Below are 72,089 nucleotides of genomic sequence, written 5' to 3'. Positions count from 1 at the left end.
AAGCAGATTAGGAGACATGCTGTGAAAACTGCTCTGCTGGTGCTTTTATAAATCTCATCGGAAGATGTGCAGAAGGAAGTGAACAGCAAACTGTTGTACAAAAAATCAATGGGCTTGAGAGAGTTGGCTGGAATGTTAAGAGTTCATCCTCCTGGAATGTAAATACAGTGCACTTTTGGGCAGGAAGTGCAAGAGGTCAGGCTGCATATAAATGAGCTGTACACTATAAAAGGTAAAATCTCTCATTGTCGATTAATGGCAGGAGAGCGAAAAAGCTAGTCAATCTAAGGGTATGTGTCCACGTTCAGGTTGGCTTCAGGCTTTGGTCAGGATTTTATGCAGGTAAAATCCTGACCAAAAATGCACCTGATGTCACTGGCAGGTCACCTGCGGTGTTCCTGCGTGTTTTGCTCATTGTAGCAACATGCTGCGTTCTGAAAAAATGCAACGCATGTGCGTTTTTGCGGGAAAAACGCATGCGTTTTTTAATGCACAATGGAGACGGGATTTCATTAAATCCCCTCCACTATGCTGTAACATCTGGACGCTGCGTTTTTGACGCTGCGGCAAAAACGCAGTGTTTCCTGAACGTGGACACATACCCTAATTAAATGGACACTGACTGTTCAAACTAAGGTCAGACGGCCGGTGCTTCACTGTGAGGCCAATCATTGAAATTCACCTTTCCACCTGCTTGTTTTCCCTCAATCTTTACACCTCTCTTCTTTGACAGTTCTGCATTTATAGAGCCAGAGAAGGGTGGAGATACATGGAAACCAAGAAGTTGGGAAGGTGTAGTTAAAGGGAACCTGTCACCCCCAAAATCCAAGATGAGCTAAGGGTACTGTCACACCGTGCAATTTTCGTCGCTACGACGGCACGATCCGTGACGTCGCAGCGTCGTATGAGTATCGCTCCAGCGTCGTAGACTGCAGTCACACTTTGCAATCACGGCGCTGGAGCGATGCCGAGGTTCGCTGGTAACCAGGGTAAACATCGGGTTACTAAGCGCAGGGCCGCGCTTAGTAACCCGATGTTTACCGTGGTTACCAGCGTAAAAGTAAAAAAAAACAAACAGTACATACTCACCATGTGATGTCCGTCAGGTCCCTTGCAGTCTGCTTCCCGCTCTGACTGAGTGCAGCCGTACACTGAGAGCAGAGCGCAGCAGTGACGTCACCGCTGTGATCTGCTCTCACTTTCCGGCCGGCGCTCACAGTCAGAGCGGGAAGCAGACTGCAAGGGACCTGACGGACATCACATGGTGAGTATGTACGGTTTGTTTTTTTTTACTTTTACGCTGGTAACCATGGTAAACATCGGGTTACTAAGCGCGGCCCTGCGCTTAGTAACCCGATGTTTACCCTGGTTACCAGCGAACGCATCGCTGGATCGCTGTCACACACAACGATCCAGCAATGACAGCGGGAGATCCAGCGACGAAAGAAAGTTTCAAACGATCTGCTACGACGTACGATTCTCAGCAGGGTCCCTGATCGCTGCTGCGTGTCAGACACTGCGATATCGTAACGATATCGCTAGAACGTCACGAATCGTACCGTCGTAGCGATCGTAATTGCACTGTGTGACAGTACCCTTAGTCTATCGGCATCAGGGTCTTATCTACAGCATTTTGTAATGCTGTAGATAAGCCCCCGATATATTCTAAAAGATGAGAAAAAGAGGTTAGATTATACTCACCCAGGGGTGGTCCGATCTGGTGGGCGTCGCGGTCTGGTCCGGCGCCTCCTATCTTCATCAGATGACGTCCTCTCCTGGTCTTCGCTCCGGCTCAGGCGTACTTTGCCCTGTTGAGGGCAGAGCAAAGTACTGCAGTGCGCAGGCGCCGGGAAAGGTCAGAGAGGCCCAGAACCTGCACACTGCAGTACTTTGCTCTGTCCTCAACAGGGCAGACAAAGTACTCCGGAGCCGCAGCGTGAAGACCAGAAGAGGACGTCATCTGATGAAGATAGGTGCTGGAGCGGAACGCGACACCCATTGGATCAGACCAGCAGCGGGACCGCCCCTGGGTGAGTATAATCTAGCCTCTTTTTCTCATCTTTTAGGATACCTCGGGGGCATATCTACAGCATTACAGAATGCTGTAGATAAGCCCCTGATGACGGTGGTGTTACTTCACCCTCAATTTTGGGGGTGACAGTTTCCCTTTAAATGCTTGGCCCTGCTGTGAAGCTCGGAGCACCTGTACTTGGTTTGAACAGTTATTCTGTGCTGACAGTCCCTTTTTAAGGCAGTCTTAACAACTTGAGAATACCCTTTTACTAAACTCGCCACAATATCAGTGTCGATGTAAGGAAATGAAACCGGCTCAAAAAGCCCTATTAATATTTTCTTGCATAATTGGAGATTTTCATGTCCAAAGCGATGAGTGGCAACTATTTGACATCATTGCATAATTATCTGAATATCAACGACATATAATTCTGCTACTGTACAATTTACTATCACGCCACTCCTAGGCTCCAAAGCTTAATTACTAAGACAGTTTTATAGAAGAACAGGAACATACCCTACAATTTACGTTAACACCATAAGGGTATGTGCACACATTGCAGGTTTTTCCGCTCGTATTCTGCAGGTAAAACGCCCTTTGTTTTACCTGCAGATTCCTTGCGTGTTTTCTGTGGATTTTGTGTGGAATTCACCTGCGTTTTTACACCTGCGGATTCCGATTATGGAATAGGTGTAAAACGCTGTGGAATCCGCACAAAGAATTGACATGCTCAGGAAAATAAACCAAAGCGTTTCTGTGCGTAATTTTCCACAGCATGTGCACTGCGGATTTTGTTTTCCGTAGGTTTACATGGTACTGTACACCGCATGGAAAACAGCTGCAGATCCGCAGCAAAATCCGCAACGTGTGCACATACCCTAACACACTCGACAGATAAAGAAAAAATAATTGGGCAAAAGTACCTCTTGACTTGTAAAACAAGAAAAAGACTAAGGGCAATAGAAACGGGGATCACCAAAAATACAAATAATAAATAGCTTTATTGGGTACATGACAACAAACAACAACGCACATAAAAACATTTCAGGCTATGTGCACACGTTCAGGAATGTCTGCAGTATTTTCCTGAAGAAAACCGGACTTTTTCTGCAGGAAATTCGCTCACGTTTTTATCGCGTTTTTGTTTTGCGGATTTTTCCCCTTTTTTTTCAGGAGCTTCCCAATGCAATAATATAGCCACAAAAAATACGCAAAATTAATGAACATGCTGCGTTTTTTACCACGATGCGTTTTTTTTTTTTTTCACGGAAAAAAATATAGCATGTGCACAAAAATTGTGGAATGCATTAAAATGATGGGATGCTCAATGTAAGATTTTTTTTTAGCGTTTTTTTCCCTTGGAAAACGGCCGGAAAAAACGCAAAAAATCTTGAACGTGTGCACATAGCCTAAAAGTCACGTGTGACATACACCATATGTTCCAAAGCTCAGCCCAGAAAAGGTGACATGTAATATGCTATTTCACACAGAAATATGTAAAGTACCGAACTTTGTGGGCACGAACAGCACACGTGATAATACTAAAAAAGGGAAGCTATCACACAGATATAAATAGACAGTGAATCCCTATATTTAAAGGATGAAATCTATAAAGCTGTAACACACTGATGAGGACAATGTCAACCAATGAGTGCAACTAGATCCAAAGTTAACTAAATTATGGGTTTTGCCATGCACAAAAACATCGGTGAAATCAAAATGAACCTAAATATTACAAAGAACACGTTGGATGTGAACAGCATGAAATCATCAAAGAACTCCCACGGAAATAACAGGGGTCCCAAAGTAGATGAGAGGAGCCAGGAATAAATGAAAGGTCAGAAAGACCAAATGAATGGCTGATACCTCTTCCACAGAAATAAAGTATTCAATAGTGCTGCCAGTGAAATACTCGCGTCACCAAATGAGGGCTGGACAAATGGCTGCCGCGTGTCGCCACTAGCGCTGGCTTAGTCAGGGGCAGGACATATCTCTTGACTGATTCATTCAAGTTTCCCATTCAGTCCTATTGCCTTCGGTGTATAACATTCGTCCCCTCCTGTGCAGTGACGGATCACATTTCTCTATCTGGTGTCTGATGGACTAGTCAAGAGTTTGGCGAAAGCCAGGAGAACGTTACCTGCCTGACTGCATTGTGCCAGCTGCAAGTTTGACAAGGGATAATGTTATAGGGTGGGTTTTCAGGGGTCGGCCTCCACTTCTTTGTTTCATTGAAGGGAAATCTTAATGCTTCAGCAAACAACATTTTAGACAATTGTAGCTGCCAACTTTGTGGAAACATTGGGGAAAGCCCTTTTTTCCATTCCCCCATGATGGCACACCTGATATACAGGTGCTGTCATGGGTTCCGGAAAAAACGGCTACCGGTAAGTAACCTTGGTGTTTTAGATCTGTGCCCAAAGCAAGGTCCGTAAAAGGTATGGTTGTGGGACTTTGGCATGGAAGAAGGAGACCGGCACAGAGCCTGGACCTCAGCACCATCCAACACGTTTGGGATGACCTAGATCGGATGTTGTGAGCCCGGCTCTCCTAGCACACTGATGCTCTTCTGGATGAATGCATACACAAATGAACACAGATTAATTTCAGCACACATGAATGAATACACATATGCTCTTCTGGATGAATGGGCAAAAATTCCCACAGACGTCTCCAGAATATTGTAGAAAACCCTCCCAGAAGAGCAGGAGCTGTTGTAGCTGTAAATGGGGAATCAACTGAATATTATCTATGTCTATGGATTTAAAAAAAAACAGGATATCCTAAATGCTCATCTCTGTGTAATGTTTAAGGGTTCCATACTTAGGAGACCTTCAAAAATAACATAAAAAAATTTAATTGTGAATTTTATGTTTTGAGACCTAATTGTTTGACTTTGCATGCCCCGACACTACTGCTGGCCAAACACATTGGATAAACGTTGGCTAAACCCCAACAATAACGTTTCTTGTCTTTGGGCAGCTGTTTTATGTTTGTAGGTAGTCTTTGTCCACATAGCCCTTTAAGACCTTGTATATGCCCCCATCAATATACATGCCCCCATCCTGGTATATGTCCCCCATCATTATACATGCTCCCCATCCTTGTTTATGCCCCCTATCATTGTATATGCCCCCCTTCGATATACATGCCCCTATCCTGGTATATGTCCCCCATCATTATACATGCTCCCCATCCTTGTTTAGGCCCCCTATCATTGTATATGCCCCCCCCCTCGATATACATGCCCCTATCCTGGTATATGTCCCCCATCCTGCTGGCGCTGCTGTTGTTCAACGCATAGAGTAAAAAAAACACAATAAACACTCCTCCCCTTCCTTCATCTCGCCTGCCGCGCCGTGTCGTCTTCTGAAACCGGCAGCTGACTTTAGCATCTAAGCGATGGGGTAGCATGACATCACTGCCATGCGACCAGTCACGTGTACTCTGACGTCAGCTGCTAGCCTCTGTCAAAAGATACACCGCACTCACGGATGGAATATATTGCAAAACATATAACAATTTATTTATGTACATACATATCAAAAGATAACAGTGCAATCAATCAATCAAAGCGTTTTTTGACGTTTCGAACCCAACCGGGTCCTTACTCATATATCGCTGTGGAAAAATAGAAAAAACACAAACAAATCATATCCAACATGTGTAATAATGACGACATTAATATGTACATAAAAAGGCACCAAGCCTGTAGGGATAACCCCAAATAGGAAAAAAGAATTGAATATGCCTAAACCACAGAAAAGAAAGGTAGGAAAAACCACCCAAAATCAAGATAGAGACCATAAATCACCATAATATATCCGGAACCACCGAAAGACGCCAAAAGACACCAAAAAACACCAAAAAACAGGAGTGCGGCAAGGGAAGTCCGTCAATACCTTGTAATGATATGTAGTTTATAAATTCAGGACCGTCTCAGCCGAGACAGAAAATTGCAGCAGTTATGCTGTGGGGAATAGTGTGACAGTCAGGAGGATATCAATGAAGAGATACAAAAATGAGAGTTGTGGGTAAATGACACTTTTATGCCATAACTACCTATAAACGTTGTGATGGGAATAATCCAGATGTAGGCTAGCTGACGCTAGGTAGGAAGACACGTGGGCATGAGCGGGTCAGTATAAGTAAGTGGTAAATGCTCCAGAAGTCCCTATTGAATCACTCCATATGGAGAGGTGCTTAATGCCCTGTATTACCTGAAGGCAGAATGCTGAAGAGCGGCGCTCCCGCGCCTAGCTGTGCTGTATGTGCAGGGGGCAATGATCGCTGTTAAATACAGGGAGCTGGGACATGGCGCTGACCGGAAACGTCCAGTCTGAGAGCGGATGTGACGTAGCGCCGGGCCGCCGATGAACGGAGCATGCGCAATGGTTGCTATGGACGCTAGGTAGCGGTCAGTGTCCTAGAGCTCCTGGCGCCTGCGCAGTGATTCAGGAATCATCAGAACTAGGTGTCCGCAGATTGACATGGTGGAATACTATGGCCCACCGGTGACATGGTATTCCATAGACCTAGTGTATGATTGCAGTAGCCAGCGAAAAGTCCCATGAGAGTGCTATGGGGGAATATCCATAAATAAAGATATGAAGGGATATGTCTGCTGTTTAACCTAAAGGACAAAACTAGATAACTGTTTAAGGATGACCCAGATATGTTGAAAATGGAGATAAATGAAATAACTGGAACAATAAAGTAAAAATAAAAATAAGTATAAAAATAAGTATAAATAAAGAAAAGTTGCAAAATATAGAAACAGAAATAAATGATAAATGTGAGATAAAATAAATGACCTGGCAAGGGAAAACATAAGAAAAAATAAGAAAAAATAAGAAAAAATAAAAAATAAAAAATAAAAATAAAAAAATGAAAATGAAAATATAGAATTGAAAATAAAAATAATGATGAAATGAAAATCAAACCAATTAATTGTAACATAGATAGACCAGGAGCCCTGGAAGATGTAATATGTGAAAATAAAAATTCTACTAATAAAGATGAAAATAAGTGAAAAAATGAAAAAATAAAAATATGAATAAATAAGAATAAAATAAAATAAAATAAAAATAAATAAAAATAAAAAATAAATATAAATATAAATAAAGATAAAAATAAAAATAAATATAAATAAATATAAAAATAAAAAATAAAAAATAAAAAATAAAAAATAAATAAAAAATGAAAATAAAAAATGAAAATAAAAAATAAAAAATAAAAAATAAAAAATAAAAATAAAGATTAAAAATAAAAATAAAAGTAAAGAATCAAGAATTAAATAAAAGTAAAAAACGAAAAAATAAAAATAAAAATTCAACCGTAACAGAGGCCAAATTTGCCAATTGGACTCACCCACACGGCCTCCAGGTCAACGTGTCTGGGAGAAATGGAGAAAAAATAGATTATTAGCAGATGCATAGACTTATGGATGCCAATCTATCTCTCTATTCAAACCCTTGGGTTCCAGGGTGTCTAGTGTATAGATCCAGTAAGCCTCTCTCTGTTTTAGAAACTTAATACGATCACCACCCCTTCTAGGGCGGCCCACCTGTTCCATGATTTGAAAACGTAGTTGTGCGACTGTATGCCTAAATTTGGTAAAGTGATCCGGTAATGGAAGCCAATTCCTATTGCATCTAATAGTAGACTTATGGCTTGCTATGCGGTCACGAATACATTGTGTCGTCTCTCCCACGTAAAGGAGACCACATGGACACTTTACTACATAGACCACAAAGTTTGAGCTGCATGTGAAATAACCTCGGATAGGGTAGCTCTTGCCAGTTCTAGGGTGTGTGATGTATTCAGCCTTAGTGACATTGGAGCAGGCTGCACAGCAAAGGCACGGAAATGTGCCTCGACGTTGTGTGCTGAGGAACCTCTGGGTAGTGTCTGGATGTGAACTGCCTATGTCTGCTCTAACGATAGTATCTTTGATGTTATTTGGTCTACGGGTGCAAATTAATGTAGGTGCGGAAAACGACTCAATCTTCGGATATGCCTTGGAGAGGAGTGACCAATGTTTCCTGATTATTGAATAGACTTTGGGCATACACGGATGGTATGTATGGACAAATGGTATCCTGTCAATTTTCCGGGATAATGGAGCTGGTGAAAGGGGAGTGGTGGCCCGTATTTTTTCTCTCTCCAGTAGTCTGATCGGATATTGTCTCTCTTTAAACTTGTCACTCATAGCATTGAGTCTGATGTCTCGCTTAGTGGGATCTGTGACTATTCGTGACACTCTGGTGAACTGTGACCGTGGTAAACTGTTTCTTGTGGCTCTAGGGTGACAGCTAGAGTAATGGAGTAGATTGTTGCGGTCGGTGGGTTTACCATACAGATCAAGGGAAAGTGATCCTGTGTCATCCTTCATAACTAATGTGTCTAGAAAAGGTATCTCCTTCATATTGAATTGCATTGTAAAGGTCAACTCTGGTATAATTGAATTGAGGTATTCATGAAATGTTTCAAGGGAAGCAAGGGATCCAGACCATATACAGAAAATATCGTCGATATATCGGTGGTAACATTTGGCATATTGTACGAACAGGCTGTTTTGGAAGATGTGTCTTGTCTCAAGTTCATTCATATATGCATTTGCATACGCGGGCGCTACATGTGACCCCATGGCGGTCCCTTGCTTTTGAACGTAAAAGTTGTCTTCATAGAGAAAAAAATTCTCATGTAGGACTAATTTCAGCAAGTCCATACAAAGTTGTATAGAGCCGTCAGATAAGTCTGACGTGGTCAAGAGAGATTTGGCAGCCTCCAGACCCCTAGTGTGTGAGATTGAAGTGTACAGGCTGTTGACGTCAAATGTGACCAGCCAACAGGTAGGGGGTATACTTCTTATGCCCTTAATGATCCGTATGAAATGACCTGTATCCAGGATGAATGATTTGGTTGTTTTAATGAGAGGTGTTAATATTTTATCGAGAAATATAGACAGAGGGGATAAGATTGAGTCCGTAGACGCCACGATCGGTCTACCCGGTGGGTTCACAAGCGACTTATGTATTTTGGGTAGTACATAGAACACAGGTGTTATTGGATGGGAATTCACCAGGAATGTGGCCGTTTTCTTGTCAATTATATTTCTATCCAAATATTGTGTTACCACCTTGTCTATTTTGGTTTTAATCTCTGTGGTAGGGTCCCTCTTAACGATCATATAGGTCTCTTGGTCAGAGAGTTGTCTTAAGATTTCTTGGGTGTAGGAGGACCGGTCCATCACCACAACTGCTCCGCCCTTGTCGGCCGGTTTAATTATGATCAATTTGTTTTCCCGGAGAGACCTAAGTGCTATCCTCTCGCTCTGGGATAAATTCGAGTGAGTCGGGAAGAAACCTAATTTGTGATCATGTGAAAGTTGTTTCACCTCTTGGTCAACCAGATCTATAAATGTCTCAACCGCGTGATAGGTACGTGGTGGTTGAAAGTGACTAGGTGTGCGGAGGCCCAGTGATGAAATGGAGAGTTCAGATTGAACCCCTATAGGGGGTACCCTCTGTTCCCCTGTGATAGGTGTTACACCAAAATGGGTCTTAAGCCTTAGAGAGCGATAAAACATTTGTAAGTCCCTCTCAAGTTGAAACGCATTGGGGAACAGAGGGTACCCCCTATAGGGGTTCAATCTGAACTCTCCATTTCATCACTGGGCCTCCGCACACCTAGTCACTTTCAACCACCACGTACCTATCACGCGGTTGAGACATTTATAGATCTGGTTGACCAAGAGGTGAAACAACTTTCACATGATCACAAATTAGGTTTCTTCCCGACTCACTCGAATTTATCCCAGAGCGAGAGGATAGCACTTAGGTCTCTCCGGGAAAACAAATTGATCATAATTAAACCGGCCGACAAGGGCGGAGCAGTTGTGGTGATGGACCGGTCCTCCTACACCCAAGAAATCTTAAGACAACTCTCTGACCAAGAGACCTATATGATCGTTAAGAGGGACCCTACCACAGAGATTAAAACCAAAATAGACAAGGTGGTAACACAATATTTGGATAGAAATATAATTGACAAGAAAACGGCCACATTCCTGGTGAATTCCCATCCAATAACACCTGTGTTCTATGTACTACCCAAAATACATAAGTCGCTTGTGAACCCACCGGGTAGACCGATCGTGGCGTCTACGGACTCAATCTTATCCCCTCTGTCTATATTTCTCGATAAAATATTAACACCTCTCATTAAAACAACCAAATCATTCATCCTGGATACAGGTCATTTCATACGGATCATTAAGGGCATAAGAAGTATACCCCCTACCTGTTGGCTGGTCACATTTGACGTCAACAGCCTGTACACTTCAATCTCACACACTAGGGGTCTGGAGGCTGCCAAATCTCTCTTGACCACGTCAGACTTATCTGACGGCTCTATACAACTTTGTATGGACTTGCTGAAATTAGTCCTACATGAGAATTTTTTTCTCTATGAAGACAACTTTTACGTTCAAAAGCAAGGGACCGCCATGGGGTCACATGTAGCGCCCGCGTATGCAAATGCATATATGAATGAACTTGAGACAAGACACATCTTCCAAAACAGCCTGTTCGTACAATATGCCAAATGTTACCACCGATATATCGACGATATTTTCTGTATATGGTCTGGATCCCTTGCTTCCCTTGAAACATTTCATGAATACCTCAATTCAATTATACCAGAGTTGACCTTTACAATGCAATTCAATATGAAGGAGATACCTTTTCTAGACACATTAGTTATGAAGGATGACACAGGATCACTTTCCCTTGATCTGTATGGTAAACCCACCGACCGCAACAATCTACTCCATTACTCTAGCTGTCACCCTAGAGCCACAAGAAACAGTTTACCACGGTCACAGTTCACCAGAGTGTCACGAATAGTCACAGATCCCACTAAGCGAGACATCAGACTCAATGCTATGAGTGACAAGTTTAAAGAGAGACAATATCCGATCAGACTACTGGAGAGAGAAAAAATACGGGCCACCACTCCCCTTTCACCAGCTCCATTATCCCGGAAAATTGACAGGATACCATTTGTCCATACATATCATCCGTGTATGCCCAAAGTCTATTCAATAATCAGGAAACATTGGTCACTCCTCTCCAAGGCATATCCGAAGATTGAGTCGTTTTCCGCACCTACATTAATTTGCACCCGTAGACCAAATAACATCAAAGATACTATCGTTAGAGCAGACATAGGCTCTAAGGTGTAATTTAATATGTCCTGATATGAAAAACCATAGAGTAGAAAGAATGTGTGCTTAGTTTATCTCATGACTGTACATCTCATTATATTTGAGAAAATGCCAATAATTTATCAAACAGGCTTAATTAGCCTTCAATAACCTTCATTAGCTATTATGCAAGTTTACCAAAAGAAGACACGTTTGATTTGCAACCCATCAAGTATATCATGATGTAGTGTTATGGAATTTTAATTGTAGACTCCTTCTAAAAACCTACCAGGACCAACGAACTACAGTATATTCCACATAAGTGTGATCAATGTAATCCATTCAGAAAGGAAGCAGTTAACGGCTGCTAGATTACACTGTGCAGGTCTCAGTTTCATGGCTTAGAAAGTGTAACACAATCTTCGTTATATGAGATGGACTGGCACAAAACCATTGTGGAGCATCTCTACAGCAGACGCCAAAGATACTTTCACAGGTTCCTATAAAGCAGAAGTAGAGCACGTAACGGTAGGTAAGTCTTAGTACTTTTTAGGAATAACTGTTGTATGATGTAAACTAGGGACAATGTTTAGTAATAACCACAGTACCAGTCATTCTGTTCAGAGGGATCCATAGTTTTGTACAGTGAGGCTCCTTTCTCAAAGCACTACAGGGGATCTAACTTCACTATATTTTTTATTTTAACGGCCTTCATTTCGATCTTGAGCCATGACGACTTGATGGATGAATGCTCTGTCGGGAGATCTTGTGCAAACCTAGATAGGTTCTTCAGGGTCTTCTCCATCATCATCTTGATTGTATCAAGCCATCGGGTTGCTGGTCTTCCTCTTCGCCTTGTTCCTTCCATTCTTCTGACCATGACGTCCTTCTCCAGTAATTGCTCTCTCCGTATGATGTGTCAAGTCATAATTTGGTGATCCTTGCTTCGATTGATATGTCTGGCTTGATTGGTTCCAAAACTGATTTGTTTGTTCTTCTTGCCATCCATGGTATTGATAACATCCTTCTCCAGCACATTTTGAAGGCTACAAACCTTCTTCTGTTTTGTTTCTTTATCATCCATGTTTTGCTTCTATATGTTTCTACAGAAAAGACTGAGCTATGGTCTATTTACTTCATACATATTGTCAAAATGACCTTGAGATGGGTCAAACGATGTCCATATAACACTGTGTATGGATGTGCTCCTCTGTAGACGCCATTAATCTGCAACTAGCCCTATTTTATAAAATCATTAAAATATGTTTATGTCACGTAAAGAAGATCCTGATTAAAAGGTTTTATTAGCAAAACGTAACAATGGAAATTTGTCATATTTCTTTTTATAGTGCTTTGGAACAAAGCACTATACTGTTATTCCACCGTGGTAAACTTCTTCTTATTCTTATTATTCAGTCCGCACGTAATGCGGCCCGAACCGCTAAACTCACAGACTCCAGTGAGGTGTCATTTCGAAGCCAGCGTTCCTGAGAGGTGTGCTAAGTATTTTTCGTGTCGATCGGATTTGTAGTTTTTGCGCAATTTGTGTTTGAAAAAAGTCTTTCAATGCGTTTCAATGGAGAAATTTTCCTATACGTTTATAATGGGCTGGTTTCTGAGGCAATTTCTAAAAATAACTGCCACCTGGCTGATTAGCTCATTGATATGCGCAGTCAGACACAGTTACTATGCCAACTCCTATGAAATCTACATCAGCCCACCAGGTCACAAGTTTTGTCAGATAATATCAGCTCTTAAAGTGACAGTACAGCACAATTCCAAACCACTATCCTTAGTCTTATGATTATTAGACTGTGGCCCGATTCTAACTCATCGGGTATTCTAGAATATGCATGTCCACGTAGTATATTGCACAGCCACGCAGTATACAGTGCAGAGCCGCGCAGTACACAGCGCAGAGCCGTGCAGTATACAGTGCAGAGCCGCGCAGTACACAGCGCAGAGCCGCGCAGTACACAGCGCAGAGCCGCGCAGTATAAAGCGCAGAGCCGCGCAGTACACAGCGCAGAGCCGCGCAGTACACAGCGCAGAGCCGTGCAGTACACAGCGCAGAGCCGCGCAGTATAAAGCGCAGAGCCGTGCAGTACACAGCGCAGAGCCGCGCAGTACACAGCGCAGAGCCGTGCAGTACACAGCGCAGAGCCGCGCAGTATAAAGCGCAGAGCCGTGCAGTACACAGCGCAGAGCCGCGCAGTACACAGCGCAGAGCCGCGCAGTATAAAGCGCAGAGCCGCGCAGTACACAGCGCAGAGCCGTGCAGTACACAGCGCAGAGCCGCGCAGTTTAAAGCGCAGAGCCGTGCAGTACACAGCGCAGAGCCGCGCAGTACACAGCGCAGAGCCGTGCAGTACACAGCGCAGAGCCGCGCAGTATAAAGCGCAGAGCCGTGCAGTACACAGCGCAGAGCCGCGCAGTACACAGCGCAGAGCCGCGCAGTACACAGCGCAGAGCCGCGCAGTATAAAGCGCAGAGCCGTGCAGTACACAGCGCAGAGCCGCGCAGTACACAGCGCAGAGCCGCGCAGTACACAGCGCAGAGCCGCGCAGTATAAAGCGCAGAGCCGCGCAGTAGAAAGCGCAGAGCCGCGCAGTACACAGCGCAGAGCCGCGCAGTACACAGCGCAGAGCCGTGCAGTACACAGCGCAGAGCCGCGCAGTATAAAGCGCAGAGCCGTGCAGTACACAGCGCAGAGCCGCGCAGTACACAGCGCAGAGCCGTGCAGTACACAGCGCAGAGCCGCGCAGTATAAAGCGCAGAGCCGTGCAGTACACAGCGCAGAGCCGTGCAGTACACAGCGCAGAGCCGCGCAGTACACAGCGCAGAGCCATGCAGTACACAGCGCAAAGCCGCGCAGTATAAAGCGCAGAGCCGCGCAGTATAAAGCGGAGAGCCGCGCAGTACACAGCGCAGAGCCGAGCAGTACACAGCGCAGAGCCGCGCAGTAGACAGCGCAGAGCCGTGCAGTACAGAGCGCAGAGCCGCACAGTATAAAGCGCAGAGCCGCGCAGTATACCGCGCAGAGCCGTGCAGTACACAGCGCAGAGCCGCGCAGTACACAGCGCAGAGCCGCGCAGTACACAGCGCAGAGCCGCGCAGTACACAGCGCAGAGCCGAGCAGTACACAGCGCAGAGCCGCGCAGTACACAGCGCAGAGCCGCGCAGTACACAGCGCAGAGCCGCGCAGTATACAGCGCAGAGCTGCGCAGTACACAGCGCAGAGCCGCGCAGTACAGAGCGCAGAGCCGCACAGTATAAAGCGCAGAGCCGCGCAGTACACAGCGCAGAGCCGCACAGTACACAGCGCAGAGCCGCGCAGTACACAGTGCAGAGCCGCACAGTACACAGCACAGAGCCGCGCAGTACACAGCGCAGAGCCACCCAGTATACAGCGCAGAGCCGCGCAGTACGCAGCGTAGAGCCACGCAGTATGCAGCGCAGAGCCGCGCAGTATACAGCGCTGAGCCGCGTAGTATACAGCGCAGAGCCCCGCAGTATACAGTGCAGAGCCCCGCAGTATACAGCGCAGACACGCGCAGTACACAGCACGGACACGCGCAGTACACAGCGCAGAGCCGCGCAGTACACAGCGCAGAGCCGAGTAGTATACAGCGAAGAGCCACGCAGTATATAGCGCAGAGCCGCGCAGTACAAAGCGCAGAGCTGCGCAGAGCTGCGCAGTATACAGCGCAGAGCCGCGCAGTATACAGCGCAGAACGCGCAGTACACAGTGCAGAGCCGTGCAGTACACAGCGCAGAGCCGTGCAGTACACAGCGCAGAGCCGCGCAGTACACAGCGCAGAGCCACGCAGTATACAGCGCAGAGCCGCGTAGTATACAGCGCAGAGCCGCGTAGTATACAGCGCAGAGCCACGCAGTATACAGCACAGAGCCACGCAGTATACAGCGCAGAGCAACGTAGTTATACTGCCCAGTCACGTAGTATATTGTCCAGTCACATAGTATACTGCATATCCCTGTTAAAAAAAAAAAGAATTAAAATAAAAAAGTTACATACTCACCTCCTGGAGCGGCCGGTATCTGATGGTTGTTGCACCTCCTAGAGCGGCCGGTACACGATGCTTGTTGCACCTGGAGTGGCCGGTACCCGATGCTTGTTGCGCGCTCCGGTCCCAAGAGTGCATTGCGGTCTCACGAGATGATGACGTAGCGGTGTTGTGAGACAGAAAGACGGAAGTGCCCTTAGATAATTAGATAGTAGATTACCCCGCTCACCAATTCGGAACCCGAGAGGCCCGGCCCACCAAATCGGACCCCGAGGGGCCCGGCCCACCAAATCGGGCCCAGAGTGACCCCGCCCCCTAAATCAGACCCAGAGTGACCCCGCCCACCAAATCGGACCCAGAGTGGCTCCGCCCACCAAATCGGACCCAGAGTGACCCCTTCCACCAAATCAGACCCAGAGTGACCCCTTCCACCAAATCGGACCCAGAGTGACCCCTTCCACCAAATCGGGCCCAGAGTGACCCCGCCCACCAAATCGGACCCAGAGTGACCCCACCCACCAAATCGGACCCTGAGGTGCCCAGCCCACCAAATCAGACCCTGAGGTGCCCAGCCCACCAAATCGGACCGAGTGACCCCACCCACCAAATTGGTCCCTAAGGTGCCCCGCCCACCAAATCGGACCCAGAGTGGCTCCGCCCACCGAATCGGACCCAGAGTGGCCGCGCCCACAGAATCGGACCAAAAGTGACCCCGCCCACCGAATCGGACCTAGATTTACCCCGCCCACAAAATCAGACCCAGATTGACCCAACCCACCAAATCGGACCGCCTGAGGGGCACCCAAGTGTGAAAGTCTTGCAGGGGCAGCCCGGGCACCATTCCAAAGCACTATCTGTAGTTCCTTCAGGAAATACCCATCTAGTTTATTTTAACGGCCTTCATTTCGATCTTGAGCCATGACGACTTGATGGATGAATGCTCTGTCGGGAGATCTTGTGCAAACCTAGATAGGTTCTTCAGGGTCTTCTCCATCATCATCTTGATTGTATCAAGCCATCGGGTTGCTGGTCTTCCTCTTCGCCTTGTTCCTTCCATTCTTCTGACCATGACGTCCTTCTCCAGTAATTGCTCTCTCCGTATGATGTGTCAAGTCATAATTTGGTGATCCTTGCTTCGATTGATATGTCTGGCTTGATTGGTTCCAAAACTGATTTGTTTGTTCTTCTTGCCATCCATGGTATTGATAACATCCTTCTCCAGCACATTTTGAAGGCTACAAACCTTCTTCTGTTTTGTTTCTTTATCATCCATGTTTTGCTTCTATATGTTTCTACAGAAAAGACTGAGCTATGGTCTATTTACTTCATACATATTGTCAAAATGAACTTGAGATGGGTCAAACGATGTCCATATAACACTGTGTATGGATGTGCTCCTCTGTAGACGCCATTAATCTGCAACTAGCCCTATTTTATAAAATCATTAAAATATGTTTATGTCACGTAAAGAGGATCCTGATTAAAAGGTTTTATTAGCAAAACGTAACAATGGAAATTTGTCATATTTCTTTTTTTAAATTTCTTTTTCAGTTAACTCTTGGTTTCATTTGCTTTTTGTTTCTCATTATTGGCGTGGTTCTGTTTATACAAATGTAATAGCCTAATTATAGTGCTTTGGCACAAAGCACTATATTGTTATTCCATCGTGGTAAACTTCTTCTTCTTATTATTCAGTCCGCAGTTAATGCGGCCCGAACCGCTTCACTCACAGACTCCAGTGAGGTGTCATTTCGAAGCCAGCGTCCCCAAGAGGTGTGCTAAGTATTTTTCGTGTTGATCGGATTTGTAGTTTTGGCGCAATTTGCGTTTGAAAAAAGTGTTTCAATGCATTTCAATAGGGAAATTTCCCCATACGTTTATAATGGGCCTGATTTCTGAGGCAATTTCTAAAAATAACTGCCACTTGCCACCTGGCTGATTAGCTCATTGATATGCGCAGTCAGACACAGTTACTATGCCAACGCCTACGAACTCTACCAAGACACAGTTTTGTCAGATAATATCAGCTCTTAAAGTGACAGCACAATTCCAAAGCACTCTCTGTAGTCTTATTATTATTACTAGATGGTGGCCCGATTCTAACTCATCGGGTATTCTAGAATATGTATGTCCATGTAGTATATTGCACAGCCGCTCAGCATACAGCGCAGAGCCGCGCAGCATACAGCGCAGAGCCGCGCAGCATACAGCGCAGAGCTGCGCTACAGCGCAGAGCCGCGCAGCATACAGCGCAGAGCCGCGTAGCATACAGCGCAGAGCCGCGCATTATACAGCGCAGAGCCGCGCAGTATACAGCGCAGAGCCACGCAGTATACAGCGCAGAGCCACGCAGTATACAGCACAGAGCCACGCAGTATACAGCGCAGAGCCACGTAGTTATACTGCCCAGTCACGTAGTATATTGTCCAGTCACATAGTATACTGCATATCCCTGTTAAAAAAATAATAATTAAAATAAAAAATAGTTACATACTCACCTCCTGGAGCGGCCGGTACCTGATGCTTGTTGCACCTCCTAGAGCGGCCGGTACCTGATGCTTGTTGCACCTCCTAGAGCGGCCAGTGCACGATGCTTGTTGCACCTCCTGGAGCGGCCGGTACACGATGCTTGTTGCACCTCCTGGAGCGGCCGGTACCCGATGTTTGTTGCTCGCTCTGGTCCCAAGAGTGCATTGCGGTCTCACGAGATGATGACGTAGCGGTGTCGTGAGACCACACGTCATCATCTCGCGAGACCGCAATGCATGCAGCGGTGACCGGGGCGTCGCGTGGAGCGGGAAAAGCCGGTTCCTGATCCGGAGGGTCCACCGGAGGATGAGTATGTAACTATTTTTTATTTTTTTTATTATTTTTAACATTAGATATTTTTACTATTCATGCTGCATAAGCAGCATCAATAGTAAAAAGGTGGTCACACAGGGTTAATAGCAGCGTTAACTGAGTGCGTTACACCGCGGTCAACGCTGCCATTAACCCTGTGTGAGCGCTGACCGGGGGGGAGTATGCGGGCGCCGGGCAGTGAGTGCGGGGAGTAAGGAGCGGCCATTTTCTTCCGTACTGTGCGCGTCGCTGATTGGTCGCGGCAGCTATGACAGGCAGCTGCCGAGACCAATCAGCGAACGAATAACGGTGACAGAAAGACGGAAGTGCCCTTAGGCAATTATATAGTAGATTACCCCGCTCACCAATTCGGACCCCGAGTGGCCCCACCCACCAAATCGGACCCCGAGTGGCCCCACCCACCAAATCGGACCCTGAGGTGCCCAGCCCACCAAATCGGTCCCTGAGGTGCCCCGCCCACCGAATCGGACCCAGAGTGACCCCACCCACCGAATCGGACCCAGAGTGACCGCGCCCACAAAATCAGACCCAGATTGACCCAACCCACCAAATCAGACCGCCTGAGGGACACCCAAGTGTGATAGTCTTGCAGGGGCAGCCCGTGCACCATTCCAAAGCACTATCTGTAGTTCCTTCAGGAAATACCCATCTAGTTTATCATTTGTGACCTTTTCAAAATATCGTGACATTTTGTGAACTGACCTTCAGTACCCCAATAGAGTGCAAAACGTGTTATTATTTTAAAGTTTATTGATAGAATTCTGTGACTTTTTACTAGATAAAAAAAGAATAATAAAGCATAAGAGGAAAAAAAAAATAGCATCTTTGAATTTGCACCAATACATCAAACATTGGATGCTCATTTTAATTAATTTGGCTTAAAATTCAACAGCACAAAAAGAAAGACAAAACAAAAAAAAACGACTTAAAATACCCTAAATAATAAATGGGGTCCTTATTTTTTTATTGAAATTAGTCGTAAGTGCACAAAAATGTTATTCATCTTGGTTTCAGTCATCATATAATACAAAGTTTATGATACCAATTTTGAAAAACATTTTTCCCCTTAATAAATATCTAGGTTAAGGAAAATTAGAAATGCATTCCTGACATCTAAATTTGACACAATGCCTTAGTTAGATATGGCTTTGATAAGAGAAGTTTTCCTATTATTTCCTATTGTTTGATACTTGACAATGAATAATAATTACATGAGTAATTCTTCAGCTAGACATTTAGATATCGAATCCTCCCCATCACCCACTCATGATGCCTGATCACAGGTGGGCATTATTCTCGAAGGGTCTGCTCTAGCATTGTTTGTGATCAGTCTGGTCTCATGCATTTTTTTTACCCGCAGTAGCCAGATGGTAGGTGGCTGTGGGCTGGAATTTTAAAAAAAACTCCATTCACACTATGAAACACAAAACCACTTGTTTTTTGGGGGAAAGTTGGATTTTTTTTTGCAGTATCCAGTAATTGAGCCAAAATGTCTAAAGAAATCAATGCTTTATAATTCATAACACTTTTTGGGTAAAGTGGTGTCCTAACGAGTTATCAAGGCTCCAAATACAGATGATTTGGTAATTACTGGGATTTTTGTCTAATCTGTAGATTAAGTATTTTGCAACATAACAATATATTATCCATCCCCCCCTGAACACGGTCCTTCTGTTCCATATAAAGGGGGTTTTCTTTGCTGTCAGTGTTTATATCGTATGATCAGTAATATATGAGAAAATAGATCCGCTATTTTTCTTGCAGGCCACGGTCATTTGACTTTATTGTATAACATGGAGTATTGTTATTTGCAAACTCAAGAGTAGTATGCAAATTAGGTCACCGCGCTAACAAAATGAAAGAGGGTTCAATGAGCAAATAAGTGTCACGGGGGTACTGGGTAGACTAAGGCTGGTTACCCGGGCCCCTGCGATATCCCTCAGGCTAGGGAAAACCCTGTCTGTCCCTCTTCCAGAATTTACACTGATGGTGTGCTTGTCTGGGCCGCCAGGCCTGACCCTGACTCCTGTTTCAGCCCTATGCTGAAACCTCCACCCGCCACCCAGTGAAGAGACCACACACCAACCCCCACAGAAAGCACAGACAGGGAAAACTAAAAACGCACCACGCCGCAGACACACAGGAAAACACTATAATGTGCACAGGGCAAAACAAATACAAATATAGGAAGGAGGAATATGACAAAGGATAATACACCACCAGATACGATATTCCTTCTCCAAGACCACCACTCCAGACCGGAATCACTAGGCACGAGGCACAAGCTATAATCGGCGACGCCCAAAGTCCAGCAGAACTATTTAAAGGCCGTGGGCGTGACCCAGCCTCCAACCCGAGTACCAGCTAGATTAACCCCGGACAACCTAGATAAAATCTAGCCGGCGCCACTGAGCGTATAGTGGACGAATGCGGAATTACTGCTGTCTGTCGGACGCCCTAGAGTGAATAGCGTCCGACATGACAATAAGACAACGACTTTAGTAAGCCTTAGAAGGCTAGTATGCATATGAGTGGACGGCCAGACAAACAAACAATAGCGTACTGGCTAGTGCCCACCAATAATGTTGACAGCCGATGTTACAGGGTATATAAATAATAGATCTGGGCCAGATTGTTTTGGCGTGTTTGAGCAGCCGCTAGTGGTAATAGGCTGATAACAAGATGTCACAATGCCAGATAATAGTAAAACATTACCTCACAGTACCAGTGATAGCAGTCGGCTGTCGTAATGCAACAAGTGAATGCCTGAATAGATATAGCAATATGTGAAGCAAACACTTACTGTTGTTGCACAGCTGCAGTGTCGGTCTTATAACTACTCCAGAGTGTATCTCCAAATGTCGGAGAGGAAGGGGTGACCTGCGGCCTATTTGTCCAGGGCTTTGGGGGTCAGATCGACGGTGTGGGGTGGCAGAGCTACGGGGAGCATCCTCCCCTGCTAGTGCTCAGCCACCACGTGCACCTGGAGCACCGCTGAGCGGCACACCTCGGCCGAAGGCGCCGCTAGATGGAAGCGGTGTGTGAAGGGGGCGTGGTCTGGGTGACTTCACCTAGAGTGGAAAGCAAAGAGCAGGGGACGGGTACCGAACTGGACCAAATTGCCTACGCGTTTCGAAGGTCACCGGACCTTCTTCGTCAGGGCTAGAGGTCCCGGCAAACTCGTATGTTATTGATAGATTTTTCTACCAAGTCCATCATAAACATGCATGTCAGGTTCAGTTGAGCTTGCAGGTTTATTTTTATGGGTTATGGGTTAGCAGACTAAAAGCCCCCATGTAGGGGTTCACTCTCTCTGGTAGGCATTAAGCCTTAAGTAGCGTTCACACAGGCAATGCAGTTTTGGTCCAAACACAACATTTTTATTTCACTCCACAGGTTACAGAACACCAAAAGAACTCATAAACATAAATCCCTAGCCTTGTAAAAGCGCAAACTAAACAGTACAGACCCTGGCTACTCAGACACGGCTGAACTAGCTCCAATCCAGTCAAATAAAACACCTATTGTCCATAGCAACCACTGATACTTGCGGTTCTCTGCACACGGCCTGTGCAAACTCTTCTCAGAGAGGGATTCCGCCCTGTCTCTCTCTTCCACTCCAAGACACATCCAGTCTGGTCAGCCTCCTCAGCAGACTGCCTTAGATGATCATCTAACCTGTTTATATGCAAAGCTAACCAGTGTACTAATCAAAGCTTGCAGAGCGAGGATCTAATCCTAGCCTACCTGGCATTGCTACACCCCATACACATGTTGTTGGCTGAACTGTTGTTTGGCTGACAACGATCTTCTCCAACTCCTCCATATGCAAGAACGCTCAGTTCAGCCGAACACTCCTACTTCTCTATGAAAGAATCACTGACGGACAGCGGATTATCTCACAGAGATCAAATAATTGGCTGTTGGAAATCTAACGGAACAGATCCCTCTCTTTTCGACATCATCTGTCAAAGGAGAGTTGGGAGACCCTCATGCACAATAAACTGTTGGACGATCCCGCCAATATCAGTGGGCTCAGCAAAATTCAGTCTAATGTGAATGGGGTTTCCCGAAACTCCCCCTTGACAAATGATGCCAGGATAGAGAAGGATCTTGACACTTTAGATTTCCAATAGCTGATTCTTTGTTCACTGGGAGATAAGAAACTGCAAAACTCCTCTAGGCACAGGCTTATCTCCTTGGGAAACAAGTGATGGAGCATGTTGAAATTCAGCATGTCCTATTCCTTTTCCCTCCCAATCTATTGTTAAAGGACAGTTGAGAGACCCATGTACAAATACAAGTACACATATACCCACATACACCGTATGTATGACATTGTTGCCTAAGTAAGCTGATATCACTAGGATCTGGAATGTTGAAATTCAGCATGCCTTGTCCTGCTTTACCCTACAGATCCCTATATTTATGACGTTGTCTTACAATTGTCAAATCTTATTTAAAATTCAATACTTTCTTTATTTTTTTTAACGCCCTTCAGCTCGATCTTGAGTCATGGCGACTTGATGGATCAACGATCTGTAGGAATATCAATCTTGTGCAAGTCTAGATACGTCCGCCAGGGCCTTCTCTGCCATTATCTTGACAGACCACACAAAGAGTCCCACATAACAAATTGGGCACTTCAAATAATGATACAAGCCAATTTTCCATACTACTCCATAGGAGGTGGAAATATGAAGAGATCCCACAAAAAAATTAAAAATTAGCTTTTATTATAATATTACATAAAAACAAAATAAAAAAGCAAATATACTGTTAATGGACACCGAACAGTTAATCACATAGATAAACAAATACAGGTAATTAGATAGGCACAGCTATAAATACTAATTATACATCTGACATAGAAAACATACATGTACAATGTGAGAGAATAGAGTATATTGAAGGGAATACCTCAAGACTCCTGAGAATATCGCTATATACGGCCCCCAATCCTGCCATATAAGGCTAGTAAAAATATGTTTAATTCCATATCCATGATAGGAAAAGCCGTACCAATATTACCAATTATTATCTTGATAGTATCAAGCCATCAAGTTGGTCTTCCTCTTCACCTTCTTCCTTGAATTCTTAACATGATGTCCGTCTCCAGTGATTGCTCTCTTCATATGATGAATCTAAAGTAGGCAAGTCGTAGTTTGGTAGGCAATAATACCTGACTGTACAAGGGGCAATTTTTATTTTTCACATTAAACAAAAAATTGTCATAAACCTTTTGTTCCGTGTTTAGCCCTGTTCTCAGATACTCTGAAAAAAAGCTTTATTGGACCAGTCCTGTAACTTATAACACCTCCCTTTCCATGTAACTTTATTTAGGGTCTTTGAACTCTATTGGTCCTAGGACTTCTGTGCATATAGGTAGTCCAGAAAGGTACTGAGTACAAGGAACAATGCTACAGAGCGTTAACTGGAGCAGTACTCTATGACTCCTAATAACCTAGCAGAAGAAGATCCACAACGACATGTGCAATGCAAAAACAAAAACCGGAGGCGTAGTGCCAAACATCCAGAAGTTAAGGCCAGTTAAAAGGCAAAGCATAGAGCAAGTGAACACAAATGGTATATGGGCAAAATCAGTTGCTGCATTCTGTACGCATAGAAATTAACAAAAGCATGGGACTAGTGCACAGTTATGTAAGTAGTTTACTTTTTATGTTTTGCTTTAACATTGGATAATTGATAATTTTACATCCATGCAGGTATCTACAAATAAACATGTGACACGTGCAGGAGTGAACTTTCATTACTCATAAATTTTCATTGTTTTCTGGCCCTTATGTTTCCAGGCAGTCCAAAGTGACAAGACATGGAGAGTACATTTGCACTATGGGAGACAGATGTCCCTTCCGATACTGATACTGAACCCGTTACTGTACCGATAGAGGATGAGATAATCATTGACCAAGATGGTTCAGCATCCCTGACTGAGGACACAACCCAACGTTTTGAAAACTCACTGGAAATAAAGATGAGGGACATGATGAATCTGGACACTACTGGTCAAGACTTTGTGATTCTTCAACATTCTCATGTACAAACAGGCGGGAGAGATGATGAAGTTACATTAGAAGAAGAACCCAAAATGTGCAATGAAAGGACAGCCACATATTGGACTGGAGGTGGAGCGGAGAACCTAAACGAAGAAGAATTTCCAACGTTCGTAGATGACACAAAGTTGGATGTTGATGAGACAAACCCCCAACTCTCAGAACAAATGGAACCAGTACAAAGCAATGCTAGAATTTACCTTCCACTTAAAAAGACTTTGAGAAACCTGAGACTTCTTGACTTGAAGCTGAAATACAATACTCAACATTTATCTCATCCAGAACGTTCAGTATCAGAATGTAATAATGACTCATCTTCAAGCTCAGACGAAAGCGAATCAAAGTTCCCAGAGCCAAGAGAACTAGAGGAAGATCCACGGGGAAATGACGGCGAGGCAGACAATTCCTACTTGATTGATCTACTTTCACAGTGTCAATTCAAGCTAGAACAAATGGAAGAGCTAAAGCATTACTGCAGGAAACTCAGTAGTCGTGTAAGTTTGGTTTTCTTGTTTTCGAAACCACACAAAAAAACTAAGTCATTTTCTTATTCAATGTTGTTTCTACTGATCTTTTGATCAGCACCTTGGAAGGGGTTAGAAGTAAAAAGCCGACCACATGCATAAGACAGCTTGGCAAAGTGTCTTCAATGAAGAGAAAGGAGTGAGCCACTGCCAGATACTTCTGGCAGTAGCTTTTTTCTTCATGGCAACAAAGGTACCAACATGCTGAAATCCCCAAACCTTCCATCCACTGACATCTATCTTAGGGTGCTGTTATAAATGTTACATCAATGGCCAATCCTATTGGTACAATCAACTTATTGTCGACTTTTGATTTTTTTTAAATATGCACTTCCACAGACGGTCCCAAACCGCCACTACAGAGATATGGACGCGGTCCGGTGCATTCTGTCTTATGTTGCACAGTAGCATTCCTGTGTTTTAAAATTAACTTTTATTTAACAGCTTTTCATATGTTAATGAGGTAGGAGTAGTCTGGCAAGACATCTTTTCCCCCCCCCCCGGACTAGTCCTGTTTCAGATATTCTAATCACACCTCCCTCCCACGATCATGATTGACAGCCTGCATTCAGTCCTAGTTACAGCATGACCAACATCACTCGAGCGCATGCGTGCGTCTTCATGCTAAAGTCAAACAGATGCACCAGAAACATGGAGTAGATATTTTTCAGATGGCAAAAACAGGTTTGTATACCCGAAAGTGTTGAAGGTCTTTTGGTCGACCAACTAATAACAAAGATCATTAACAGTTAATGCTGGTTGTAATTTAAGAAAAACTCAGAGGTACTGTTGATTTTACTTTCATAAGGAAACATGAAAGGCCATAGTCACATTTGCACTGTTTTTTTAAAGTATTATTCTACTATTTTTTTTTACAGTACATTTCCTACCATGTTGATGCTGTAAAGTCTGTGCAGCTCTTTTAGGTACCAGGCTGTGCTGCTGTACTTCTGATGGTACACTTCTACTTCTACTTCTGACTGTTCTGCTGTCGGCTCTATATTCTCTCTTCCACATCCCTTCTCTCAGTGTTAGAGAAACCAGCGTGGAGGATGTTAAAGCTAATCGTGAGTAAGCAATGGGTCTTTTTAAAACATTTCCAAATATTTGGTTGATGTAAAGTCTTTGCAGCTCCTTCACTTAGCTGCTGGTCCTGCTGTTTCTGACGACAGCACACTGCTATCAGCTGTGATGCGTCTCTTTGCTCTCCCTCCATTCTCAGTGTTACAGATAGCAGCAGGGAGGCAGAGAAGATTGTAAATGGCAGACTAGAGTGTGTGGGGAAGAAAAGCATCTACATCTTCACGGATGTCAGACCACAAAGGCTGTATTACATGAGAATATAGCGATGACAATGTACACAGGTAAATCTGTAGAAGGGAGAGGATGATGACGACAATCTGTCTACCAGTATAGAGAGCGGAAAACACCCATGGCAGACACTAAAGAGGAAAGGGGAAACCATACACTCCTCCACATCTGTGTCTGTCAAAGTAGATGAGTTCCCTCTTGGGTTGTAGATGTGAAAAGCAGCACAGGAATGAAGCTGTGCTGCTGCAAACAGATCACATCCAGCATGTATTACAGAGAGTGACGCTCCCACAAGACAAAAGTCAAATACTAGAAGCAGGCTGAAAACTGTATAAAATGTTATCTCAAAGTTATTAACTTAAATTGACGTCTTATACTAAAATCTTTTCCTGTGTCAAACTTATCCATAGCCTTTATGCATGTATTAGTTTTACTGCTTGTTCATTTAGCAGGAAATAAGATTAGAGAATGACATAAATAACCAGATATGTTCTTCATGTATGGTATCTGTAAGGTTTCCAGCTTGACCCCCAGATGCTGTGTTCATAATAAGATGTAAAAATAATAATTTTATACCTCATTCTCAAATATTAAACACTTTCCACGGCGACAGCTGGAGTACTCCCAGCAATAGGGCTTGCCAGCATGTTTAATTCAGGCAAAAAATACACACTTACTTTATCCTCTAGCCTGGCTCAAGACTTCTTTTTTTTCTTGAACATAAAAAACGGACCTTTTTTCATTAATCTTTGGCCCATGTATCCGCTTGTACCATCAGTGTAGAATCCGTTTTTCTCTAATGGAAGAACAAAATTCCAAGCTTTAAAGGGAACCAGTCATCAGGAAGAACGCTGTTAACCTGCAGATATGAGATTAATCTGCAGGTTAACAGAGTTATTATGCTGCCCGATGCCTGCATGCAGACGAATGCAGTGGGGAGAAAATTATCTTTATTCTTCCCGCCAGCATTCGGTATTCAGTCATAGGTTCATAACCGCGCCCTAGATGTGACTGACAGCCGGCAACAACGTAGAGCCAGTGTCCATCTGGGCCAGGGGCACATTCACAGCAACCGCTCTGTATACTCAGAACGGTGACTGAACCGGCGCCGCCCCGCCTCCATGACTGAATACCGAAAGCACCTTTATTAATCTATCAACTTATCAGAGTCTTTCCCTTCTTGAGTGGGAGAGTTATAATAACTGTTATGGGTTCACCCGGTGAGGAGGATTCTCTAAGACATAGGTCTGCATGATTAGCACGGCCAAAGGAAGTAGTGCAGGGGGGAGCAGGTTTTGATGGATGACATGTGGATCAACAAGGGCCAAAACAACAAGATATGCAGGACGGCAGACAAACAAGCAGAGCAGTTAGCACAGATGAAACAGAGCTAGGTGTGCGGATACACTAAAAAGTAAGTGTATAAGAAAGTGGTATCTTCCTGCAGGCATACAGTTAATCACAGGAATGCAGTCCGATATCTTGCAGCACAGCAATGGTTAATTAGGAATGACCGAGAAATAAATGCAGTCTGGTGTTTTCCAGAGGGCAATGGTTAACCACAGGAATAACAGAAGTAAACACACTAGGATATCTTGCAGCATGGAGAGATTAATAGCAGCAATTTTTGCAAACTAGGACTTATAGAAAGGAAATGGTTAACCATAGGATAGCAGTGAATTATAGGCAAACTGGAGACTTACTTGAAGAGATACGTTACCTTGATTGCTGCAGTCAGGAGTGAACAGGACTTATAACAAATGTTAGTTGGTAACTTGCTTGCTGAGAATTATTATTATTTATTATTATAGCGCCATTTATTCCCTGGCGCTTTACATGTGAGGAGGGGTATACATAATAAAAACAAGTACAATAATCTTGAACAATACAAGTCACAACTGGTACAGGAGGAGAGAGGACCCTGCCCGCGAAGGCTCACAATCTACAAGGGATGGGTGAGAATACAGTAGGTGAGGATAGAGCTGGTCGTGCAGCGGTTTCGTCAATCGGTGGTTACTGCAGGTTGTAGGCTTGCCGGAAGAGGTGGGTCTTCAGGTTCTTTTTGAAGGTTTCGATGGTAGGCGAGAGTCTGATGTGTTGTGGTAGAGAGTTCCAGAGTAGGGGTGATAGGCGAGAGAAATCTTGTATGCGATTGTGGGAAGAGAAGATAAGAGGGGAGTAGAGAAGGAGATCTTGTGAGGATCGGAGGTTGCATGCAGGAAAGTACCGGGAGACGAGGTCACAGATGTATGGAGGAGACAGGTTGTGGATGGCTTTGTATGTCATGGTTAGGGTTTTGTACTGGAGTCTCTGGGTAATGGGGAGCCAGTGAAGGGATTGACAGAGGGGAGAAGCCGGGGAATAGCGGGGGGACAGGTGGATTAGTCGGGCAGCAGAGATTAGAATAGATTGGAGGGGTGCGAGAGTGTTAGAGGGGAGGCCACAGAGCAGGAGGTTACAGTAGTCGAGGCGGGAGATGATGAGGGCATGGATTAGGGTTTTTGCAGATTTTTGGTTTAGGAATGTACGGATCTGTGAAATATTTTTGAGTTGAAGGCGGCAGGAAATGGAAAGGGCTTGGATATGTGGTTTGAAGGAGAGATCAGTGTCAAGGATTACCCCGAGACAGCGAGAATCAAGTGTGGACAACACCAAGAAAGCTGGGGTGAGCTTGTAAATAAAGTTGGCTGTAGCATGGAAGTCAGGAGTAAAAGATGAGATAACAGACGCCTGTTGGGAGCTGAGCCTAGTAAAGTAGTAGCAAACTCCTGACAATTTGAGCAGCTGTAGAAAATGCTACTTAATACCCAACCCAAGCAACTAAATTCTGCCTGACAAATGAAAAGACTATAAGTCGGCACTACCAGTAATTGCAATCAAATTAATGGAGTAACATATGGACATAATTATCATTGTTCAAGTCCTGAGTGAGATATAACATAGCCACATGTGGTGCTCAGCAGGAGAAAGGCAACATCAAAAATTGGCACAGAAAAAAAACTGTTGCACTCACCCCGTAGCCAAAACGGTTTCCTTTATTACTTTCCAGGTGGAGGATACAGATAGACAGAAAAATAGAGCAATGGTCATTTCACACTGCCAAGTGCTTCATCTAGGTTTCAAGTCCTAAATGAAGCAATTGAGAGCGTGAAACGGTCGTTGCTCTTTTTTCTGTCTGCTGCATCCTCCACCCGGTAGGTAATAAAAGAATAACTTTTTAGTTGTAGGGTGAGTGTAAAAGTTTTTTTCTATTCCCATTTTTGAACTCTGCCTAAGTCGACTTTAAAGGGATTAGGGTATTGATCTCAGAGGAGTTTGCTGGTTACATGAGAAACCCAGTGTGGACTACTGCTGGGGTGTCTGGCCATATGACAAGGGATCAAAGACCAGCGCTGGAGCCGGGACAGGTGAACGTACCATGAAAAGACTAGAATTCTGTACTCAACTATTTAAAAGGCAGAGAACAGACTGCAGTATTTGGCACAAAAAAACAAAAATAGGCTGACAGCACTCACTGTTAGGTAGAGCACTCGTTCCACATCCAGGGAACCGTCCTGGATACAGCAGACCAAAAATTGTATTGAACAGCGCTCAATCCAGGTGTAGAAAGTCTTTAAAAGCGAACTTTATTCAAGCCATGGTTCAATGCGACGTTTCGACCATAACATGGTCTTTATCAAGCATACAATAAAACATAGAGGGCTGTCTTAAGTAGTGTGGAAGCTGCACAATGCTCCAATCACCACTCAGTACCGCCCCTCCTATACAATTAGTGAATATCATAAAAATAACAAACAATAGTGGTGTATACACATCAAAAATGACAAGAAATACCCATCCAATATATAAAATCAGACATGCCTCCTCAGTATCGCAAATAGATCCCACCGTAACCATATCCGATCGGGCAGTTGTTGTTTATTGTTTACTACATCACCATGGGGACAAACCACCCCTCAGCAGACCTCGTGATGCAACCCACCATCCAATCCTGGTTAGTGGCGCCAAGAAAATCCGCAACCAATCCATGTGCCCAATATCCCAAACCCCAATCGGCTCCAATAGAAGAGATTCTAATATACTCCATACCTGCACTCCATTTCCGGATCAACCGGAGTTCTCCAACAGCGTCATCAAGCAGTGCCGACGCAGGGGGAGGTGGACGAGCCCACATCACATGACCACAGGCGACGCCCGTTCCCAAGTCACTGCGCGCACGCGCCAACCACCCGGCCTCCATGAAGGGTGCCGGAGGGAAGCGCAAGCGCACAGCGCACGGCCCGAGCCACACCACATGACCGCAGTGCCGGCCCGCCCCCACCACCACCACATTGTGACATTGAGTGGTATTTATATTTTTGATTTTTCTTTATGCCGACCGACTGTGTCATGGTACTATGGATAAATAAGTGTGTTCCCCTGTTTTTAGTTTTTTATTTTTTATGCCTCATCTTTTGCCTGCATTTTGCCCCCGTTCTAAAGGGATAGATGAATAGACTCCATATTATGCCAGGTCTTGTCAGGTTATGCCTGTATCATCTGGTCCCAGTGTTCATCTTGGAGATTTGGTGCGCATGCGCTATAGAGCTATGGCCCCTTCTGCGTTGCATTAGGACGGATGGAGGTAGGCGCCTGCGCTGGTGGTGGGGGCGGGCCGGCACTGCGGTCATGTGGTGTGGCTCGGGCCGTGCGCTGTGCGCTTGCGCTTCCCTCCGGCACCCTTCATGGAGGCCGGGTGGTTGGCGCGTGCGCGCAGTGACTTGGGAACGGGCGTCGCCTGTGGTCATGTGATGTGGGCTCGTCCACCTCCCCCTGCGTCGGCACTGCTTGATGACGCTGTTGGAGAACTCCGGTTGATCCGGAAATGGAGTGCAGGTATGGAGTATATTAGAATCTCTTCTATTGGAGCCGATTGGGGTTTGGGATATTGGGCACATGGATTGGTTGCGGATTTTCTTGGCGCCACTAACCAGGATTGGATGGTGGGTTGCATCACGAGGTCTGCTGAGGGGTGGTTTGTCCCCATGGTGATGTAGTAAACAATAAACAACAACTGCCCGATCGGATATGGTTACGGTGGGATCTATTTGCGATACTGAGGAGGCATGTCTGATTTTATATATTGGATGGGTATTTCTTGTCATTTTTGATGTGTATACACCACTATTGTTTGTTATTTTTATGATATTCACTAATTGTATAGGAGGGGCGGTACTGAGTGGTGATTGGAGCATTGTGCAGCTTCCACACTACTTAAGACAGCCCTCTATGTTTTATTGTATGCTTGATAAAGACCATGTTATGGTCGAAACGTCGCATTGAACCATGGCTTGAATAAAGTTCGCTTTTAAAGACTTTCTACACCTGGATTGAGCGCTGTTCAATACAATTTTTGGTCTGCAGTATTTGGCAGTCTGGATTCTGATGAAGGGTAATAATAGATATAGTAGATTTTCGATGTACTGGATACACTTTATTATTTTTTATCTTAGTAGCCTCTAAATCTTCACATCGCAGATCGTTTAATCTTCTGCTTTTTTGTTGCAGTTATGGGAAGCTCAAGAAACTATTGAGTATTTAAAAGAAAAAGTGTCCGAGCTTCACCGAGAAAATGTAAGGAAAGAAGAGGACGTTTTCCTGCTGACGGAAGAAGTTATAAAATACCGGAGCCTCTTATGCCAGAAATATGAGAAAACACCGATTGGTGACCATGGACAGACCCGACAGACACGGCACGAAATTGCCTCAATTTACAAAATAAATGACCAGATATCAGAAATGACGGAAACCGTAAAAAAAAACAATTCGAAGATCTGCGTGATTTTATAAGTTTTGTTAATACATTTTTTTTTCTTTCAGAAATAAAATATGTTCATTTTCTAAATCAATGTTTAGCATTTTTCTTTTTAATCTATCAGCTGTATTTTAATTACTATATTCCTCAATTAATGGAATTTCAACACCAAGAAGGAAAAGTGGAATTATAAAAATTACAGGATGGATAGATATGGTAATGATGAAAAAAATAGAATCAACATTTTCTAAACGTCTTGATTTATTCAGTGAGAGCCACATGCAGAAATCCCCGCGCTTACAGCCTTGGCTGCTATTAGTTATGAGGTTATTAATGGTTCTGCTGCTCTGAAGGCACTTGGGAAAATCGTCAAGATCCGCTGCTGGCAGCTGCCTTTGTAATTACCCACCAATGACATCCCAGATGTGCTGGGTGGGAGACAAGTCTGGAGACGCTGCAGGCCACGTTTAGGCCATACAGGACTAGTACAGTAGTACAAGCCACATGCAGCCTGGGGATATCGTGTTGAGAAAAGCTCTTGAGGCACTTTGGAGAAATGGCCGTATCACTAGTTCCACAACCAAATCAATGTAACGCCGAGCAGTTAGTGGGCTTGGAATGAAGACTAGAGGGGTCCCGTTACCTCCAGCCATGCAGTTTTTGAGGCAGATATCTGAGCCAAACACGGGAATAGAGACAAAAGAGAACAGTATTCAGCTTTCGCTAATACTTTTTTGTCCTCCTAGATCCATTTCTGGCTCAAAAAATCGGTAACAAAAACTACATGATTCCAGCTTTAAAGGGCTTGTTTCATTAGAGCTTGTGTAAATCAGATTTTTATGTGAACTATAATGAAAAAAAGGGTCATGTTTTTTTTTTTTTCAATTTTCCATATCACAGTTTATTAGAGATGTTGCTAATTGGTTGAGCCGTCAGGTCAGTGATCTGTGGCCACGGGACGGGAGCCCTGAGAGCCGCCTCCTACCTTCTAGCATATGCGACTCTTCTTTTGGCATGACATTATTATTATGGAGTGATGCACATGTGATATCGCAACAGGTCGACTAATTAAAACAAAAAGCCATGGATGACATCAGGTAGGAGGTGATTCTCACAGTTCCCACCCTGCAGACACAGATTGCTAACATGGCGGCCGGACTGGGTCATGCAAACCGATTTACACCAAATCTACGATCTATACATACAAATATCAGAATTCTTAGGCTGTGTGCCCACGTTGCGTTTTGTATGCGTTTCTGCCACGTTTTTTGCCGCTTAAAAACGCATTCCCATGCAAACCTATGGGATTCCGCAGCTGCTGTGCCCGTGCTGTGGATTTTTCCTGCTGCGGAATCGCATAGCGGTAAAATCCGCAGCATGTTCATTATTCCTGCAGAATCGCGGCGATTACGCAGCCATAGGATTGCATTCAATGCTCACTTTACGCATGTGGTTATGTCCACCATGCGTAAAGTGAGCTCTTCATGTGCGGATGGTACCCAGGGTTTGGAGGAGAGGAGACTCACCAGGCCCTGGGTACAATATTCCTGTTAAAAAAAAAGAATTAAAATAAAAAAATAGGGATATACTTACCTTCTGATGGCCCCCGGAGTCCTCCCGCCTCTCAGAGGTGCACGCGGCGGCTTCCGTTCTCAGGGATGCATTGCGCGAAGGGCCTGAGATGACATCACGGTCACGTGACCATGACATCAGAAAGGTCCTTCGCACACAGCATCCCTGGGAACGGAACGTACCGGGAGCGCCGCATAGGAGAGTGAGAATAACCATATTTTTTATTCTTTTTATTATTTTTAACATTCTATCTTTTACTATTGATGCTGCATAGGTGAATTCCGCATGCGTTTTACCCGCAGGGAGTTGCGGAAATGCTGTGGACATTTCTGCAGCATTTCTGAAACATGGGCACATAGCCTTACAGTTTTCACATTGGCCTTTAGGCCTTATATTAGACTCATACTTCCAAGATCTGCCATTCATAATAGACAATAGTCACCAAATGTAAGGTTATAAACTTGTACTGAAAAAGTAAACTGTACAATTATGTACTACTAGATGGTGGCCCGATTCTAACGCATCGGGTATTCTAGAATATGCATGTCCACGTAGTATATTGCCCAGCCACGTAGTATAATGCTCCATGCAGTTATGGCCCCATAGATGCCCCATATAATGCTCCATGCAGTTATGGCCCCATAGATGCCCCATATAATGCTCCATGCAGTTCTTTATGGCCCCATAGACGCTCCATACAGCATTGTGCCACATGTAATGCTGCTGATGCTGCAATAAAAAAAAAAATCACATACTCACCTCTTGTCGCTGCTCCTCAACGTCCCGTCTCTCCGCACTGACTGTTCAGGCAGAGGGTGGCGCACACACTAATACGTCATCGCGCCCTCTGACCTGAACAGTCACTGCAAGAGGACAGGAAGACGGAGCGGCGCTCGACGGATGGAACGCGGACAGGTGAATATGAAATACTCACCTGCTCCTGGCGCTCCTGACGCTGTCCCTGCCTGTCCCATGGTACCGCAGCTTCTTCGCGCCTGCGCGAGAAGGACCTGCCATGACGTTACGGTCACATGACCGTGACGTCATGCCAGGTCCTTCTCACACAGGGCCTGTGATGACGTCGCGGTCACATGACCGTGACGTCATGGCAGGTCCTTCTCACGCAGGCGGGCAGGGCCTGTGATGACGTCGTGGTCACATGACCGTGACGTCATGGCAGGTCCTTCGCACATACCATCCTTGCCACCGGAAGGTGAGTATATAATGATTTTTTATTTTTTTAATTATTTTTAACATTAGATTTTTTTACTATTGACGCTGCATAGGCAGCATCAATAGTAAAAACTTGGTCACACAGGGTTAATAGCGGCGGTAACGGAGTGAGTTACCCGCGGCATAACGCGGTCCGTTACCGCTGGCATTAACCCTGTGTGAGCGGTGACTGCGGGGAGTATGGAGCGGGCGCCGGACACTGCAGGGGAGTAGGGAGGGACTAATCGGACTGTGGCCGTCGCTGATTGGTCACGGCAGCCATGACAGGCAGCTGGCGAGACCAATCAGCGACTTGGATTCCATGACAGACAGAGGCCGCGACCAATGAATATCCATGACAGACAGAAAGACAGACAGAAAGACGGAAGTGACCCTTAGACAATTATATAGTATAAGTGTTGAAACAATGGGACAATCTGTCACTAATAGAAGACTTAGGGCTCATTCAAACGTCTCTGGATCTCGGTCTGATCATGGAATGCAATGCATGGGCTGGCCACGGGTCGCCTGACATGACATGTATTTTTATGAGGCTGTGATGCTCTAGTCAGGAGACGCACGGCCAGTCTGTGCCATGTGGTCTGTGATCGGAACCAAGATCCACGGACGTCTAAATGAGCCCTTAGAGTTAATTTACACTAGCAGATATTCTTTTGAACGATCAACAATCATATCTCATGATGGGTAAACTATGTCAGACAAGTATTCATTCTAAAGGTGCCTACAACGTCGGAGTTTGTTTCTAAGGCCGGCGTCACACTGGCGTATTGCATCCGATGCGAGATCATCGGATGCGATATGCTAATGACACTCGGCTCCAGCTCGCAGCAGAGCAGGAGCCGAGTGTCATGCGTCTGTGCTCCGATTCTCTCGCACAGGGAGGATCGGAGCACAGCTGCGGAGGAGGCGGAGAAATGAATTTCTCCATCTCCTCCATTGCTGGGGTCCGCTTATAACGCACGTCACTCGGATGATATCCAAGTGATGTGCGCTGTCTCACTCGCACCCATAGGCTTATATGGGTGCGAGTGAGCCGAGAGTTTTCCTCGGTCCGAGACAATCGCAGCATGTCGGAAAACGGCTGACAAAAAGTCGGCTGCTGGGAGCTGCCCCATACCTGAACATTGGTCCGAGTGCAATGTGATTCATCGCATTGCACTCGGCCGTTTAAAACGCCAGTGTGACGCCGGCCTAACACGCTTCCTAGTTCTCAAGTCCCCGTACTCGCACCCATAACTGCCCTGTACGCCAGCCCGCCTGCCTGTCTATGCCGAACCAGTGGTGTTCTGCTTCCTTTTTTGGACTACTACATGCAAGGTTTGGTATATGCCTGTGGAAGCTCTATTGCACCCAGACTCTTTCCATGCTGAATGTGCTGCTCTATTTTTCTATTTCTTAGATAAATAATAGATAGATAGATATGAGTTCGATAGATGGATAGACAATAGATAGATAGATAGATAGATAGTAGATAGATAATAGATAATAAATAGATAATAGATGGATAGATGATAGATACAATAGACAGGAGACAGATAATCAGACATAATATTCTCTACATAGAATTAATACTGTACTAAGTAGTGACACTGCACTGCACTATTACTTGCTGGCAGCAGGTGGCGCTGAGCCCGGGAACAACATGACTTCATCTCTGTGCACCGCCCTTGTGTCGTCATTTCCGGTGCGCCGGGCAGGCTGTGTGCGGCAGCTGAAGCGCTGCTGTCAGTGTTCCGGAGATGGTAAGCTGTGACTGCCTGTATACGGGCGTTGTTCCCTGTGATAAGCGGCTGCGTGGGACTATAGGTCTCAGCATGTCCTGATAACGCCGGCTGTCATTGTGCGGGTGACCTTCGCCTCTGGTCGCCGTTCACATGTGTTATACAGTTCTGTGTACCATTCAGCTCTCGGTGTCTGCTGTACCCGCTGATACCGGGGCCCCTCCGCCGTGGCTGTAGTGTCGTACAGAGAGCAGCCGCTGCCACAGATGTAATTCTTATACACTGGGACATTTTCTTTGTTTTGCGTTTTTGTATTTCCTCACCTTCTGCCCATAACCTGTGATGGCCTGTGCGATGACGTGGCGACCTATGCGATGACGTGGCGACCTGTGCGATGGCGTGGCGCCCTGGTTCGGCCTGTACGATGACGTGGTGCTATGTGACGGCCTGTGCGATGGCGTGGCGCCCTTTGACGACCTGTGCGATGACGACCTGTGCGATGGCGTGTCGGCCTGTGCGATGACGTGGTGCCATGTGACGACCTGTGTGATGGCGTGACGACCTGTGTGATGGCGTGACGACCTGTGTGATGGCGTGACGACCTGTGCGATGGCGTGGCGCCCTGTGTCGGCCTGTGCGATGACGTGCCATGTGACGACCTGTGTGATGGCGTGGCGCCGTGGTTCGACCTGTGCGCCGGCGTGGCGCCCTTTGACGACCTGTGCGATGACGACCTGTGCGATGGCGTGGTGCCCTGTGTCGGCCTGTGCGATGACGTGCCATGTGACGACCTGTGTGATGGCGTGGCGCCGTGGTTCGGCCTGTGCGCCGGCGTGGCGCCCTTTGACGACCTGTGCGATGACGACCTGTGCGATGGCGTGGTGCCCTGTGTCAGCCTGTGCGATGACGTGGCGCCCTGTGACGACCTGTGCGATGGCGTGGCGCCCTGTGACGGCCTGTGCGATGGCGTGGCGCCCTGTGACGACCTGTGCGATGACGTGCCATGTGACGACCTGTGCGATGGCGTGGCGCCCTGTGTCGGCCTGTGCGATGACGTGCCATGTGACGACCTGTGTGATGGCGTGGCGCCGTGGTTCGGCCTGTGCGCCGGCGTGGCGCCCTTTGACGACCTGTGCGATGTCGACCTGTGCGATGGCGTGGTGCCCTGTGTCAGCCTGTGCGATGACGTGGCGCCCTGTGACGACCTGTGCGATGGCGTGGCGCCCTGTGACGACCTGTGCGGTGGCGTGGCGCTCTGTGACGGCCTGTGCGATGGCGTGGCGCCCTGTGACGACCTGTGTGATGGTGTAGCGCCATGTGACGGCCTGTGCGCCTGCGTAGCGCCCTGTGTGCCAGCGTAGTGTGTAAGTCCTTGTTCGGTGTGTTCGTCTTTCCCCCCTTCTTTCCATAACTTCTTATCCTTCCATTCACCTGGCAGTGTGTTATTGTGGGACAGGTTGTTGTTGTTTTCAGTGACGCTCTTCATTTTACCGTTTAATGTGCTGAGAAAGAGGTAAAATAAGTCTTAAGTGTTGTGTATTGGAGAACCTAATTCTGCCATTTTGGGGGGGTTTCATGTTCATGCGTTTCATTGTGCATGTGACCTGGTAATTTGATTCTTTAGGTCAGTGTGGTTACAGCGAGACCAAACTTTGACTTTTTTGAAAATATTTTAGACTACAGGCTGGGATCTAAGGAGTAAGTTTTCTCCTGATGGAGAGTGACATACCAGGTCTGGCATGCCAGTATGAGGTGTGCCAGACCTGACATGTCACTGTACATAAGGCCGGAGTCTCGCTATTGTATAACACCGCCGAGTGCTATGCAATAAAACATCCCATATCACTCTGCCCCGTGTTATTCTATGGGGCAGATCACATCTGATTTAACATGAGAACAATCGCTGCATGCTGCGATTGACAGTGAGACTCGGCTCACTCGCCCCCATAAAAGTTTAAGGGTGTGAATGAAATATCGGACTGCACTTGGATGTCATCTCAGTGCAGTCTGCTATACGATGAGTCAGGTAAAGAAGATGGAGAAATTACATTCTACCTCTCCTCCGCAGCTGTGCTCCTATCCTCACATGCGAGAGAATCGGAGCACTGACACTGGGCTCCCACTCACAGCAGAGCAGGAGCTGAGGGTCATTAGCATATCGCATTGGCTGCCGTACGCTGATGTGATTCCAGCCTATGGAGAAAACGTAAATCCCAGTCATATCGTCTCACCTAGCCAAATCAGTTCTCACACTTTGTGCTGATGAGGGGCAGTACCCTGAAACCCCGTGTCTGCAAATTGAGATTCTGGTTTGTTTTTATCCTAAGTCACGTGACAAGGCTCGTTAAAGGCTGACTTGTAGGATTGCTACCTCCCAATAGGTGGCACTAGAGTTCACGTTTTCTTCCTCTCTGAAGAGGAAATTTGCAGACGAGAGGCTAAAATAAATTCAGAACTTCTTGGAAAAAAAAATCATTTTCTGTCTCTATTTCTGAGACCCATAGCTTTTTTCGTTTTCTGTTAATAGAGCTGTGTGAGGTATTGTTTTTTGTGCACTAAACTGTAATGTTTTTTTCTTAATAATTTTTTGGGAAGAGGTGCAGCAACTGAAAAAAAAACAATCCTGGCATTTTGTGGGTAAATATATTTTTATTAAAGAGAAGAGAATTTTACAAGAAAAACAGTAGTTGAAAACTACGACAATGATCAAAGTACTTTTTCTTATAATATACAATTCGAGAAGAGTAAGACAAAAAACACTTGTTCACAAACCTTGCATAAATCTTACATAAAAGAAAGAAGAAAAAAAACGGTAACTTTAACATATAAGCAATAACTCCTTGAATCCTGGCATTTTGAAATGTTAATTTTTTTTTTTGCTTTACAGGAATTCGGATAAATAATTTTATGTTTTCATAGGCGGAATTTGAGGGACATCAGTAGTGTCATATCAAGCATCGGCGTTATCTTGATCTTGTTGCAGTTATGTCAATGGGTGCCAGAATGATTGTGCCAAGTACGTAATCATTCCACTTAAATGGCACTGTCCGAAATTGACAGCGGCATTTTAACCCCTTATTGATATTTACCGTACATGTACGGTGCAAGCTGGTAACGTGTGTATTGGGCGGGCTCACAGGGTGAAATCACCCCATACCTGGCAGGTAATGGCTGTGTGTTACAGCCAGGACCTGCTTCTAACAATGTGATTGTTAACCTGTTGAATACCGCTGTCAAACTCTGACATTGGTATTAACAGTTCACTGGCATGGGGCGCGTTATTCTATTCATCCATCGGCGCACCCGTGACATCACAGGTCACCGATGAGTTGCTTTACAGCAGAAGACCTTGATTTCTGCCATATACAGCAATGCTGTGGTATCGCTGCATATAGCACAAGCAATCAGACAATTGCTGTGAAAAGTAAAAAAAAAAAAAAAAAGATAAGTTGAAATCACCTCTTCCCTCACCCCATTGAAAAGACATAATAATAAAAAAAAAGTGGCATCGCCACGTTCAAAAAAACTCCGTTATATCATAATATAAAAATGATTATTCCGATTGGCAAATGGAAAAAAAATCAAAATTATGAGTTTTTTTTGGTCGCTACAATACCACAAAAATGCTGTAACAAGGGATAAGAATGTCATATCTGTCCCTAAATAGTATGAACAAAAACATTGTCTCGTCTCTCAAAAAATAAGCATCACACAGCTCCACCGACTGAAAATTGAACACACTGTGTGTCCCAGAAAATGGCGACACAACCCCCCAAATTAATTTTACAAACTTCTGGACATGTTTGGTATCGCAGTAATCATACTGATGAGAAGAATCATTTTGCAGGGTCGGTTTTAGCACACAAAGTGCACAGTAAAAACTTATTCCCAAAAAACAGTGTCAGAATTGCACTTTTTTTTCACAATTTCATTGTACTTGGAACGTCCTTTTCCTGTTTTCCAGTACACTGTGGTAAAATGAATGGTGTCCTTCAAAAATGCAACTCGAGCCCTCATGTATGTGGACACAAAAATGAAAAAAAAAAGTTGTGGCTCTGGGAAAGAAGGGGAGAAAAAAAACAACAATGCAAACATTAAAATTGGCTGCATCAGGAAAGGGTTAATGGTTAGGCAGCAGTGACCGGAGATAACAGCAGCGATTGGAGATATGGTCAGATGCGTACAACATAACGGAGCCCCCATGTATGGAGCCCACCCGGCTGCTGGACCTGCGCCAGACTCCCCCACCCCACTTAGAACAAACTAGTACTGACTTGGGTTGATAAAGGAACTGCATTTAACTGTAATGATGCGTTTTCTCCTTGAATTTTCTCATTTTTGTTTATTTTTTCCTACCTCAATACCAGGCTCGCAATGCAGAGAAAGCCATGTAAGTGTCTGATTACTTACTATTCACATCTTCAGAAAGGTAGATTTCGGCAGGTCATGTGTCTTTAGACTAAGGTTACCCAGTGTGCAATGTGAATGTTGTAATTCTCCATTAGGTTTCATGGCGTCCTGGTTGTTTATAAAGTCAGCACTAGTGATGAGCGCAAGTGCTCAATACTCAAATTTGCCTAGGGTGCTCAGGATTGCACGGAGTATCGCTGGTGCTCGAATTACATGTTCGAGATCCCACGGACGCATGTTTGGCGGATGTTAGACAGCTACAAAACATGCAGCCACGGGGACTCGAACATGTCACTTTGAGCACCCGCATTACTTGGTGCATGCCCGAGCACTTGCACTCATCCCTATTCAGCACTCTCTTTACCGCCTTCTGGTGCTTTAGCCCAAATTCACTACCTACATCGATACGACCTTAGTCCAGAAGGGGCTTTGCTGATTTTATAATGCCTGTAGAATAGTGATGAGGGAACGTGCTGGGATAAGGTGTTATCTGAGCATGCTCAGGTGCTAACTGAGTGTCTTCAGCGTGCTTGAATAATATGTTCGAGTCCCCGCGGCTGCCTGTCTCGCGGCTGTTCGACAGCCACAGTACATGCAGGGATTGCCTAACAAACAGGAAATTCCTTCATGTGCTGCGGTTATCTAACAGTCGTGAGACATGCAGCCGCGTAGTCTCAAACATATTTTTCGAGTACACTGAAGACACTCTGTTAGCACCCGAGCATGCTCAGATAACATCTTATCCCAGCACATTCGCTCAACACTACTGTAGGGGTAAATAGAGACAATTGCAGAGCTTTTTGGAAGCCCCACCAAGCGAGACACAAGTTTGTTGTCCTCCCTTCTCCTGATTAGTGCACAGGTGGGAACCTGTAGATATGAGATACTTAGAGGAATAAATGTCTGAGTTGGGAATAATATCCCTTTAACCTCTACTAGACAAGTGCAATGTGCTATCTAATTAGCTGCTTCAGCCATCTGCTCCAGTTCTTGCACATCAGACACTATAGATTTTGTCTTTTTCAAAAGCGTCTTGTATTATACTAACTGATTAAACATTTTTCTTGTAGGACGGCTTTGGCGAGGTTTCGCCAAGCCCAACTTGAAGAAGGGAAAGTTAAGGTAAGACTGTGAAATAGTTTCTGTCAGTAGACGAAGACTTGGATAAGACAAGTGACGATTTCAGACTGTACTCCACTGGAGTACGAGTGATGTTGTGTCATTTGGCACCAAAAGTATGTGAGCCCCACAGAAAGCTGCTCATTTGTCTGGAGATAATGTAGGCTGCATAGCATTACTCCTGCACTGGGATATGTGCTATTATATGGCGTCTGTCTGCTCTGGCTCAGAGGAGGTTTACATTTCAAGACCCCTCTTTTATTATGTCATCTGCTCAATTTGGCATTAATTGATTTCTTAGGGTGCTTTCACATTTTGTTTAGAGAAACATTCGCTGGTCCAGTTGGGGCTTACATCTGAACCACCAGCAAAACGGTATTCGGACATATATGCCAACTGGCCCATAGACTATAATGGTACCAGCAGAGCGAACGTGTTCTGCCTTGCATCATGATCGGGAGGTGGACACTCTGGAGTAGTAGACTAAGTAAAGTATGAAAATTCACATGAAAAAAAAATTATTGGTGTGATTTTCTGTCTTAAAAGTATAGATGATAACTTACTGGTGGGATTCTGACTTCTGGGACCGGACCCCAATCCCGAGAATGGGGCTTTGTAAAGCCTGGTCTTAATGGAACGACGGCAGGAGATGCGCACCTCTTCTTTATGGAACCGCCCTAAAAAGCTGAGCGCTGTACTCAATCTCTGGCAGTTCCATAGAGAATGACTGAAGTCGTGGTGCTCATGTCTGGCCCCAGCACCATTCAGACCTCGATCTCCAGAGCCCAACCTTCGTTGGACCAGTAATCCTTAAGCACAGACTTCAAATAAACAAGCAGCGCACAGAGCAAACAAATTTGTTTTCTCCAGCAGTTAAAATAACTCTTAAAACATTTATAACGATTTTAAGAATTATTTCGAGCACTAGAGTCCTCTGTCTTTATTGGAATATTCGCCTGTGGACAAATGACGTGTGAAGATGGAAATAACCCTTAAAGGCGTAAACAGAAGCTCATATCACAGATAATGATGATGACTGCACGGTGCCTGTCACACAGTTGTAAGAGAGAAAATCACAGTGCAGCCTCCCTTACTAAATACTTATAAACTACTAGGTTATTTAGAAGAATTTAGAAGATTTATCCATTTCCTCCTTTACTCTGACTGTTTAGGAACATAAAGAAAATCCTGAAGACTGAAATCGTGGACAAAATTATCTCTTTAACTGCATTTTTTTATTTCCAGGTTTAGTTCTGCTTTACACCTTGTTAGCGAAACTTTTGGCTTGTTTACACGGGATGGAGATGATGCAGATTTTCCATATCTCATTTAATGCTATGTAAAAAAAAACAAAAACTGAAACATAAATTTACTTTTGATGCAGATTTTTGTCACAGATTTCACCCTTTGCAATTTGAGTAGGTAAATCTGCAGCATTGCTAGGATGAAATTCACAGTAAAAGTGGCATGTCCGGCGTGGACATACTGTTAGGGTGTGTCGGCTCCTTCTATTATCTTATTCCTGGAAATACAATTAAAATTCTGTGATTGGGGTTCAGTCTTTCTCTGATATACGGACTGAAATATATTCTTGCTGAGTTGTAATTATTTTCTCAACATAATCATTTTCTTCAAACAGGAAAGGCGGCCATTTCTTGCCTCTGAATGTAATGAATTGCCAAAAGCAGAGAAGTGGAGACGACAGGTATGTGATCTGCATTTTTGTATGGTTAAAGGAGGTATGAAAAAACCCTCAATCTGACTCTTGCAAGGGAACAAATTCTGAATTTCAGTCGTATGAGCGTATGATGAAATAATTAATGAATGAAAGAAAAAAAATCTGTTAAATGTGGGAATGAGTTAAGAGTTGTCCAAGACTTTAATATTGAGGAACTTAGGATGGGTCATCATTATCTGATTGGTGGGTATCTGACACCTGGTACCCCTGATATTTAGCTCTTAGCACTTCCCATGACTTCAAGATGTTGTACGGTGCCCGAACGCCCCAGCGGTGCTCACTGTGTAGTGGCCATTTTCCAGTGCTGCTCCTGCTGAAATGCGTGGGAGGTGTAGTACTTGAGAATGGCCACTAGACAGTGTTTAGAGCTATGTACACCAGAGGTGTCAAACTGCATTCCTTGAGGGCCACAAGCAAGTCAAGTTTTCAGGATTTCCTTAGCATTCCACAAGGTGCTGGAATCATTCTGTGCAGGTGATTAAATTATCACCTGTGCAATACAAGGAAATCCTGAAAACATGACCTGTTTGCAGCCCTCGAGGAATGCAGTTTGACACCTCTGACGTACACAGTGTACAGCTGGCTTCTGTGGGAGCTTTTCTCATTAGAGGGGCCGTCAGACACCCACTCATCTGATAGTGTTGACCTATACTAAAGTGGAATGAGTTGGAGGATGTATTCTGGTGAAAGATGCAGAAATTTCTCATGGCTGTTTTGCTGGAGAGTAAAACTGTGTTCCCACGATGAGTTTTTGGTGAATAGTTTTTACCTTCAGTGTTTAATCAGGTTTTTTTTTTACATACGAGAAAGTTTGTCAGGCCTCTGCTATCAAACATGGGGTCTAATGGGTAACATTTCTCCTTGTGGAGAGTGACAAGCCAAGCCCGGCATGTCAGAGTGAGGAGACTTATAAGCCATGCATGCTCCTCTGGGAAATTAACTATGCAAACATGAAAATCGGAGCGCACTAGGGTGCAATTAGTATGGCATCCGAGTGCTGCCCGAGCTTTCCCAGGGCCCATACACTCGCATTGGCCTGTTTGAACGTATTATAGGATCAAAAACGACATGTCACTTTTTTTTTTTTCCCAGACCACAAAAAAGTCAAAGTGTCTAAGGGTACCGTTACACAAAACGATTTACCAACGATCACGACCAGCGATACGACCTGGCCGCGATCGTTAGTAAGTCGTTGTGTGGTCGCTGGAGAGCTGTCACACAGACCGCTCTCCAGCGACCAACGATGCCGAAGTCCCCGGGTAACCAGGGTAAACATCGGGTTACTAAGCGCAGGGCCGCGCTTAGTAACCCGATGTTTACCCTGGTTACCATTGTAAATGTAAAAAAAAACCAAAACACTACATACTCACATTCTGATGTCCGTCACGTCACTCGCCGTCAGCTTCCCGCACTGACTGTGTCAGTGCCGGCCGTAAAGCACAGCACAGCGGTGACGTCACCGCTGTGCTCTGCTTTTACTTTACAGCCGGCACTCACAGTCAGTGCGGGAAGCTGACGGCGAGGGACGTGACAGACATCAGAATGTGAGTATGTACTGTTTTTTTTTTTTTTACATTTACAATGGTAACCAGGGTAAACATCGGGTTACTAAGCGCGGCCCTGCGCTTAGTAACCCGATGTTTACCCTGGTTACAAGTGAACACATCGCTGGATCGGTGTCACACACACCAATCCAGCGATGACAGCGGGAGATCCAGCGACGAAATAAAGTTTCAAACGATCTGCTACGACGTACGATTCTCAGCAGGGTCCCTGATCGCTGCTGCGTGTCAGATACAGCGATATCGTATGTATATCGCTGGAACGTCACGGATCGTGCCGTCGTAGCGACCAAAGTGCCACTGTGAGACGGTACCCTAAGTTCTATCCGTGGGGATCATGGGCGTCTGAATGAGCCCTTTGTGTGATTTTTGTGCTTTTCTCTTCTAATTTGACTAATATTTGTATACTTATTTAGATCATTGGTGAAATCTCGAAGAAAGTGGCACAGATTCAGAACGGTACGATTCTGTGTAACACACGATGTTATATTTTTGTATTTAATGTTATTTATTTTTAATATTTAATTTCTTTAAACAAATTTTCACTTTTTTATGACCGTGTTACAACACTTGACACTCTGAAAATATTTTATAAATTGAAGAAATTTTATTTTAATTATTTGTACCCATCTCTGACGTGTGTTTTTTTTTTTTTTTGCAAATTCAATATTTATTCCAAGATTTTAACATTTTCACTATAACCGATAAATGAAAACTAACAATTTTTTTTTTTTTTTTATTAAAAACTAGACATCCACTAATTAAATATATTTTTACATGTTTGATTAAAAAGAGAATAAAACTGACCATTACAGACGGGACCATGAACGTCAGGTCCCTGGATCCTTCAATGATATCTTACCTCCTCGGTCATATGTGGTGTCCGGATATGAGATCTTGCGGCTTTGACTAAAGGAGCCCTGTCTGAAGCATAAGAGTAAGTTCACACAGGGCGTTTTTCCTTTTTTTTTTTTTTTCTGCAGCATAACTTGATCATCTTGGCAGGAAAGAAGCTGCGTCAAAAACGCAGGTTTAGCTGCGTTTTTTTGCTGCTTTTTTTTTCTTTGTCCATGCTAATGTCCTTGGATTTTAAGCAGCAAAAACGCAGCAAATAGTGATACCTGTGTTTTTGCTGAGTTTTTTTCAACACCAATTCAAGTCAATGGGTGAAAAAACGCAGCAAAAACGCTGAAAGAAGTGACATGCTCTATGTCCAAAAAACGCAGCAAAGCACAAAATACTGATCAAACAAACAACCAATGTGTGCGCATGAGATTTCTGAAATCTCATAGGCTTTGCTGGTACTGTAAAAAGCAGCTGAAAATTAGCATAAAAAAAGCAGCAAAAATGCCCTGTGTGTGTGAACTAGCCCTTAAAGTAGCAGTGACTGATCAGAAATGAAGCCGACATCAAACCTGCAAGATCTCTCATTGTGACACCGAATGCCGGTGTGGAGACTAGAATTGAGCGAATATGTTCGGAATCGTTCACCGAATCTGAATTTGCCATATTTGTGTTATTTTGGTAGCCTATTCGTGCCGACTTTGTTTGATGATCGATTCCGAACATATTCATTTATTTCTACTTCCATTGACTCCAATGACGTTCAGTTGTGATTGGCGAATTGTAAATACAATATTTGCCGCCAATTGGAATTGAATTTTTATAAATTTGCTGGACTCTAACGGAGACTTGCGGGATGCCTGTTAGCATTCTGGGATCTCACAGTCCGTTTGGTTTGGGGTTGCCCATTTGTTTCTTTCTGCCACCAAATTTCAAGTGCAAGTCCACAATAACATACCCACGTGTAACACTATAATTTGGCAGCATTTCCATGCTGCTACACTGTAGGTGGTGAATAGAAATTGACAAGTTGCAGATTTTTAACAGATACAGGAGGAGCGAGGTCCCTGCTCGCAAGCTTATAATCTATCCTCAGTGCAGTGACCAAGTGCTATTAGGTGCATGGAGGATGGGGAGACAGATGAGTAGGAGAGACCAGATTCTGAGTAAAATTTAGAAAGAGGTAACGGGCGAGTTAGGTTAGTATAGTGAGGTGATGGGCTTCTCTAAAGAGATGTTTTTAAAGCACTCTTAAAAATATGGGGACTATGTATTAGTTGGATCGTCTGGGGTTCTACATTCCAGAAAACTGATGCAGCGCGGGAGAAGTCTTGGAGATAGATTTGCAGGTTCTTATTATAGATGATGATTGTCTTAGATCAGTTGTGGAGCTTAGAGCACGGGTAGGGCGAGAGACGGAGATGAGAGAGGAGATATAGGGTGGTGAAGTGTGGAGGGCTTTGTGGGTGAGTGAGATGAGTTTGTATTGTATTCTGTAGCGAATGGGTAACAAGTGCAATGACTGGCACAGGGAGGAGGCATCGGTGTAGCAGCTGGACAGAAATACGACTCTGCCGCATTCAGGATGGATTGGAGATGGATTAGTAGAGTTGCAGTAGTGCAGACGAGCGACTTAAGAGTTTTTGCAATTTCAAAGGTGAGATTTTGTTGTGCATTTTACCTGCTCATATATACAGGTAAAATGGACAGAATTTCTGTCTCTTGTGAGTCTACCCTTAGGGTGTATTCACAAACAGAAAGTGTGACCTGTTCTGTACATCTGAACGGTTTTGTTACTGCAGCACATACGTGGATTTCTGAAAGTCCCATTTAATAAATGACTTGCAGAGATGTTTGCCACTTGGATTTGGCCTTATAGTGCTAAAGCTTTAGTTTGTAGGTAACATGATGTCTCTGAGATTGCCCCATCTGCTTCCAAAGGCAACCAACTGGATTTTAAAAGCAGCTATGGGCGCAAGTGTAGAAAAAATACTTTAAAAAAAACAAAAAAAACAAAACACAAAACTAACCCCAAAACTGCAAAGTTACTAAAATGTGCATGTAGATTTCGCCTAAGGCTAGGTTCACATTGCGTTAGTGGGTGATCGCTAACGGACAGCGTTGCACGGCGAAAATGTCGCAATTAACGCCGTGCAACGGGTCCGTTAGCGCACCCATTGACAGCAATGTAAATTTTGCCTGTAGCGCATCACTAGCGCGTGCCTTTTTCGGCTCGCGCTAGCGATGTGCCGTTCTTTTGCAGCGCGCCTCGGACGCTGCTTGCAGCGTCCGCGGCGCGCCCGAGGTCCGTTCCCCGCTCTCGCAGATCGGGGATCTGCGAGAGCGGGGACGTTAGCGCGACCCCTAAACGCGGCCCCTACAAAAACATTGCGTTAGCGCAATCCGCAAGCGCTAGCGCTAAACGGATTGCCCTAACGCAATGTGAACCTAGCCTAAGAGATGTTGTGGTGGTCTGATTACACTGCACACACGTCTCATCTGGTTTCTCTCGACACTACCCAGCACATTCTTCAGATTGCTCTTCTGAATTTTCTACATTCTTTTGCTCCTCGGGTCTTGGAATTGAAGATGGACTGTTTTTTCTTCTTATAAATGTTCATTTTATTTTTTCATGTGCAAACACACGGCAAATTGGGAAGCCATTAATACAGAATATTTTGCAGGATGAGCTGTAGTTTTTGCCCCAATTTGGGGTGAATACGACCGTTATTCGAGAGGGAATATTTTTAGTGTTCAATTTTTTTAAAATAGCTAAGGGTATCTTTAGAAATGTTAATATGTGTGTATGTATACATAATGTGTGTGTGTACTGTGTATATATTGCTAAAAACTTAAGGGAACAGAAAAAAAACACATCTGGTCTCTGAGTGAGAGCGGCAGTTTGAAAATCTTTACTGATATATAAATTGTGTAAATCAACAAAAAAGATGACCTGTCAATGGAAACAAAACGAATTAATCAATAGATGTCTGGATTGCAAATCATCCGAAAATTTTACTAAAAACTTGAGCTCACCGGCAGATCCAATCTGAGTGAATTTGATTGCAGCAGCTCATTATGTGACTAGTAGTAATAATGGTACATATGAGTATCGCTGCCTGGATGCCCCACTGACATGGTCTGTTGTCGGGTCATTTTTACCGCAACATGAAAACTAAACTCAAAAGACCATTACTAATGAAGCAATGTGTCCAACAACGGTAATGAAGATTGAAGATCGCGCTCTCCGCTGTAATACTATAATTTGTCTCTTTTGTTTTTTTAGCTGGTCTTGGAGAATTCAGAATCCGTGACTTAAACGATGAAATAAACAAGCTAATCCGAGAAAAGGGTCACTGGGAGTCCCGAATTAAAGAGTTGGGTGGTCCTGATTATTGGGTAAGTAAAACTACACTGGCCGCACACAAGGAGATGTTTCTGCAGATAACCTGTAAGATAAGGGGAGTGTATATCTTACAATGACTGTCTTATAAAGACCTTGCCTGTCTGTTTGGTATATTGAGGCATTCGGATGACACGGTAGGAGCCGTCCTTCCTCCTTCTCAGGGTCCCCACTAGGAGTCCCCACAACTGCTCAGGGTCCCCACTAGGAGTCCGTCCCCCCTTGTTCAGGGTCCCCCCTCACCTACCCCCCAGCTCAGAGTCCACACTAGGAGTCCCCCCACCTGCTCAGGGTTCCCACTAGGAGTCTGTCTCTCCCATCCGCTCAGGGTCTCCACTATGGGTTCCTCACTCAAGGTCCCCACTAGGAGTCCCCCTTCACGCTCAGGGTCCCCACTATGAGTTCCTCGTTCAAGGTCCCCACTAGGAGTCCCCCTTCACGCTCAGGGTCCACACTAGGAGTCCCCCCCCTTCCCACTTAGGGTCCCCACTAGGAGTCCCCCTCCCTGCTCAGGCTCCCCACTAGGAGTCCCCCCCCCTTCCCTGCTCAGGGACCCCACTAGTAGTCTCCTCAACAGGGTCCCCACTAGGAGTCCCCCCACTCAGGGTCCCCACTAGAAGTCCCAATCTGGCACACTCGGTCTGTTCTTGTGATGGTACAATTTTGCAGAAGGCGCCTCCAGACTGTAAGGCGTCTGTGGTCACCCTGTCTACGTGCATTGTATGTGTGACATTCATGACAAGATTAAAGTTCTTTCTGGACAAAAAATAAAACTAATGTGTAGTAAATAGAGATGAGGAAATCTGCCAAAATTCTTTTTACAAGAATCATTAGAATTTTGTCGGGAAGGTGAGTATAATTTTTTTTTTTTTTTTTTAACCCCTTCTCGGCCCTAGAAACAAAAAAGCTGAAGCCTTGATCTAAGGCAGCAACTTGCAGGACTCCAGCTTTTGTGAAGCCGCAGCTCCCGGCATGCCCTCGCTATAGGCCGTCCGATGGCTGTAAGGACATGCTGGGAGTTGTAATTTCACAACAGCTTTAGTGCCGCAGGTTGGTGATCTCTGGTCTAAGGAACTTTCTTCAGAGAATTGTCTTTATCGGAGCTTTAAAACGTAAGTTGCCATGGTTAAAGGAGTTGACCTGGGTTAGAAAAACATGACTGCTTGCTTTCTTTCATCAACAGCACCACCCCTAGCTCTAGGTTGTGCTTGGTATTGCAGTTTACTTCTATTCACTTCTATAGGGCAAAGATGTAATATCTGACACAACCCATTGTTGAAGTTTATGCTGAAAGAAAGTCTTAGAAACCCCTTTAAGTATGTTCTCTAGAAATTTTTTGATGACTTGCTATATACAACATGCACTGAAGAATGCAGAATTCTGTGTGAAGGTGCAATATGGCTGTCTGATCTGATTGCTGGAGATGTCTTTGACAGCAACCTCTCCCCACCCATACTGCCCGATCCTTATCTTCCTTCCATTATCTGTCATGGAGAGTCAGGAGGTTCCCCGTACAGACGGTTTGCCAATCACACCAAAACCAGCAGCTAAGGTTGTGTATGGGGGTCCGTAATGTGATCCCAAACTGTCTCATATCTACTTTACCGGCACGAAAAGAGCATGTGTAGGAACGCTCATTCCCAATCATCGGCTCGTCTAAACAGGGCAGAAATTGCTCCATAAACAAGCAAAATGCAAGCTAAAAATTGTTGCACTCGGCAGCACATTGATAATATGAACAGTTGCATTAACAATTTATCTGTGTGCACAGAGGTGCGGTCGGACCATCTAAGCAGGCCATGAAACGACCGGCAGTCAATCCATCATATACTTCCATCTTTCCCCACAAATATTTGCTTATAAACACAGCAGCTCCTTAACCCTGACCTTCTGGATCAAAGTTGCAATCTACACTCTGTGCTCTTAGTATTATTTATAATGTCTTAGGGGACAGAACGTCTTGTGAAAGATCTTCAATATCCCGTTCGTTTTATTGCTGGTCGTCCCTTTTCAAATGTTGTACTACCTTTTGGTTGCAGAGGTCTAAAATAAGCGCAAGGTGTATTTTGTTGATCGGTTGCAGAGGTGCAACTCTTTTTAGAATATTTTTAATGCTCCATCTCCTTTGAGGTGTCCATGTTGCTTGAATATCATCCAGATGCACCGATTGTGGGTGAACCCGTGCTCACTTAATGTGTATGGGGGGTGTCCTAACTTTCCGCATTAAAAATATGTGGTTAATCTGCAGGTCGCTTGCAACATTCACATCATGCTCAGTCGGTCGTTCCCCTGTTGATGTTTAGTTATTACAGCGCCACATTTATCTTAATTTTGCTCTTTCATGTTAGCGCATAGGTCCCAAGATGCTTGACCATGAAGGCAAGGAAGTGCCAGGGAACAGAGGCTACAAGTACTTTGGAGCCGCCAAAGACCTGCCTGGGGTTCGGGAGCTGTTTGAAAAAGAACGTAAGTAAGGCCCATTTAGACAAGCCGACGGCAACCATTAAACATCTGTCCATTGACTATAATGAAACCGATCGGCGGTCGTGTACTGGCCGTACACATGAGCTGTGTGCACAGAACGATTGTTAATAAGATCGTTCTGCTCATACAGAAGATTATCATTGGCAGGACGTGTCCTGTTTACACAGACAATGTGCTGCCTATAATGATTACTTTTGAGCAGCTCGGGGTCCCCACTAGAAGTTCCCTCCCCTGCTTGAGCCACCCACTAGAAATCCACAAGGTCCCCTCTCAATTAATCCACATACTGCTCGTTCATTGTGTTATTGCCGGCCTGTTCCCAATAATCAGGAACAAGTGTACTATGAATTGTCGCTTCCTGATTCTTAGCTTGTTTACAGGGGCTCTTCGATTTCAGAAGTAGTCACCGACACATTACAATCCATCGTGCGTACATCAGTAACATATGGACCAATCCTGAGATACAGGCTGTCTTACAGTCCAGAGCTGCACTCCCCATTCCAGTGTGATACCTCCATCAGAGTTTGGGAAAAATGCAAACGCTTGCAGCACAATTTTCTTTTCTGGTAACATAAGACCTAACAGGCCCCATTACAGTCAGTGAGGACCTGCTGACGTTACTTTAGGCTTTCTATTCAAATAATGGAACAGAAAACCCAAAATACGACGACGCAGATGTGATCTCAACCTTGCGTTTTTCTGTGCTTTTTATTCTCCTTCCCCATCCGTGTAATGGCCCCATACACATTAGTGTAAAGTCAGACGACCCTGTTGATATTGACGGGTTCAGTCAACCATCTGAATATGGGGGTCCTCGATGGACTGTGTTGGGGGAGGTAAGGATCCGGCCTATCCGACTTTAGAATTCCAATCATTTTGTAATCAGAGTTCTGGTAACATCCGTTCCAGCATTTTAATTAACATTCCTCGAGCTGTAATTAAATCATGTGATTTAATTGGATTAATTAAAATTGAATGGTTTCATTTATCCACTATAAGGAAGTTTATTATTGAATTTGGATAAATCAACTATAATGGATGAGCCGCTCGCTGATTGCCGAGATGCTGCATCACGCTGGACATTTACTGCAACAGCTCTGTCACATGAGACAACGTCCGCGCTGCCTGGCCTTGTCATTAGTCCACTAATCATTATGGTCCTACAACTCTTATAAATAGTTAATGGAGGGATCCCAGGGGAACAAAGGCATTTTAGGGACTAGTATAAGGTGCGATGTATGTACATACAAGCGTTAGGCACAGAGGATTCAATATGTCTACAAAGACCCTAACCATTCCCCGCACCTACAACACATTGGATAAACTGCAAGAATACCCTGAAATATTTTGGTTCCTATCCTGATGTCAGGTCCCCAGCAGCACCAGTAATTGTCAAGACTGATATGTTACATACGTACCCTAGTTTGTTCAACTGGCCATTTTAACAATGCCCTGACCTTAAATTTGTTCCAACTTTTTTTTGGGGCTGTAATTCAATTAAACTTTGTGCCTGAATGCATAGATGTGATATCTGCAACCTTTGGATCTATGCGGGTCACTTTTGTAAGTGTTGTCCTTAATTAGTGCATACGGTCAGCATAGAGCGGGTGGATCCCTAATCCAGGACTCCACTCTATGAGCCTGAGCTCACAAAAAAACAATTCTCGCTCTATAGGACCCATTTACTCAACTAGCGGGTACATTTCCCCTGCAAGTTCCACTGCAATTGGCCAGACACCCCTTCCCCTGCTAATTCCAGCTGATAATAGGTGGGTTTCAGAAGCCAGATTTTCTATAATCTGCTTCTTTATATGAAAAAGAAAAGTGTCTTGATGAGGCATAACACTCAGCTAATTGTAATCGCCACTAGTGCCCCCCAGGGTCTTTCATACTAAATGCAAGTGTGTCTTTAAGGCTATGTGCATACGTTCAGGTTTTTTCGCAATAAAAATGCATAAAAAACGCATACATATGCATCCTATCATTTAGAATGCATTCTGCAGTTTTTGTGCACATGATGCGTTTTTTTCCGTGAAAAAACGCATCGCGGTAAAAAAAGCAGCACGTTCATTAATTTTGTTGATTTTTTGCGTTTTTCCCGCTATTTAATGCATTGGGAAAAGACACGAAAAATGCACAAAAACTGCGAAAAAAAACGCATGCGGATTTCTGGCAGAAATGTCCAGTTTTTGTCAGGAAATTTCTGCAAGAAATCCTAAACGTGTGCACATACCCTAAAAAAAAAAAAAAGTAAGACTTTGTGAAATGGTGCTTCTTGTCTTCCTTGTGTTGTAATCCACAAAAGCCTTGAAGCTGTTATTTATTTATTTTTTTTTAAATAATTAAATATATTTTGTATATAATTGTATTTTCTATTTTAGCTGCTCCTCCACCCCGGAAAACACGTGCTGAGCTGATGAAAGAGATTGATGCAGAATATTATGGGTACAGAGATGAAGATGATGGTGTGTTGGTCCCTCTGGAGCTGGAGGAGGAGAAGCAAGGTACAGTAATGCTTTTCACACTATGGATGCTCTACATTCACAAAGCTTCAAAACCTCATGGCAGGAGTTCTGATACTTAGGTTTTCCATCTTCCTCGCAGAATGGCAAAAACGTTATAATTGAGACTTTTTTGTGTGTGTGTATACACTTATTTTATAATTAATTTATTACGCATAAGCTTTAATTCTGAAGGTTAATATAAAATATATATACAATATATATATATATATATATATATATATATATATATATATATATATATATATATATATATATATATATATAGTATATATATGTGTGTATGTATATATATATATATATTAATATAATCATGTGATGTCAATGTTTGTGGAATGCTGTAATATTCTGGTGCGTTCACCCATGGCCTGACTTTTTTTTCAGCTATTGCTCAGGCTGTGGAAAAATGGAGACTGGAGAAGGAAGCCCGTCTGGCCTCTGGGGAGAAGAATGAGGAGGAGGAAGAAGTGAATATTTATGCAGTGACTGCTGATGACGTAGGTGCACTTTTCAGTTTAGCTCTTTCATGACCCATGACATATTTACATCATCGGCCGTGTCCTTGCCTTTGATGCAGGCTCATGCGCTGAGCCCGCGTTTTTCCCCCTCAGTTGCTGGCTGATTTAATCAGCCATCAAGTGCCTCTAACTGACACTGTTAACCAGTTAAATGCCACTGTCAATCACTGACAGTGGCATTTAACAAGCGCAGACAGGAAGCTCGTCATTGATCTTGCCCATCGGCGGCCCTGTCGCATGATTGTGGAGCGCCGATGGGTTGTCATGACAGCTGGAGGTCTTCTAAAGACCCCTATGCCTGTCATCATTATCTTCCAGTGAACTTCGGCCCCTGGCCGGTGTTTGTAGATCGTAAATTTTGCTATACATAGCAAGGCTGAAGAACTTCCATGTATGGAAGAGAGGCGATCAGATGATCGCAGCTTCAAGTCTCCAAAGGGGACTATTGAAGTCAGTAAAAATCATCCGATTTTGGCCCATTAAAGTGTTAAAAAACAAAACACATTTGTTATTGTTGTGTTCGTAAAAGTTCGATGTATCAAAATATAAAGTAAATTAATCTAATCAGTAAACGGTGTAATGAGAAAAAAAATCTAAATGTCAGAATTAAGTTTTTTGGTCACCGCAAAATTGCAGTAAAATGTAAAAAAGAAGTGCTCAAAATGTCGTATCTACCCCAATACAGTATCAGTAAAAATGTCAGCTCAAGGCACCAATAATAAGCCATCAGATCCACAGATCCCGAAAAATGAAACCATTACGGGTCTCTGAAAAATGGCAACAAAGGCGAATTTTGTTTTTGACAAATTTCTGAGTCCTTAAAGGTACCTTCACACGAAGCGACGCTGCAGCGATAGCGACAACGATGTCGATCGCTGCAGCGTCGCTGTTTGGTCGCTGGAGAGCTGTCACACAGACCGCTCTCCAGCGATCAACTATGCCGAGGTCCCCTGGTAACCAGGGTAAACATCGGGTAACTAAGCGCAGGGCCGCGCTTAGTAACCCGATGTTTACCCTGGTTACCAGCGTAAAATCTAAAAAAAACAAACAGCACATACTTACATTCACGTCCCCCTGCGTCCACTTCCTGACTGACTGAGCGCCGTACAGTGAGAGCAGAGCGGTGACGTCACCGCTGTGCTGCTTTCACTTTCACTTTGCGGCGCTGAGTCAGAGGAGGAAGCAGACTGCAGGGGACGCAATGTGAGTATGTGCTGTTTGGTTTTTTTACATTTTACGCTAGTAACCAGGGTAAACATCGGGTAACTAAGCGCGGCCCTGCGCTTAGTAACCCGATGTTTACCCTGGTTACCAGTGTAAAATATCGCTGGTATCGTTGCTTTTGCTTTCAAACACAACGATACACAGCGATCGGACGACCAAATAAAGTTCTGGACTTTATTCAGCGACCAGCGACATCACAGCAGGATCCTGATCGCTGCTGCGTGTCAAACGAAACGATATCGCTAGCGAGGACGCTGCAACGTCACGGATTGCTAGCGATATCGTTATAATGTCGTTTCGTGTGAAGGTACCTTAAGAGGTTAAACATTGGGAAAAGACCACATAAAGTTCAGTCTAATAATGAAGGGTTCATTCCAGGAGAGGCAAGCGTATGCCTCCAATTACTTTATTATGTCGTAAGTGGCTGGCTATAAAATCAGAACTGGCTTTAGGGATAATAATGAAGTTACATGCAGCTCATGACCGAGAGACATGCGGCTTCTTGCATGTGTTGATAGAACTCACTGTTGGGTTATGTGCACACAACATCTTTCAGGCAGGACCGCTACGAGACCACCTGAAAAAGTGCCCAGAAAACACTTAAAAGAATGAACATGCGCATTTCTATCAGTCTTTTGAGGGTCTTTTAACCATCTTGACCATTCTTCAGGTGGCTTCTGCTTTAAAGAAAGCAATTTCGACATTGTTGAATAAAAAAAGAAACTTATGGAATGTAGAAATATAGAAATTTTTGCAGATTTATTAAAAAAGAAAAACTGAAATATCACATGGTCATAAGTATTCAGACCCTTTGCTCAGACACTTGTATTTAAGTCACATGCTGTCCATTTCCTTGTGATCCTCCTTGAGATGGTTCTTCTCCTTCAATGGAGTCCTGCTGTGTTTAATTAAACTGATAGGACTTGATTTGGAAAGGCGCACACCTGTCTATATAAGACCTCACAACTCGCAGTGCATGTCAGACCGAATGATAATCATGAGGTCAAAGGAACTGGGCAAGGAGCTCAGAGACAGAATTGTGGCAAGGCACAGATCTGTCCAAAGCTACAAAAGAATTTCTGCAGTACTCAAGGTTCCTAAGAGCACAGTGGCCTCCATAATCCTTAAATGGAAGAAGTTTGGGACCACAAGAAGTCTCCTAGACCTGGCCGTCCAGCCAAACTGAGCAATTATGGGAGAAGAGCCTTGGTGAGAGAGGTAAAGAAGAACCCGAAGATCACTGTGGCCGAACTCCAAAGATGCTGTAGGAAGATGGGAGAAAGTTCCACAAAGTCAACTATCACTGCAGCCCTCCACCAGTAAGGCCATTATGGCAGAGTGGCCCAACGGAAGCATCTCCTCAGTACAAGACATATGAAAGACCTCATAGTTTGCTAAAAAAAACACATGAAGGACTCCCAGACTATGGGAAATAAGATTATCTGGTCTGATGAGACGAAGATAGACCTTTTTGGTGATAATTCTAAAGGTACCTTCACACTAGACGATATCGCTAGCGATCCGTGACGTTGCAGCGTCCTCGCTAGCGATATCGTTTAGTTTGACAGGCAGCAGCGATCAGCATCCTGCTGTGATATCGCTGGTCGTTTAGGAAAGTTCAGAACTTTATTTGGTCGTCAGACCGGCGTTTATCGTCAGGTTTGACACCAAAAGCAACGATACCAGCGATGTTTTACGCTGGTAACCAGGGTAAATATCGGGTTACTAATCGCAGGGCCGCGCTTAGTAACCCGATGTTTACCCTGGTTACCAGCGTAAAAGTAAAAAAAACAAACAGTACATACTCACCTTCGCGTCCCTTGCCGTCTGCTTCCCGCACTGACTGAGCGCCGGCCCTAAAGTGAAAGTAAAAGCACAGCGGTGACGTCACCGCTCTGCTGTTAGGGCCGGCGCTCAGTCAGTGCGGGAAGCGGACGCCGGGGGACGCGAAGGTGAGTATGTACTGGTTTTTTTACTTTTACGCTGGTAACCAGGGTAAACATCGGGTTACTAAGCGCGGCCCTGCGCTTAGCAACCCGATGTTTACCCTGGTTACCCGGGGACTTCGGCATCGTTGGTCGCTGGAGAGCGGTCTGTGTGACAGCTCTCCAGCGACCAAACAGCGACGCTGCAGCGATCGGCATCGTTGTCGCTATCGCTGTAGCGTCGCTTAATGTGAAGGTACCTTAAGCTGTATGTGTGAAGAAAACCAGGCACGGCTCACCACCTGCCGAGTACAATCCTAACAGTGAAACATGATGGTGGCAGCATCATGCTATGGGGGTGTTTTGCAGCTGCAGGGACAGGATGACTGGTTGTCATTGAAGGAAACATGAATGCGGCCAAGTACAGCGATATCCTGGATGAAAACCTCTTCCAGAGTGCTCTGGACCTCAGACTTGGCCAAAGGTTCACCTTCCAAAAAGACAATGACCCTAAGCACACAGCTAAAATAACAAAGGAGTGGCTTCAAAACAACCATGTGACCATTCTTGACTGGCCCAGCCATAGCCCTGACCTAAACCTAATTGAGCATCTCTGGAGGGACCTGAAAATGGCGGTCCACCAACGTTCACCATCCAACCTGACAGAACTGGAGAGGATCTGCAAGGAAAAATGGCAGAGGATCCCCAAATCAGGTGTGAAAAACTTGTTGCATCATTCCCAAGAAGACTCATGGCTGTACTAGCTCAAAAGGTGCTTCTACCCAATACTGAGCAAAGGGTCTGAATACTGAATACAATGACCATGTGATATTTCAGTTTTTCTTTTTTAATAAATTTGCAAGAATTACTATATTTCTGGGTTTTCAGCCAAGATGGTTGTGCAGAGTGTACATTAATGAGAAAAAAATGAATTTTTTTAGTTTACCAAATGGCTGCAATGAAACAGAGACTGAAAAAATTTAAAGGAGTCTGAATACTTTCCATACCCACTGTATGACTGTAGTATTGTGGTACACGGTCAAAGGAAGCTGGGTTTTTATGAAGCTGGAAAATTTGCATCACCTGGCCTTTCCTACCGATGATGGTGAAGAAGCCATAACACTAACCGGATAATTAAGGTCTGAAACTTAGGCCAAATTTATCAGAGCATTCAAATCTCCAAGGGTGCCTACACTTATGCATCTGCCCATTTTCCTTTTTGTAATTTTTAAAATGAAAAATTGACAATGAACGTGTGTGTTTATAATATATATACACTGCTCAAAAAAAATTAAAGGGAACATTTAAACAACAGAATCTAACTCCAAGTAAATCAAACTTCTGTGAAATCAAACTGTCCACTTAGGAAGCAACACAGATTGACAATCAATTTCACATGCTGTTGTGCAAATGGAATAGACAACAGATGGAAATTATTGGCAATTATCAAGACACCCTCAATAAAGGAGTGATTCCGCAGGTGGGGACCACAGACCACATCTCAGTACCAATGCTTTCTGGCTGATGTTTTGGTCACTTTTGAATGTTGGTTGTGCTTTCACACTCGTGGTAGCATGAGACGAACTCTACAACCCACACAAGTGGCTCAGGTAGTGCAGCTCATCCAGGATGGCACATCAATGTGAGCTGTGGCAAGAATGACTGATGTGTCTGTCAGCATAGTGTCCAGAGACTGAAGGTTCTCCCAGGAGACAGGCCACTACACCAGGAGACGTGGAGGGGGCCGTAGGAGGGCAACAACCCAGCAGCAGGACCGCTAACTCAGCCTTTGTGCAAGGAGGAGCACTGTCAGAGCCCTGCAAAATGACCTCCAGCAGGCCACAAATGTGCATGTGTCTGCACAAACGGTTAGAAACCGACTCCATGAGGATGGTCTGCGTGTCCGACGTCCACAGATGGGGGTTGTGCTCACAGCCCAACACCGTGCAGGACGCTTGGCATTTGCCACAGAACACCAGGATTGGCAAATTCGCCACTGGCGCCCTGTGCTCTTCACAGATGAAAGCAGGTTCACACTGAGCACATGTGACAGGCATGACATAGTCTGGAGACGCCGTGGAGAGCGATCTGCCTGCAACATCCTTCTGCATGACCGGTTTGGCAGTAGGTCAGTAATGGTGTGGGGTGGCATTTCTTTGGAGGGCCGCACAGCCCTCCATGTGCTCGCCAGAGGTAGTCTGACTGACATTAGGTACCGAGATGAGATTCTCTGACCCCTTGTGAGACCATATGCTGGTGCGGTTGGCCCTGGGTTCCTCCTAATGCGGGACAATGCCAGACCTCATGTGGCTGGAGTGTGTCAGCAGTTCCTGCAAGATGAAGGCATTGAAGCTATGGACTGGCCCGCCCGTTCCTCAGACCTGAATCTGAGTGAACACATCTGGGACATCATGTCTCGCACCATCCACCAAGGTCACGTTGCACCACAGACTGTCCAGGTCTGGGAGGAGATCCCTCAGGAGACCATCCGCTGCCTCATCAGGAGCATGCCCAAGCGTTGTAGGGAGGTCATACAGGCACGTGGAGGCCACACGCACTACTGAGCATCATTTCCTTGTCGAAGCATTTCCACTGAATGTTGGATCAGCCTGTAACTTTATTTTCCACTTTGATTTTGAGCACCATTCCAACTCCAGACCTCCGTGGGATATTAGTTGTGATTTACGTTGATCATTTTTAGGTATTATTGTTCTCAACACATTCCACTATGTAATGAATAAAGACTTAAACTGGAATATTTTATTCAGTGAAATCTAGGATGTGGGATTTTAGGGTTCCCTTTATTTTATTGAGCAGTTTATAATATATTATATATTTTAGGCCTTATGGAGATAGTTTCATCTTCAACTTAACTGTTCTCAACAATAGTAATTTTGACCAGGAGTGCCCGACCTTTTACATGTCCCTGTATGTGCATGTGATCATGATGTCACCAAAGGTCCTTTATCTGCGAAAGTCAACAGAAACTAGACTGGAATGTACTATAAGTGCAGTGTGTATACACAAGTAAGTGTGTGTGTGTATATATACTTACTTGTATATGTGTGCTAGTGTGCAAAGTTTCTTTAATAATGTCCAACGTACTCACAAGCGGAAAACAAATGGTATCCTCTGGATCGCAGCCGGGAATCGAGATGGTCCGTATCCAAGACCGGTTGTCATGGGCGACTGCACTACGTTGCTACGCTGAGGAGTGCCAGGCATTTTGGCTTCTCTTGGCTCTGTGTTACTTCACACAGGCAGAGCCTTGCAGAGCCAAACTGCTCTGCAGTTTGCAAGCCAAGACTGACACACCCAACCCTTTGCTGCAGGGTTTTTAAATGAAATCTGTGGCCATGGGCCACTTGTAAGACCCGGCCTAGAGGTAGCAAACTGCCCCACTACCATCCTGAAATTTGTTCCAAAAATAAAAGCCCATGCTGGGTTTTCTTAATTCTGCCTTAGGCAGATAGCTTGTCCAAGACCACACTTTTATTTTGCACTGCAATCACAGCTATGCCTGTGACTGCAATGCACTCTAGCGGCCTTAATACGCTTCTAGGCGCGTTCTGGGGGACACTTGGTGAACCTCACATAACTGCCTCACAATAACATACATAGATATATCTAACTCTCTCTCTCTCACTCACACTGCACGTACCAGCCTAGACTCTCTGTTAAAGGACCTTTAGTGACATCATGATGTCATCAAAGGTCCTTAAGCAGTCTTGAAGTCAGAATAGAAAAGCTAGGGACCTGTAAGAGAGTGGGGGGCCCTGGGCAATTGCCCAGTTTGCTTTCCCCTAACTCCGGCCCTGACTGTAACTAGGGCTTATTTTTGGAGCAGGGATTGTAGTTAAGGCATACTCCAAAAATCCTGTAAAATCAAAGTAGGGCTTATTTTCAGGGAAACATTTGCTGCTTAACCACAAACTGGTCTTATGTGTCTGATGCTGAAATCCTAATTTATTTCATGTCAGTGATGGCCTGGTATGTGAGCATCCCTTATCTGGGAATGTAATGACATCCAGATGCTCTATGCGAAAGAGGCAATATGACTCTGTGTATGCTGAAAATCTTGGGTCCTGGCTTTCATATAGATGCTACTGACCTACATCAACGTCCTAAACATTCAGACCAAGGACACATGGTCACATGATCCTAATGGCACTGGCCACTTTCAGTAGAATAATACAACCTAGAAAAAGTCAGGTCACCCCCTCCCAACAGATGATCGAAATGAGTCTAAGCGGAACCTTTGCCCTTTTAGGAATATTGTAGCACAGGTCGCTAGCCCCGAGAAGTCATGTGTCCAAAATGTGATTCTGGACGTAACACAAAGCACCGACACAGGTCATAGAATTAGGGCACAACGTGACCAGTACGTGAACCCAGAACAAAGCTTCATGAGACAGATTGACACGATGGTCATGAAAATGCTGCGTGTCCACCAGTTACTCAATGTTTATTGACCCTAAGACTTAGGCAATGTGTATGCCATGCTTTTTCTGTTATTGTGTGCGTTATATGGATGTATGTTTACCCACATGACCAAAACTAAACCACCGGGGCTCATTCGAAAGGTCCACATTGATATTGTAGAGAGTTATAGAGACTTTCCTGTAGAAGGCCAGGCTCACACATCATCTTAATTGTGGGGATTTTGCTGCGGATCTGCACCAAAACCACTTTAAAATCTCTACATCTTGGATTTTTATGACGTTTCTGCATTGCAAAGAGTGAAATCTGCTGCACAGATTGACCTACATGATCTCGTTTCTCCAAACTTCAACGACTTTTTTTTTTTGCAACTGTTATTTACTGCAGATTTGTAAATCCAGACATACAATCCTCATTCTGTCTACCTTGAGCCAAGACGTTATCTAGTGCAACCATGTAGATAGATTTTTGCCAAGTGGCCCGAAGCTCGTTTGGAGGATGGTGCTCCATCATGATCCTAATTAGAAGTATAAAGAAAAAAAAATCCTTTACCAACAGCCATGTACATCGGACATCTTGTAACTAACAGTCGTATGATAAATTGTGTTTCAGTCTGGAGAAGACAGCGACAATGACAATGAAGGAGACGAGGGACAGCAGAAATTCATAGCACATGTTCCAGTGCCTTCTCAAAAAGAGGTAAGAATCTCAAACGATCATAAAAAGGTAAAATGGCTTGTAAAAAACTTTGCAATTTAGGTATGTGCACACAGCGTCTCTTTCGGGCAGGAAGACGCCTAAAAAAGCGCTTAAAGGGAACCTGTCGGCAGGTTTTTAGACCGTACACTAATAAATGTTGATTATGTTTAATCTCTTGTATTATAAGACTGTTTCTCCGTTTTCTAGGAATCTGTTGGCGAATTTATGCAGATGAGGTCACAAGTGCAGGGGGCTTAAACCGTAAATACAGCTCTCCGGCATGTCCAGCCTCTTTCTCCTCCCAGCGCCGGCCTCTAGTCTATGATTGACAAGTCACTCTTCTCTGTGACCAGCTCCTCAGCCCGAGATCTCACACAAGCGGCGCATGGGAAGTAAGGTCCTAATGACGTTACAAGATCCAGATTATTGATCTGCGCGTGTGCCGCCCTGGGTGAAATCTCGGGATAAGGGAGCAGGTCACGAAGAAGAGTGACCTGTCCATCACTGGCAGGAGGAGAAAGAGGCTGGTGAGCTGTAATTGCAGATCAAGCACCCTGCACAAAAATTCACCAATGTATTCCTAGATAACTGACTTTTAATACAAAGGTATAGACTTAATCAACTTTTCAGATGCTTTCCATAGATAACCTTTGGGGTCTAAAAACATGTTTTAATAAAAAAACAAAAAAGAAAAAAGGCTGAACACATTCACTGTAATGTCAAAGCGACTTGCTGTGCACATGTTCAGTCTTTCAAGCTTCTTTTAGTTCCTTTCAGACTTTGAAAGCCTTGAAGTGGTTAAAAGATAGTGACCTGACGATTCTACTGCTCTGATCACTAGTTTATATATAAAGTCTAAGGAAAAAAACCGCCGTCAGCAGGCAAAGCTGACCAGATAGATGGCGAACAAAAAGCTGCAGGAAAAACTTCACCTACTTCAAAAACCCAGCCGATGTGGCGGCATTTAAGTTACATTGTGCACAAACCTTACTGGAAATGTCCTGTTTTTTTATTTTATTTTAAAGCTTGCAGCCTACGTTACAGGCCCAAGCTGCTATTTCAGAGGTGGCCGGTTTCCTAGGCAAGGAGCGCAGTCCTTGTAAGCATCGCATCCATCCAGCCAGGGCCCCTGTGCACCTTCTAGGCTGCAATTTGCAGAATGATAATCAGCAAAGAAGCTGTCATTAACTTCCATAAAATCATTGTTGTCTGCCTCTTATCCCTCCATGAAAACAAAGATGTGCTGCCGACAGTATGCAAAATGTGCGGTGACAGAACGATCACAGTAACGATTGTGCTGTCCCCATACAGTTATCGGTCTGTGTGAATGGACCTTTAAACGAGCGAGAAAAAAGAGAAAAAAAAAAAAAATGTGGTAACTCTTGCCAAATGCTCCTGTACCTTTTTTTTTATTTAATTGCATCATGTTGGCTTTCAGTTGGTTATTTGCAGTTAAGCTCCAAATTAAATATAGCAATGATTAATCTAGATTTGTTCGTCTATATTTACCATCAAATAAAGATCCATTATCAGTGCGGTATTCTCATTCCAGTTGTCATAATACATTTTTTTTTAAATGAACAAATTTCCTTACAGAGAACCTGTCACCAGGTTTTTGCTTCCCCATCTGAGAGCAGCATAATGTAGAGAGAGACCCTGATTCCACAGATGTGTCACTTACTGCACTGCTTGCTTTAGTTTTGATTATCTGCGCTGACGAAACATTGATTTTATCACTAGAGGACTAGTGAACCCGCTGCCATGTAGTCCTCCATATTTATAAGGGATGTATCACCCCGTCCCCACTGCTGATGGACAGCTTTTTGCCTATGCACAGTGTGCATAGAAAGCTGCCAATCGGGGTTGTGGGTGGGTTTATACAGAGCTCAGAATTCAGAGAACTGCTAGATCTGCAGCAGAGAAAGCTTTGATTTTATCAAAACTGCAGCAAGCAGCCCAGTAGGTGACACCACTGGAATCAGGGTCTTTGCCCCTACATCATACCGCTTTCAGGTAGAATAGCCAGAACCTGGGGACAGTTATGCTGCTCATCACCAGGGAAATCAAAGGATCTGATGGGTACAAATCACACCGGTTTGATCCATCTTTTTTTTCCATGTGATAATGCATATTTAAATGGTTTTCTGGTTTTGGAACACCCCTGTGTCTCAGCTGAAGTTTGTTTAACCCCTTTCTGAGAGCTGACGGAATAGTACGTCAGCTGGCAGTATCCCCCGCTTTGAGGTTGGCTCCGGCGGTGAGCCCACCTCAAAGCCACGACATATCAGCTGTTTTCAACAGCTGACATGTGACCGCAATGGCGGTCGCGGAATCGCGATCCACCCGCACCCATTAACTAGTTAAATGCCGCTGTCAAACTCTTGACAGCAGCATTTAACAAGCGCTGCCAGCCACGCGGCCGGAAGTACGCGCACCGCTGACCCCCGTCACGTGATCGGGGGTCATCGGTGCGTTGCCATCACAACCAGAGGTCTCCTGAAGACCTCTATAGTTGTTGATGAAGGATTGCTATGAGCGCCACCCTGTGGTCGGCACTCATAGCAATGCTGTAATTCTGCTGCATAGAGGTGATCTGTGCATCACCTCTATGTAGCAGAGCCAATCGAGTACTGGATGCTTCTAGCCTCCCATGGAGACTATTGAAGCATGCCAAAATTTTTTAAAGCAGTATTTAAAAATATAAAAGTTCAAATCACCCCTCTTTCGCCCCAATCAAAACAAAGCAATAAAAAAATCAAACCTACACATATTTGGTATCGCCGCCTTCAGAATCGCCCGATCTATCAATAAAAAAAAGGATTAACCTGATTGCTAAACGGCGTAGCGAGAAAAAAAATCTAAACGCCAAAATTAAGTTTTTTTTGATTGCCGCGACATTGCATTAAAATGCAATAACGGACGATCAAAAGAACGTATTTGCACAAAAATGGTATTGAAAAATTGCGCAATTTTTTTTTTAAAGCAAATTTGGGATTTTTTTTTTTTTTTTACCACTTAGATAAAAGAGAACCTAGACATGTTTGGTGTCTATGAACTCGTAATGACCAGGAGAATCACAATGACAGGTCAGTTTTAACATTTAGTGAACCTAGCAAAAAAAGCCAAACAAAAAAACAAGTGTGGGATTGCACTTTTTTTTTTGCAATTTCATCACACTTGGAATTTTTGTTCGTGTTTTCTGTTACACGACATGGTAAAACCAATGGTATCATTCAAAAGTACAACTCGTCCCGCAAAAAATAAGCCCTCACATGGCCATATTGATGGAAAAATAAAAAAAGTTATGGCTTTGGAAAGAAGGGGAGCGGAAAACGAAAAATAACAAAAAAAAGTTCCAGGGGTTAAGGGGTTAAAAAAACCATAAAACAAAAAAAAAAATTTCACCAGGGTAATGACGGATCTACCACATTGCAGTTTTGTGCCTTTATTATTTTTATTCAGCCATATATCCTTTAAAAACATGCACAGTCAAATTACAGGGGTGTTCTCATCTCCAAGATCCTATTTTAATATGTAGTAAGTTCAATAACAATATTGGCAAATACGTCCAATTAGAAATGTAGTGTAGTTCTTCTGATTCGCTATGTCGCTTACCTCGTGAGCAGGAAGCTTAGGTATCCATGGATACGACCACTAACAGCTAACTTACTGTCACTATATGAGTGGTCGTAACCATGGGTACCTAAATTACTCCAATGCCTGCATGTGGGGTAAGCAACATAGCGAATCAGAAGAACTATACTATATTTCTAATTGGAGGTATTTGCTAAAATTATTAAGACACCTACTACATATTGGGATAGGATATTTTAGATGGGAATAGACCTTTTTAGTATGCATTTATATGAGGGGGGGAAGATGATGTCAAAGGTGTCTGGGTGCCTAAAGAAAATAGAAGTATCTACAGATGAGATAATAAATGCTACTGATCAGTCAGTTTTTGAATGGGGCGTGCAGAAATTTCCATAATGCATCATGTGGACATGCGCTAGTTGTTACCGCTCTGCACACGTGATGGAGATGCATGCGCGCTAAGGGTATGTGCATACGTATTGTGGAGGACTGCGGATTTTACCACAGCGGATTTGGGAAAACTGCAGGGCAAAACCGCTGCGGATTTATCGCGGTTTCTATAGCGGATTCCGCTGCGGGTTTACACCTGCAGTTTTCTATTGGAACAGGTGTAAACCCGCAGCAGAATCCGCATAAAGAATTGACATGCTGCGGAATGTAAACCGCTGTGTTTCCGCGCGGTTTTTTTCCGCAGCATGTGCACTGCGAATTTCGTTTCCCATATGTTTACATTATACTGTAAACGCATGGGAAACCGCTGCGGATCCGTGTGCACATACCTTACTAGATGACAATCGCACGGTGTGTACGGTCCTGTAGAGTGATCCTGTGCGTTATTCTTCCAGATCGAGGAAGCCCTACTCCGACGAAAGAAGATGGAACTTCTCCAGAAGTACGCCAGCGAGGCTCTCATGGCTCAGAGCGAAGATGCTAAACGACTTTTAGGCGTCTAAAATTGTAAATACCTGCAGCCGCCCACCAGACCCCTGTAAATTCCCATTTTGTTACATTTTGTACAGAAAATTAAAAATATAAGACTGATTTTCTACAAAACCAATTTGGTCACATGGGTGATTATTGTGGTTGAGGTGTGATGTCAGGTACGGTCTCCCAGCGGTGTCTGTGGTTAGAGCCCTGTGTCACCAGTACTGGGCTGCTATGTGGGGGCCAAGACAATAGGCAGAGACCTGGAGAACCCCCTTTGTGTCACCTTTTACTGTCAGTATATGGACTGGTACGACCGCGGACTCCTGACCCGAACTAACAGCATCTGAAGACCCGTGGCCGGTCCAGGCATTGGGGGCCGTGAATTGAGCCTTACAGGTCCACAAATAAGATTTATTCCTTTTTTACAAGATCAGTGATTACTTTGTGGTTTGATTGCTTACAAAATAGGGATCCCATGTCCATCTTCTCACGTCTGCACGCTACTGCGCCAATCATTGACTAAGGGAACGGCAGGAATCACTGCTGCACTCTGTTATCTCTATCAGCCCCCTTTGTGATTTGGTGGTGGTACGCGAATGTCAGCTTTAGGACTGCTGCCCCCCTACCTTTGTGTTTGTGTAGATTGGGTATGCATTGATGGTAAAAATGTATTTTTTTTTTTTACAAAACTTTCCAACTATCCAGCGTGAGATTTAAAAGTAAAAAATAAATAAAAAATCATTGTCCGTAGCAGCCCATAGTTCTGTGTAAACAGGGGGTGCACTGCCGTTAACAAGGTGCTCGGCGTCACTAATGGTTCCGTGTTGATCTAAACAGGCCACTAAACAACTGCTGGTCGGTTGCGATCTTTTTCATTGTTTCAAACTTTTTTTTTTTAACGCGAGTTTCTGCATTTCTTGCAGACTATTTTTTTGGCATTTTTGACATTAACAATAAAGCCAATTTAAGGGTTCCCCTTAAAACCACATGATATATAATATCAGCCGCGCATCAAGAACACCACCGAAAATACAACGCTTGCGCATTTAGGAGGTCTAGGAGTGTAAAAATTGACTGAAGCTTGCTAATCATATACATATATAAAGGGGCTTCCCGTCTCCAAGATCCTCTCTCATTGTGTAAGTGTAATGATATTGGCAAATACCTTGAAATTAAAATGTATAGTTCTTCTGATAAGCTATGTCATTTACCCCATGTACAGGGCAAATGCAGTATCTTAGGTATCCATGGTTACAACCCTCATAAAGTAAGTTAGTTGTTAGTGGTTCTAACCATGGATACCTAAGCTACTGCAATGACTGCACATGGGGTAAGCAACATGGCGTATCATAAGAACTGTCCCCTATTCCTAAGTCAAGGTAACCTTGAAGTCTGAACAGGCTGCCACTCACCTGACAAACAAACAAACTGCTTATTTGTTGGGTGAAATGATCTTTTGATTTACCCAACCAAACAGGAGCCGAGCTGCAGAGAACAATGGACTGGCAAACATTACTGGTCAGCGGTAGTGTAGGCGTTGCTCCTCCCGCAGTTGTAAATGCACCCGAAAGCCACGTTTCCAAAGTAAGTACTCGGTGCCTTTTTGATGCCGCAGATTTTTGCACCTACAGTTGTGGCCAAAAGTATTGACACCCCTGCAATTCTGTCAGATAATGCTCAGTTAGTTTCTTCCTGAAAATGATTGCAATCACAAATTCTTTGGTATTCTCTTCATTATATTTGTCTTAAATGAAAAAACACAAAAGAGAATAAAGCAAAACATTGATCATTTCACACAAAACTCCAAAAATGGGCCAGACAAAAGTATTGGCACCCTCAGCCTAATACTTGGTTGCACAACCTTTAGCCAAAATAACTGCGACCAACCGCTTCCAGTAACCATCAATGAGTTTCTTACAATGCTCTGCTGGAATTTTAGACCATTCTTCTTTGGCAAACTGCTCCAGGTCCCTGATATTTGAAGGGGGCCTTCTCCAAACTGCCATTTTTAGATCTCTCCACAGGTCTATGGGATTCAGGTCTGGACTCATTGCTGGCCACCTTAGAAGTCTCCAGTGCTTTCTCTCAAACCATTTTCTAGTGCTTTTTGAAGTGTGTTTTGGGTCATTGTCCTGCTGGAAGACCTATGACCTCTGAGGGAGACCCGGCTTTCTCACACTGGGCCCTACATTATGCTGCAAAATTTGTTGGTAGTATTCAGACTTCATAATGCCATGCACACGGTCAAGCAGTCCAGTGCCAGAGGCAGCAAAGCAACCCCAAAACATCAGGGAACCTCCGCCATGTTTGACTGTAGGGACCGTGTTCTTTTCTTTGAATGCCTCTTTTTCTCTCCTGTAAACTCTATGTTGATGCCTTTGCCCAAAAAGCTCTACTTTTGTCTCATCTGACCAGAGAACATTCTTCCAAAACGTTTTAGGCTTTTTCAGGTAAATTTTGACAAACTCCAGCCTGGCTTTTTTATGTCTCAGGGTAAGAAGTGAGGTCTTCCTGGGTCTCCTACCATACAGTCCCTTTTCATTCAGATGCTGACGGATAGTACGGGTTGACACTGTTGTACCCTCGGACTGCAGGGCAGCTTGAACTTGTTTGGATGTTAGTCGAGGTTCTTTATCCAACATCCGCACAATCTTGCATTGAAATCTCTTGTCAATTTTTCTTTTCCGTCCACATCTAGGGAGGTTAGCCACAGTGCCATGGGCTTTAAACTTCTTGATGACACTGCGCACGGTAGACACAGGAACATTCAGGTCTTTGGAGATGGACTTGTAGCCTTGAGATTGCTCATGCTTCCTCACAATTTTGTTTCTCAAGTCCTCAGACAGTTCTTTGGTCTTCTTTCTTTTCTCCATGCTCAATGTGGTACACACAAGGACACAGGACAGAGGTTGAGTCAACTTTAATCCATGTCAACTGGCTGCAAGTGTGATTTAGTTATTGCCAACCCCTGTTAGGGGCCACAGGTAAGTTACAGGTGCTGTTAATTACACTAATTAGAGAAGCATCACATGATTTTTCGAACAGTGCCAATACTTTTGTCCACCCCCTTTTTTATGTTTGGTGTGGAATTATATCCAATTTGGCTTTAGGACAATTCTTTGTGTTTTTTCATTTAAGACAAATTACATGAAGATAATAATACCAAAGAATTTGTTTGCAATCATTTTCAGGAAGAAACTGAGTATTATCTGACAGAATTGCAGGGGTGTCAATACTTTTGGCCACAACTGTATAAGCAAATTTAGGCAACTTTTTTTGCTGTAGTTTTTGTCTTTTTTTTTGATACATTATAATTTAAATCAAACTGCTTTGTTTTATATTCTTCGTGTTACTTTGCTTCAATAAAACTATGTGGATTACATGCAGCGTTACTTGATTTCCGCTATGGAAATGCAGTAAAACCTCACGTGTTATTTTATCTGTGGATTTTCTACATCTTGTTCAAGTCTGTGGGGAAAATCCACAAATAAAATGCACATTTTCCGCAAGAGAAAGTGACGTGTTACCATTTACAAAACTGCAACTCCGGTCATCTTCTGCAATATTAAAAAAATAATAATAATAATACAAATTTTAAAAAAAATCGATGGCCACCAGATTTATATAGATCTTATCCACTTTCCCGGTGGTGTAATATGCAGATTTGTTTTGCCCCTTAAAAGTCACAACAGATAAAAAAAAAGCACCAAATATTAATTATGGGAACGGAACCCAAGACTCCTTGCATCCAATACAGGCAGACGGGTTACAAGATGGCTGTTGTAGACTTGTTCTTAATGTGAATGTGTATGGACGGGTGGACTGGGCCGGTAACTGGTATAAACCCAATTCTCGCTGCTCCGGCCGCCTCGCTGCCTGCCGTCCAGTCTTCTTCCTGCCATCGCAGGCCACATCTCCTTTGTTCTCTATGAGAAAGTCGCTGATGGATGTCTCAGCCGGTGGCTTATGTCTGCGAGAGCGACACGATCAGCAGTCTAAAATCGGATCAATGTCTTCACCAATAATAAATTATCCTGGGTTCCCATAAATTTTACATTGTCCACCAACCCGCTCAATATTGGCAGAGGTTGGGGGGTCCGCAGACCCTTGTCTATTCTGTATGGGGGGCTTTACCTGGGATGTAATTGGGCAGAATATACAAATGCTGATTACTCTGACAAACCTGTTGTCTCCTTTTCACCCCCTGCAGGTATGTGTGGGGGGATAAAGAGATGCAGATCATAGCAGTGATGTCTGGCACCCTGGTGGTCTCGCATCCCTGTGCTGTGTGATCAGAGCCCCCCTGCTGTGTCCACTCATTACCATCGCAGGATTAACCATTC

At 44.3% G+C, this 72,089-nt stretch overlaps 1 protein-coding gene across 1 annotated transcript; it reads left to right on the top strand.

Moving 5' to 3' along the window:
• The first annotated feature begins 36,260 nt into the window (after positions 1 to 36,260).
• ISY1 (ISY1 spliceosome associated protein) lies at positions 36,261 to 67,879 on the top strand. Its single transcript, XM_077275995.1, has 11 exons — positions 36,261 to 36,359; positions 40,706 to 40,728; positions 41,819 to 41,870; positions 43,507 to 43,572; positions 45,584 to 45,626; positions 49,297 to 49,409; positions 51,762 to 51,879; positions 54,279 to 54,401; positions 54,804 to 54,916; positions 63,139 to 63,225; positions 67,665 to 67,879. The coding sequence occupies exons 1-11, from the start codon at positions 36,357 to 36,359 to the stop codon at positions 67,770 to 67,772; spliced, it is 849 nt and encodes a 282-aa protein (XP_077132110.1). The 5' UTR covers positions 36,261 to 36,356; the 3' UTR covers positions 67,773 to 67,879.
• The last annotated feature ends 4,210 nt before the right edge of the window (positions 67,880 to 72,089 follow it).

The sequence above is a fragment of the Ranitomeya variabilis genome, chromosome 8, assembly GCF_051348905.1.
Source record: "Ranitomeya variabilis isolate aRanVar5 chromosome 8, aRanVar5.hap1, whole genome shotgun sequence".
Classification (NCBI taxonomy): Eukaryota; Metazoa; Chordata; class Amphibia; order Anura; family Dendrobatidae; genus Ranitomeya; species Ranitomeya variabilis.
The sequence above is the reverse complement of the archived record's forward strand: the minus strand, read 5'-3'. Positions and strand labels throughout refer to the sequence as shown.

Coding starts and splice junctions, on each gene's coding strand:
- ISY1 (XM_077275995.1), top strand. Junction 49,410..51,761: donor TGGGTGGTCCTGATTATTGG/GTAAGTAAAACT, acceptor CTTTCATGTTAG/CGCATAGGTCCCAAGATGCT. Junction 51,880..54,278: donor GGAGCTGTTTGAAAAAGAAC/GTAAGTAAGGCC, acceptor TTTCTATTTTAG/CTGCTCCTCCACCCCGGAAA.